Below are 62,830 nucleotides of genomic sequence, written 5' to 3' on the forward strand. Positions count from 1 at the left end.
TCCACATGTACAGGTATAAGGGTCGGGATTAAACCCACGACCTCCTGTATACCAGGCGATGTAGTTAACATCTCCCGTGGTGCCCTCAAGCGATGAGAAGGATGATGGGATGATGGTGATGACAATGATGTTGGGATGATGATGGATGAGTACGATGGTGATAGTAGAACAATGGTGGTAATGAGAACGATGATGACTATGGTGATGACGATCATGAAGACGACGTTGAATTTTGACATTATTAAAGTTGCCGGCATTAATGCGGCACAATGAGTGCGAGGCGTGTTACAGAGTCACACGGAGCCTGGCGTGATGACGCATCCCGTATTAATCTCGCCTAGTAGCCCATTTCTGCCTCGGCTGTGGACGGCTGGGATTAATCATTCCTCGGGATGAATTCTCACACAGACCGACAGAGCAGCGCCTGGGCACGCATCTATTAGTGCTGCTGCAATGTGAAGCCAGCAGTGGACACGCACTTCAATCATATTTAGGATCCCATGCGCACCGTTCTCGTCGATGGAAATGCTCAGACGGGTGGGATGTTTCATGAAGGTGTAGGAGCAGCGGACACTTTGAGACGCAGGTTAATGACGCGTATCCAAATTCAAAAAAGTGCCTCCAAATGTGGTTCACACCGCGGGTGCGTTAATGGGGAGTGGTAGCGCTGCACTGCGCGAGGAATCCGGCGACCCGGGTTCGATTCCCGCTCACGGCCAACACCATTGACGAATATCTGAACCGGTCCCGGACCTCTCCTAGGTCGACTCAGTCTCAAATGAGTACCTGGTGCGGTGTGTAAACATTTCCACTGCGGAGACAAAGGCGGTCGGGCGTGTTGCTGGTCACCCACCCCCCTCGTGTTGGTTAACAGCACTTGCCCCAACAGTATGTTACAGGCTATACGGGGGGAACTTTTGCCTTTGTTTTGTACTCACCGTAAAAATATGCGGCCGTCTGTTTAAAGGATCCGATGACGTTATTCGCAAGTGTAGGCCATCGTGTGCCGGTGTCATTGTCCAAAGTTGAGACGAGAAATGCTCAGTTGGAATAAGACACGGCAATCGTCGCCCGCTGCTACCACCCTAATTGATGTATGCTGTACGTATATTCAACTTCTTTCGCACCGTACGTAGCCAACCGTGCCACTCGCAGGCCGGTGCTGTCACCTTGTGCCGCGCGGTGCCCATAAAATGTTGGGGATGAGATGTGATGTAATAATATTAATAATGCAATTGATAACGCGCGTAACGGCCGCAACTCGGAGGCGCGGAGCCAAGCTCAGAGTCGCTCGAAAGCACGTGGTTGTAGAGGTGAGTTTTTAAGCCTCTCTTGAAGGAGGCGATTGAGGTGATGCTGCGAATGTGCAGAGGGATATCGTTCCAGACTGTTGGGGCTGCCACCGAGAAGCGGCGCATAGACACGATGACCATCCTGGATCTTGGCATCAAGAGGAGGTCGTGAGTTGCGCTGCGCAGGCATCTGCCGTGTGCTGAGCTGCAAGTTGTCAATAATGAAGAGAGGTACGGCGGGCAGGTTTGAGCTGGTGAGGCAGTAACACCAAATACATTCTCGTAGAGTCTGTTCACGTACAATGCGTGGTGTTTTCACAACGCGAATTGGAATGTTAGGCGATGAATGCATTGGGCAACACGGTTTGTGTCACTGCGGATGCGAATTGGATATAACGCGACTGAGTGAACGGAGCGACGTCGCGCGAGCCGTACGGCAGCCTCGGCGAAGCATCGTGACACAAGGGGGGGATGCTGCTGGATGCTTCTGGATGACACCCACGCGCCTCGGTCTTTGTTCGGCCAGCGTACGCCGATCGCGTGTGTATCGCGTATATTATATATCACGACGCGATTTTTCCACAATGCGGTGTTGTTCAGGAAGGCAACTACCGCGTTACAGGGGGACGGACTTGCGTTCATTCGTAACATTTCCTTCTATTTTAACCAGGCGAGAGCTCACTGAGATTGCAAGGTCTCTTTTTTAAAGCTCGCCTGGGATGACGCGGTGAAAATTACACATTCAGATGGCGAGGTCCAGTCCATACTAACAAAGGGAAATCACTATTTACCCTAACCCACAAAGCGATACTTAGTTTATTGATCCTGGAGGGCCGATGGGTTGATTTGACCCCTAACCTAACCGGACCTTCGTATCGTGACTCAAAGACAGTGATCACACGTGTGGCCTTAACAGACTGCCGGGGCAAGCGCTGACAGCGATCGCCTATGATCGGCACGGCACACGAGGGGGTGGGTGGTCAGCACCACACCCGATCGCCTTTGTCTCCCCGGTGGCGATGTTTACACACTGCAACAGGTAATCATTTGAGGTTGAGCCGACCTAGGGGATGCCCAGGAACTCTTCAGCTAATCGTCACCGGTGTTGGTAGCCGTGAGGAGGAATCGAATTTCTCAGGTCGCTGGGTTCGTAGCGCCGCGCGCTAACCACTACACGACCACTCGGGCACTGTGACATAACACACCACTTGGCCAGGAATAGACATTTTAAAGAATGCATCTACAATAATTTTCAGCGGGGGCGAAGAAGTACCGTATTTATATCTGCGTTGTCCGTTCAGACGAACAACCACGCGGTTCAATAGCGTTCGCTCTGTGCCGCATGCAAAAATCATCACATTTCCTCGATATAATGAATCGGTTTCACTTGACGCGGGGAAGCCCAAAAACAAATTAATGCGAATGATGTTTTGTGTCTCGCCGCGCGCATAAATCTATCGCAAGCAAGCTGTGCGAAGGGGAGATCGTGTTCTGCATGCCGCCGTAAAGCAATCGGCAGAGCTGTTGCAGTGGCAACGCACGTGGCAGCCCGTGACCCAACACTCCGGAGGCAGCGAGGGCTGATGGTGGATCACCGCCTCAAATGTTGTGACATTTGAGACGCCATTTCCTGATTCGAGTTGCCATACCTCCATACCCCGTGGCTTGGCAGGAGAATGCAGTACGGCAAAGTGCGGACAAATATTCTCTGTTTTGTAAGTATGGGGATCGAGTGTGGCTCCCTCGCACACGTGGATTTTTTCCGGGTTCTCCGGGTTCAAACAAGTAACATATAAGCGTAAACACAAACTTGCGTTTCGATTTAAAGCTTTCGTGACTGCAGGGATTCATATTCTTGGTTCTTTCGGTAAAGTCACGAAGAAGGGAAATAATAAAATAATAAAAATGAAACATAATAAAATGAAATCCTCACGACGTTTCAGCCACAACGCAAGCAGCCGTCCTCAGGTGAAGAAACAGAGCTGTCGGAAAGACAGCTGTCTTCATTTTATTATGTTTTATTTTTATTATTTTATCATTTCCCTTCTACGTGACTTTACCGAAAGAACCAAGAATACAAACTTGCGTCTTTGCTATAAACTTACGGTTATCCTGCATGTTCTTTCATTCTGTTGCGTTGGATTTTTCTTGTCAATTACAGATGTGATGCTCCGGCTTCAACTCCTGCATGTATACACATCTTAATATATAGAGGACCACAGATCTTGGGCAGTTGTTGGTCGTGCCGGCTCACAAGCCTGACTGCCGCCTTCCCGCTTCTTTGTGGCTACTCAGCGATTGTGATCGATGCAATTTCCATGAACGACACGATTGTATGAGACTAAAACATACCCACGTGTATATATATATTAGCTTCCAAGAGGGTGAGATTGTTGGGAATGTGGAGAGGGGGGAAAAAAACCCGAATCGCAATCCCATCGAGCTCACAGAAAAACACAAACTGATTTCCCAACAGACCTCCCCGTGATAACCGCAATTTCGAATTTGCGACGAGCGCTGTCAGGATGCCCGACCTTGCGGACGTCTTGAAAACGTTGCGATTCGATATTTCCTGGCGAAAAATAAAAGCGTGGAAAACATCGCGATTGCCTGGCTCACGAACGGCGTTTACACGGGGACTATGTCGCTTGCGAGGCGGATGCAGCACACTCGTCGCTCGCTACCGTGGCCACGGACATCACCGTCAATCCACTATTAGACGAAGGCCTCCACGAACTGCTGCTGCCTTCGCTCACCGTTTTGTTTTTGCAATGATGCCACAATCCTGCGATTGTTCCGTGGGGGTGGCGCACACGCCTGTAATCCGGCAGCGTGGAGGCGAGGGTTGGCGGATCTTTCCGTGGGCGTTGGGGTGTCGTGCCCTGGCTCGCCAGGAGAAGGCGGTACAGCAAATGTGGACTCCACCTGTTCCGTCTGTATGGGATAAAGCGTTGCGCCCTCGCACGCGTAGCGTTCCTCCGGGCGCTCGGGTTTCCTCTAATATATAAACATTCATTAATAGGCTGAAAACATCGTAATAAATAGGGGACAACGGAGCTTGGGAATTTTTTTGGCACCGGCTCATCGCCTGTCTGCCTTCCTACTTGACCGTGATTCCTCATGCCTCTGAGTCATGTGCTTTTCAAGAGTAGGTATGTACATATATGTTGAACTTCTTTCGCAACGTACGTAGCCAACCATGCTCGTCGGAGGTGCGCGGGTAGGACAACGAGCCAAACACAATAAGCACTTCTAAGGAATTGAGTTTTCCATCTAGATTTAAAAGTGCACATCTCCAGCGGCTTCCTAAGATCGGAAGGAAGAGCGTTCCAGACGGCCGTGGAAGGGCGCCGGAAAGCGCGTGGTGCGGCGACCCCTTTGGTTCGATGGACAGCCCAGCGTGAGCGAATACCGTGTAGCACGCTACGAGTTGAAATGCATTTTTTTTGTTAGCCGCCTCGCTCCTGCGCAAGAAAAAAACACAGCGCTCCATCTCTACGCCGGTCGTCTCCTTTTGCGTGTTCCCCCGCTGCCATTTCGGTCCCATCCATGAGCCACCATCCCTTCTCGTGACGAGTCAAGCTGATTTGCTTTTCTTAAGTCGACATGACGTCCACATTTGCATTTGTATCCCCTGATAGATCGGTACAGGTTCATTTAAGGTAAACAAATAAGTGTTAACCGGCTATAACGTTGATTTATACGTTTAATTTGCAAGAGTTGTATGGCCTCGCAAGCGTAATGTAGCCATTCAGAGATGCGCACGTGTCCGTAATTTATGAGTTATCGTTGAATATTCACCCCGCCCAGTCCACCGTCGTAAATTGCTGCGAGAATGAACGCAAACGCATCATCTGTTTCTGGGGGGGGGGTAATGGAAAGGTTCTTTTGTCTTCTCGCACATCTTCTTTGTGCAATAATTCATTCAGGCGTCCTTTCACAAGCAGCGCGACGCGTGTGGGTTTGTTTTCTGACTAGGACTCAGTTTATCCATTCGTTTAAAACAAAAATATACCCACCGTCCCATGTTGCTCGAAGGACGGAGCAGATGGCATGACAAATAAACAACCCGTTTTCGACAGTTGTCCATTTTGCTGGCGTCTCGTGTTTCCGTGGACTGGGGTTGTGTTAAGAAGGAGACATAGATCGAAAAATTAAAAATAAAGCGGAGAACATATTCACAGTTGGAAGACGTTGCTTACGACGTGATCATTAGAACAACACATTAATGATTACCGTTCAGGAAGTTATTGAAGAACCTAATAAGGAAGGGCGCAAAGTTTGGGCTCAAGATACATTTGAGCGGAACAAAAGTATTGGACAAAAAAGGTCAAACACATCAGGACATATTTAGAGTGCAATCGTTGTGGAGAGCATACATGACAAATAGATACGCAGCCGATGTCTCGTTAGAAAAAAATGTATCCCACTTATAAACAAAGTAATCAATCATTATAAAAGTTTGCGGCCTTTGGTATGTACACTGTCGGATGATGGTCTTCCCATGCCATACTTCACCATGCTGGTCAGCGTGTGTTGGTGAATGTGACAGTATGGAAGAGGGGTGCCCAGGATTGATTTAGATGTTAACTACCTCACCTGGTGTGCGGGAGGTCGTGGATTCGATCCCGACCCTGACGCCTGCTGTATATTTAGAGTGTGCGTGCTCTCCCCGTGGTCGCGTGGATTTTTCTCCGGGTCCTCTGGAATTTCCCTCCACATTTAGAAACACGCCTTGAGAGTATTTGGCTGCTTTACATTTCCACACGAAAAGCCGCTTCGTTGAGCAATCATCTGTGGCCAGGTCGCTTCTGATGAAGAGCTATATAGCTCAGTGAGCTTTACCTGGTAAAATAAAATAAAAATAGTTAATAGTTTTATCATGTATAGATGTCATCCGCCACTGATGTTAACTGCTGCTGGAAATCTAACCCAGATCACCGGATGTATGGTACAGTGTGCTAACCACTGCGCCACCATTCCCTGCCAGCAACAGATGTTTATAGTTTTTGTATTATTATTTTGTGACTTATTTTCCAACAAATGCATTCCGAATTACAGTGGATGGGGAGATATTTTTTTTTATTCACATTTGCCAGTTTTGGATTTGTGTTTCTGTCGTGAGGTTTAAATCTACGCGTTTAACTTGCTCCCTGCGGGGACTATCACTGTTATGGAGTTTCATGTCATCACTTGTAGGTGGAAAACCAGAACGGACACACGCACACTGTGTAAAATGAAACTGGCACGCGTGTGTATATTTGGTTGACGTTGCATTGGGTTTTTCATTTGGTGACGTGAAGGGTCTTGGTAGTTTGATAAATTAATATGATGGGGAACAATGAGAATAAAAAAAAACACGTTGGCCACTAACACTCTGGTATTCCAATAAAAATATGTAATAAGCGACGTTTCGGGCCATGGACCTTCTTCAGAGCAAATAGGAGAGGTTGAAAAGGTAGTAGACAATAACAGTTGGAGAGTGCACTTGACACCTAGGGGCCTATAATGATATATATTTTTTACGTTTTTCTGATGACCAGTGTTTTAATTGGCATATGAATAGTTACCGAACATTAGTTATCGAGCAACAGATACATCCTTCAATAACAATATTAATCAATAATCATAATCAGTCAATGATGAATAAATAAATGTGGAGATAAATGTGGGGGGGGGGGGGTGGGTAGGGGTAAGAGCCGAGGGCAAGAGGGGGGAGGGGCCAGGGACGGGGTGGGGGGTCAAACGAGAGCCCCCCACTTTGGGACAGCGCCTAGAATCGGATGGGGTGACTCTGGACAGGTTTGCGTTCGTCATATTATAATTTTTAGCTCCGAGTATCATAACATACACATTGCACGTGGACACGTGTGCTGATGCAATGCACTTATTTAGCCACGTCTTCCTTGAAAGAGACACTCACAGTCTCAACTGAGAGGCAAGGTCCATGTATTGTGCCGGAGGAATTCTTTCTGATAATTGTCTGTGATTGTAAACGCAGGGATATGCTGCTGCCCGTGGACTCGTCATCCAGTTTCGGCAGTTTCAACGCTGTGGGCGAGCTTCCTGTACGGCCAGGAGCTGAAACGGGGGGTCACGTGGGGTGGGGTCAAGTGCGGGCTGCTCTCACCATCTTCCAAGATGTCTAGGCAGCGTGGAAGAGCAAGCCAAATAGAAGCAATTGCAGGCCTTCGCCTTTATCTTTTGCGAACCTCAGTTTAACGCGTAGGCTTTCGTGACCAATATTACCAATAACGGAGCGTTTTTGTGTTAGATCGCGTAAATATTAATTTTCTTGGTTCTTTCGGTAAAGTCACGTAGAAGGGAAATAATAAAATAATACAATTAAACACAATAAAATACAATTCTCACGACGTTTCGGCCACAACGCAAGCAGACCTGTTCTCCACCTGAGGACGGCTGCTTGCGTTGTGGCCGAAACGTCGTGAGAATTATTTTATTATGTTTTATTTTTATAATTTTATTATTCCCCTTCTACGTGACTTTACCGAAAGAACCAAGAAGATGAATCCCTGCAGTCACGAAAGCTTTAAATCGAAAAATATTAATTTGTCGGTAAACCCGCCACCACACAAATCTGGCCGTCGCCTGATGATGCTGGTTGTAATTACTGGCGAATCGTCGAACTCGAATTGCAAATGTTGTGGGTTTACTCTCCAACACAGTCGGTGTGCTGTACTAGTAAGTAATCGGCGTGTTTTGTTCACGTGACAACCCTTAAATTTCGATTTAAAGCTTTCGTGACTGCAGGGATTCATATTCTTGGTTATTTCTGTAAAGTCACGTAGAAGGGAAATAATAAAATAATACAAATTTAACAATACAATTCTCACGACGTTTCGATTGCAACACAAGCAATCATCATCAGATGATGATCATATGATGATGATCATATGATGATTGCTTGGGTTGTAATCGAAACGTCGTGAGAATTGTTTCGTTTCATTTTTATTATTATATTATTTCCCTTCTCCGTGACTTTACAGAAATAACCAATAATGTGACAACCCTTATTAATTGGCTGTGTCGGGTGGTGGCGGGTTTAACGACACAACGCGATCTAACCCAAAAAACCTCTCTTGTGGATATTGTGATGGTCCTGAATGAGATTGACAGAGCTCACTGCCTATTGAAAACGCTTGCACCTAGCATCCTCTGGTGGCTTATCTGATAACTGCATTCAATTTATATCAATTTACTGCAGTGATTAAACTAAGCTACTTCCTCACTAAAAGTTATTTTCACAATTTCTCCAACTCAAACTTAACGTCTAAAACATAAATTATTTGCCATTTTAGAGTTATTTGCTCCTGTAAATAGCGCTAATATATGTTTCAAAAGCTGTATACAAATGTTCGACGGCTTCCCCGGCTCAAACCAGCATGGGGCGCTATCTGCCACCATCAACAGAGATATGCCATCCATAATACAGTTTTTTTTAATGTTAGATCACGTAATGTCGTGAAACCCGCCACCACCCGACACAGCTAAGGTGTAAGGGTTGTCACGTTAACAGAACGTGGCCAATTCGTCACTAGTACAGCACACCGGTGTGTTGGAGAGCAAAACCCACAACATTTACAATCTGAGCACGACGTTTCGCCAGTAATTACAACCAGCTTCATCAGGCGGAACAGCCAGATTAGTGGAGAAATCCTCCCCTTTCGTGCCTTAAATAGAGGCGTAGATGTATGCCCTTCTTGCACGAAGTGGGGGTAGGGAGGGGGGTTAATGAATGCCTAATAATGACTATGTGAATCCGATTGTCGTTTGGCTTATTTACATGCGACTCAACGTGCATTATGCATGCGCATTATGCAAGCACATCGTTCTTGTACCTCCTGTCGATTGCGTGCACAAAAAATAGCCGTAACCAACGGTAATCCCGATTGAAGTATGGTGACCTGCATAGGCAGGCATGCATTTAAACAATGTGTTATTTTTTTATTTAAAGCTTTTGTGACTGCAGGGATTTATTTTCACGTAGAAGGGAAACAATACAATTATTTGATTGTTTCCCTTCTACGTGACTTTACCGAAAGAACCAAGAAAAATGTATTATTTGATGAGTTACATATTTAGTAGCTTAGTATCTATATTAGCAGCTGAGTATCTATGTTAATAGCTGAGTTTCTATGCAGGTTGACGGCTCACGTAACAGCTTCGCCCTCGGCCAATGGGTTCCAAAGGCAGCCCTGAATGAAGTTCCACCGAACTCCTCCTCCTCCACCATCCGTCCTCCTTCCCTCCCTCCTTCATCCCTCCTGCCCCTCCCTCCTCCTCCTACCCCTCCCTCCTCCTCCATCCCTCCTGCCCCTCCCTCCTCCTCCATCCCTCCTGCCCCTCCCTCCTCCTCAATTCCTCCTGCCCCTCCCTCCTCCTGCCCCTCCCTGCTCCTCCATCCCTCCTGCCTCTCCCTCCTCCATCCCTCCTGCCCCTCCTCCTCCTCCATCACTCCTTCTGCCCCTCCCTCCCTCCTCCATCCCTCCTGCCCCTCCCTCCTCCTCAATCTCTCCTGCCCCTCCCTCCTCCTCAATCCCTCCTGCCCCTCCTCCTCCTCCATCCCTCCTTCTGCCCCTCCCTCCCTCCTCCATCCCTCCTGCCCCTGCCCCCGCCTCCTCCATCCCTCCTCCTCCCCTCCCCCGCCTCCTCCATCCCTCCTCCTCCCCTCCTCCATCCCTCCTCCTACCCCTCCCTCCTCCTCCCCTCCTCCTGCCCCTCCCTCCTCCCCCGCGCGGCTCTCGCCGCGAGGAACGCGGAAGGCGCGCGCCGCCGCTACTCCTCTGCTGGAGAGCGCTGCGCGTCCAACCCCCGCGGACTCCACTCTTGTGCGGGTTCGGTGGGTGTGCGCACACAGGTGTGGAGGCAGACTACACGTGGGATTCCGCCCCCCGCCGCCGCCGTCGCCGCCGCCGCACCCCTGACTCGCATCGTCACACAGCAGCTCCAAGTGGACTTGACGATTCGGAGCGCTCACCCCTTTGCTCGCGACAAGGTGACCCGTCATCCCGCCGAGCAGCAAGCAGCACCTGTGTGTCTGCCCTTGCGCCCCGTTACCTGTGCACAGGTGAGAGCTCCCTCACCTGGTTTGTTTGTGCCCGAGATGTGGGTGTGTGTGCCAGAGTGAGAGAGAGATGTGGGCTTGGTTGGCTGCAGCGATGTTTTGATGTTACCGTAGAGAAAAAGTCGTTTGTTTGGGGAACGGTTTATTAACCCGTGGTGACACATCCTCTGCTGCTCTTTGAATTAGATGTTTTGGTTGTTGTTACTTTCCCGAAGGTATAAATGGGATAGCAGTTGGTGCGCTTAGAGTGTTTGGCGCACGCCCCTTACGGGACCTTGACAAACCTGAGTTCAATATCCCAGCCAGGGTTCACATCAGTCCGAGGACCCCGTTGCCCAAGTCCTCACTTTCACCAAGTCACACTGACTCGTGGCGTGAAGAATCGTGGCAGTCGTAGATGTGTCCTACATACAACGCCGGCTAGAGCCCTTCATTCCGGCAGTGGTTTGACCAAGAGCTGAAACGAACCACAAGCCACTGTGAAATGTCGATCATGTTGCCAAGACTGCATTTATTCGGCATCCTAAAAGTTGCTGATCAGTTTGGCCGGGGGATACCGTTGCATAATTGACCACAAATTGGGTTGTTTACTTTGAAATGTGAATTGCAATAACCGGTTTTGATGTAACGCATGCATAATCTCGCCAAGCCATGCCGTGCAAGGAATTGCCACATCTATTCACCGAGAGGAGTTGCGAGGTGGCCAGAAGATGGCATCTCAACGGTTGATTCCTGAATCAATCTGTGCGGAGTTTTTAGTGTCATCCCACCCCCGCCCTCATTCACGTGGTGGGATGTTTCCCTGGCACGTCAGTCTACTCTCCTATAACGCGCGTTTTCACAACGCGAACTGGATATAACGCGATGATTGAATTGGGCAACACATTTTTGTTTGTTTCCATATATATAAAAAGCAAATTTGTGAATATGTGTGTATGTTCGAAATGTTTAGCGTACATTGGTTATTTCGGTTAAGTCACGTCTAAAGATAAAATAATAAATTAAATAATAGCATATTACGACGTTTCGATTGCAACACAAGCAATCATCAAGCAATCATCATCAGGCATAAAAGAAATAGCAACAAAAATCTAACTAGAAAACTATAGACAGACATACAAGCAGACAGTCCTTGTGATGTCTGTCTGCTTGTATGTCTGTCTATAGTTTTCCAGTTAGATTTTTGTTGCTATTTCTTTTATGCATGATGATGATTGCTTGTGTTGCAATCGAAACGTCGTAATATGCTATTATTTAATTTATTATTTTATCTTTAGACGTGACTTAACCGAAAGAACCAAAGAATAATTCCTGCAGTCACGAAAGCTCCAAAATTAAGAATGTTTAGCGTACTTCCCGACATGCAACAAACTGGATATTTGCCATGTGGGTACGTTCCAGACTGTACACCATGCAAAACTTATAAAAATACACTTTTTTGGGGGGGGGAGCTCAATAATGCATATATTTTTTGCACGGCAAGTGAGCTGTGACGTCAAATCTGTCACGTGACCCGCGCATGTGGAAGCGTAGCGCATTGTGGTGTAGTGATTAGCGCGCCGCGCTACGAGCCGGCGACCCGAGTTCGATTCCCGCTCACGGCCACCACCAGTAACGATTATTTCAACGGGTCCTGGTCGACTCAGCCTCAAACGAGTAACTGGTGTGTTGTGTGTGAACATCGCCACTGGGGAGACAAAGGCGGCCGGGCGTGGTGGATCCAAGTCCCGGGTAGTACAGCTAGTTATGTATTTAATGCGGATGGGATTTGGATATGCCGCGATCGAGGGAACGGAACTGCGGAGCCGTCGCGCCAGGCGGGATGCTGCTGGATTCTTCTCGAAGTTGCCAACGAGCCCCCCGCGGTCTTTGTTTTTAGCCTGCGTGCTGCTCATCTCGCGTGTTATCGCGGACTGCGCTTCACCCTGCATTGCACATTATTCACTCGAACGCGATTTTTCCACAACGCGCCGTTCTCCGCGAATGCAACTACCGCAGCCAGACACGCACGACACATTTGATTCGGCCGAAACGTTTAAATTCAGGGCCTTCCCGAAAAAAAGTCTTCGGATTCATCGAGACTTTCCTGGGTTAATAGCGAAGGTCATCGTCGATTGTGATACCGGGCAGAGCTCAAGCGTGAAGCATTGACCCAGGGATTAAAAGTAAACACAAGAGGATATATTTTTAGCCCTTTGGGTTTCCTCTTTGTGAGATCGCTATCAGCAAGCTTCTGTTAAAGACTCCGCTTAACGCACTGTGCACTGTATTTCTACGCGCAAAACATTGACACGCAACTTACTTTTTTTTCTGCTGCGAGACAGCACACCGGATTAACGCCAAATTGTGTGACCTAATGACCCCATCTGTGCACCCGAAGCTTATGCAAGGTTGAGCCGCCTGGTTATAAGCGCTCGGAATTGAAGTCCACTTTGGAATGCCAGGTTTTGTAAGCTTGGGCTGCAAGAGTGGAAAGTAGATTGCGGTATGGCAATGGATACTTGCATCTATCTGTGCGGCACTCTTGAGTATTAACCCTCGTATGATTGGGTACTCCGGCCCACCTCCACGACCTCACAGAGACCAATAGGCTCACACAAAGACCAATAAACTCACCCAAAGGCCCATAGACACAGAGAGTCACATAGACTCACACAGACTCGCTCACACAAACTCATACCCTCACATAGAGGCCCATAGATGTAAACAAAGACCAATAAACTCACCCAAAGGCCCATAGACTCACAGAGAGACTCCCAGCCTCACACAGGCCCACAGACTAACACAGAGACCTATATACTCACACAGACTCACACACTCATAGCCTGACATAGAGGCACACAGACTCACACAAAGGCCAACAAACTCACCCAAAGGCCCATAGACTCACACAGAGGCCCATAGCCTCACACAGAGGCCCACAGACTCACAGAGACCTATAGACTCACACAGACTCACTCACACAAACTCATAGCCTGACATAGAGGCCCATAGACTCACACAAAGGCCAACAAACTCACCCAAAGGCCCATAGCCTCACAAAGAGACCCATAGACTCACAGGGAGACACCCAGCCTCACACAGGCCCACAGATTAACACAGATACCTATATACTCACACAGACTCACTCACACAAACTCATAGCCTGACATAGAGGCACATAGACTCACACAAAGACCAACAAACTCACCCAAAGGCCCATAGCCTCACAAAGAGACCCATAGACTCACACATAGGCCCATCGGCCCAGAGTGGACACGAGTTGGCAAAGTGCTGAACTATTTGCTGCGGATGATTATTTTATATCAGATTTGTGAGGAAGGCAATTGCACCTGCCCTGTAATGCAGCCCACTGCTAGAGTGTGCAGTAGAAGCATTGTACTCAAGCCTTGGGGGTGGTATTTTCAAGCCAGACTTGGTACCGTCGTGTTGAATTTATGCCCAAAGTGTGACTGAAAATGACTCAACCACATGCCGTGTCACCCATTAACTTGCCCGCAGAGCTGATGAACGTAAGAAACACACATTGACAGTTTTACTATGCTTCCTCAGGAACCTTCTATGGCATGTAGTTCGTGAAAATAAACCTAATCTCACATTGTCAGGATTATACGATGCATTTTTTCTATTTTTTTTTTCTTCAGAGTTGGGTGGGTGCCTCCTTATATTCCAGTAGGTGCTTGTGTGAGACCAGATCTTGATCACTTTATTGACACCCGGGCACAATTATGGGTTTGAATCTTACTTTCTGCAGCCTCTTAAAATTCTGAGAATACGGTAATAATTTCGGCAGTTCGGAGAACCGTTTCTTGTGGAGTACGGTGGAGTGAATCATTGTTGCCCGTGCAGGTCACGTGGGACGGAAGAGACCATGAGTCCCAAACTTTTACCCAAACCATGAGCAGTACTCTTGCCTTGGTTTCACGGCAGCAGCTGAAGCGTCGCCCCCGTTCCTCTTCATGTATCAATTCAGCCATGTGGCGATTTTTTTCAGATATTTTCGCATTTATAAAACGCCACTAATTTTCACCCGCTCGTTTCGTATGCAAAAGCGATTTTTTTGAACGTGAACATATTTGTATTGTTTTTTTATGAAACAAACGTAACCTTTCAATTGGTACCGTCCATTCCAAGCACATTCGTTTCATGTGTAATAAAGAAGGGTGCGTAAATGTCACCTATTTGAAACAAATTTTAATCTCTTAAAAGACCACAGTGTTGGTGACGTTTCTTGTTGAGTTGTCTTGGTCAATTGTGCTTGTGCACCGCTGCCAATTCAGCCGCGTCGTCGATAAACCTTTTCTCGTGCCGTCCGTAGCGTCGCCTCCGTAAGCGTGGACTGGCCGAATCTTGTCCAGGGGAAAATTCGATTTCCGCGGCTAAATTGCAGATCGCGATCAATAAAATTGCAACGGTTTGTATCAACAGCGTGGGTGGAAATGTTCATACGGGAGAAAACCTCGCCCAAGTCGGCTCTGTCGGAATGGGTGTGCATCATGGTGATTTTATTCTTCACAATGTACTACGTATATACAGTACTGTATTCTTGGTTCTGTCGGTAAAGTCAAGTAGATAGAATTTTTTAAATAAAAAAATATAAATAAATTTAAAATAATAAAAGCAAAAAAAAATGTAAACATTTGAATAGTTAAATAAAAAAAATATTTAAAATAAAATAATAAAAGATATATATTCTTGGTTCTTTCGGTAAAGTAATGTAGAAGGGAAATAATAAAATAATATAAATATAAAACAGTTTATATTATATTATTAAACTGTTTTATATTAATATTATTTTATTATTTCCCTTCTACATGACTTTACCGAAAGAACTAAGAATATGAATCCCTGCGGTCACGAAAGCTTTAAATAAAAAAATAAAAGATATATTATTTTCAATTTATTTTTAATGTGTTTTTTTTCAATTTATTTTAAATTTTATTTCATTATTTGTATTTTCCATGTACGTGACTTTACCGAAAGAACCGAGAATACGAATTCCTGCAGTCACGAAAGTTTTAAGTCAAAATACAGTACCGTGTAACGATGTTAATAATTCACTGCCTTTCGTCCATCCATTGCTGCCATGAACAGCCACCATGTTAGCCGGTTCGCGGGCTCGCATCGGAGGCGGGTGACATTTGACCTGGCGCTGTGGCTCCTGGTCCCCACGCTCACTCACCAATCCACTCTGGCCAGCATTGGCGAAGTAGAACAGAGAGGAGAAGGCAAAACAAACACTCACACTCCACTGTACTTCGCTACGCTGGCCCAGAGTGGGTTGGCGAGTGTCGGGGCCAGGAACAACGCCAGTTCAGGTGTCACCCGGCCACCGACTGCGAGCCATGGACGGAAATTTATTGCCAGGTTCGTTGCGCAACGCGCAAACCATTGGTAGGCAGTACGCAAGCCATTGTTAGGCAGTACGCAAACCATTGTTAGGCAGTACGCAAGCCATTGTTAGGCAGTACGCAAACCATTGTTACGCAGTACGCAAGCCATTGTTAGGTAGTACGCAAACCATTGTTAGGCAGTACGCAACCCATTGTTATGGAGTACGCAAACCATTGTTACGGAGTACGCAAACCATTGTTAGGCAATACGCAAACCATTGTTAGGCAGTACGCAAACCATTGTTAGGCAGTACGCAAACCATTGTTAGGCAGTACGCAAGCCATTGTTAGGCAGTACGCAAACCATTGTTACGCAGTACGCAAGCCATTGTTAGGTAGTACGCAAACCATTGTTAGGCAGTACGCAACCCATTGTTATGGAGTACGCAAACCATTGTTACGGAGTACGCAAACCATTGTTAGGCAATACGCAAACCATTGTTAGGCAGTACGCAAACCATTGTTAGGCAGTACGCAAGCCATTGTTAGGCAGTACGCAAACCATTGTTAGGCAGTACGCAAACCATTGTTAGGCAGTACGCAAACCATTGTTAGGCAGTACGCAAACCATTGACCATTGTTATGCAGTACGCAAACCATTGTTACGCAGTACGCATGCTATCTATTTATCTCAAACTGCTGTGTAAAAAAAATGACAATTAATAATGCGCGATGCCTCTATGCATACTCTGCACAAATACAGAAACGCATTCAGCACATTTGTACATATTTTGACCAAAAAATACCAACTCACTATTTGCCGAGGCATCGATTGAATGAAAGTCAATTCGTTGCTACTAAGGACTGCGACTCGTCGTCGTTTTCGCCCGTGTCAGAAATTTCCAAACCTCCGCTACAGCGCGCGCCTGTACAGTTGACAAAACCGCTTTGCAGAAAGCCGCACCGCGCAGTTTCCTAGTTTTACCGCAAGCACAAAGTCGTCCAAGACAATAATAACACCACCACGAAAATTATTTTGCATTCATGCCTGCTCCCACCACCCCACCCCCCCGAACAGAGAGGACACACACTCGTGTCACCTAGTAACGCAATGGACGGGTTTGCCAGCGGTGAAGCGTTACAGCGGCTGTGTTGTGTTGTTTGTGCTCACGCAAGCGACGGCGTGTCAGCCAGACGAACCCTGGCATTTCTGCGCCATGGCATCGGGGCACTTGGCAGGCGTGGTCCGTTGGAAAAAATAAAAATCTCTAAAACTGGCAGTAAAATCCAGATATTTTATCTTGGCACAACGTTGTCTCTGCCTTCCCACATTTGTCACTCCAAGTGGAAGATCAAAGCACGTATTTTTTTGGACAAATTCCTGCGTGGCAGCATGGCCTGCTTGCAGTATATCTGTTCAGCAGCGCTGGTATAATACAAGCGGCTCTGGACCGGTTTTCTCTAAACTGTATATGGGAGCACGCCTCTAATCCGTGGTGATACGGGAGGACCGGTATCACGGATCCTGTTATCCGCGATTGTAAAAATTGTTATCCGTGATTGTAGACTGGAGCTGTGGTGCAGGGTGACAGGAGCTGTGGTGCAGGGTGACAGGGGCTGTGGTGCAGGGTGACAGGAGCTGTGGTGCAGGGTGACCAGGGGCTGTGGTGCAGGGTGACAGGAGCTGTGGTGCAGGGTGAAAGGGGCTGTAGTGCAGGGTGAAAGGGGCTGTAGTGCAGGGTGACAGGAGCTGTAGTGCAGGGTGACAGGAGCTGTGGTGCAGGGTGACAGGAGCTGTGGTGCAGGGTGACAGGGGCTGTGGTGCAGGGTGACAGGAGCTGTGGTGCAGGGGGACAGGAGCTGTAGTGCAGGGTGACAGGGGCTGTGGTGCAGGGTGACAGGAGCTGTAGTGCAGGGTGAAAGGGGCTGTAGTGCAGGGAGACAGGAGCTGTGGTGCAGGGTGACAGGGGCTGTGGTGCGGGGTGACAGGAGCTGTGGTGCAGGGGGACAAGAGCTGTGGTGCAGGGTGACAGGAGCTGTAGTGCAGGGTGACAGGGGCTGTGGTGCAGGGTGACAGGAGCTGTAGTGCAGGGTGACAGGGGCTGTGGTGCAGGGTGACAGGGGCTGTGGTGCAGGGTGACAGGAGCTGTAGTGCAGGGTGACAGGAGCTGTGGTGCAGGGGGACAGGAGCTGTGGTGCAGGGTGACAGGAGCTGTAGTGCAGGGTGACAGGGGCTGTGGTGCAGGGTGACAGGAGCTGTAGTGCAGGGTGACAGGAGCTGTGGTGCAGGGTGACAGGGGCTGTAGTGCAGGCTGACAGGAGCTGTAGTGAGGTTGGGACAGGAGCTGTAGTGCATTGGACGACCGAAGGTAAAGGTGTGGTGCCACAGGCAGCAGGTAACTTTGTAGCCAACCCTCCTGGCGATGGGAAGCCAGTGGAGGGAGTTGAGAGTAGCTGATGGAATCCAGCCAAAGATGACAGGCGCCTAGGACAGCATAGACGAGATGGGTTTTCAGCTGTTTAAACTAATGTTTCAAATTAACAGGCTGCTTATTGCAGAGATTCACAGTTCCTGCACAGCCGACACCCTGGTTAATGCTGTGGATCTATTAAGACTGGAATACTCTGCGTCTGCTTTCGAGTGATCTTTAGATATTTTCTCTGACGTTATTCAAAGATGAGTATGCCAACTGTCCCGGTGTCACAGTCCAACATATTTTATTGGTCGCACTTGTAAATTTAGCTTAAGCCACAAAGTAACGTCGCCCCCGATTGTGAAACTTTTGGAGGGTGTAAATCATGCGTGAAACGGAGCGCCTTGGTGACAGCGTTGCATGGGCAGCCACGTGTACCTTACGATGTTGTTGACGTGCCTCGAGAGGAAGGTTCTGTGGAGTCCTGAACACGTGGTGAAGCCAAGATCACGCCTCGTACCCCAGTGTCCAGCTGCTGCCCAATGTCTACGGTTCAACGTTTGTGCTCTTGGGGTCAGACGAGGTCTGAGATTGCATCTTCGTAACAAAACAAAACAGTTTAACACGTGAGGCTTTCGCGACCAATATCATCCATAATACAAGGTTTTTTGGGGGGTTAGATCGTGTAAATATATAAATGTGTCGTTAAACCCACCACCACCCGACACAGCCAACTTGTAAGGGTCATCACATAAACAGAACGTGCCATCTTCTTGGTTCTTTCGGTAAAGTCACGTAGAAGGGAAATAATAAAAGAATAAAAATAAAACATAATAAAATAATTCTCACGACGTTTCGGCCACAACGCAAGCAGCCGTCCTCAGGTGGAGAACAGGTCTGTCGAGAACGTGCCAGTTCGTCACTAGTACAGCAACACCGGTGTGTTGGAGAGCCAGGCCACAACAGTTACAATCTGAGTACGACGTTTCGCCAGTAATTACAACGAGCCTCATCACGTGGTGTGGGCCGCTGCGGCTGTTTCTGGCCGTTTAGTCGGGTTCGAACCGTGGCACGTCTTGACTCTGACCTAGAATGGCGGCCACGTGGCCGGTCGGTCACGCGTTTTGTTCCAGCTTGCTGCAGAGGTTTGTGGTTCGCATTCACCGCCCCCCCCCCCCCCTGGTTAACGCCACGGTCAAAATATTGCACACCGCCCGCTTCGCAAGCGGACGTTAAAGGTCACGTGGTGTCATTTTTTTTTTGTGCCAGCATCGTGGTCCAACGTTTCCCCGCGCCAATATACACCGTGGTACTGTCTCCCCATGTTATCTCGGTGTGGCTGTTGCCAATTTTGTTTTCATCATTATTTCTGCCTCTGTTATTAATTGTATTTATTCAGGCCTAGGATCGTGAGTGGCTAAATGGGTGACCCGAGTCGAATTCCACTGAGTCATTTGCCTTTGCAAACCTGCAAAAGGCGCAGCATAATGGTATTTGATAGCGTTCGTAGTTTCCAGAGATGGTAGAGATTCCCCTCCAGTGTTTGGTTGGCTAGCCTCCCCTACATTTCCTTAATTCTGTTCCCATAGACCTTTGCGGCGTTCGCAGATATTTTCCAAACGTTTGCAAACGGAGAGATACAGGTCATGAGTACGAATGGCGAAAGTGGCGACCGTGGCAGATCTGCTGACGGCATCATCGTGGTCAATGGCTTTTTGAGCCGCGGAAAGTGGTTGAAAAAGTCCGCAAAGGAGGATGCAAAGTCCGGATGCAGATAAATATGAGCGAAACGAGCCCAAGTTGGATTCCTGGCCACAGCTAACTAACATCCAGCGCTAAGGGATATTTGTGAGCTGGTCTTGTCCGTTACCACCCCCATCCACTCACACCACCACCTTCACCAACCGACCAACGTGGTGAAGTATGGTCAAACAAGCCTCGTTCCCCGCAGTGGATTGACAGAAGGGAGGAAAGTGTTCCGAGTAATTTTTACAAAAAATCGTAACTTCTACATTTGGTGTCGTGTAACTCATACCAACTGCCAAATGTTTCCATGGGTCAGAAAACCCACACTGAGGCCATTGACTGCATGTACAGTTGTTGACGTTGGCTCTCGGGAGCGAGGGATGGTTAATAAGTGCACCACGCAACGGCTGCGCGAGCGCTCATAAGGAAGCCGTTGACGATGTTGGTGTGATGCGTGGAACACGAACTCAGGTGACGCAGCGTGGCTCACGCGGTGACGTGCACGCCCACAGAGACCCCCCCCCCCCCCCACAGAGACCCCCCCCACAGAGACCCCCCCCCCCACAGAGACCCCCCCCCCCCACAGAGACCCCCCCCACAGAGACCCCCCCCCCCACAGAGACCCCCCCCACAGAGACCCCCCCCCACAGAGACCCCCCCCCCACAGAGACCCCCCCCCCACAGAGACCCCCCCCCCACAGAGACCCCCCCCACAGAGACCCCCCCCCCACAGAGACCCCCCCCCACAGAGACCCCCCCCACAGAGACCCCCCCCCACAGAGACCCCCCCCCACAGAGACCCCCCCCCACAGAGACCCCCCCCCACAGAGACCCCCCCCCCACAGAGACCCCCCCCCCACAGAGACCCCCCCCCCCACAGAGACCCCCCCCACAGAGACCCCCCCCCCCCCACAGAGACCCCCCCACAGAGATCCCCCCCCACAGACCTCCCCCCCACAGAGACCCCCCCCACAGAGACCCCCCCCCACAGAGACCCCCCCCCCCACAGAGACCCTCTCCCCCACAGAAACCCCCCCCCCCACAGAGACCCCCCCCCACAGAGACCCCCCCCCACAGAGACCCCCCCCCCCACACAGAGACCCCTCCCCCCCACAGAGACCCCCCCCACAGAGACCCCCCCCCCCCACAGAGACCCCCCCCCCCACAGAGACCCCCCCCCCCACAGAGACCCCCCCCACAGAGACCCCCCCCCACAGAGACCCCCCCCCCACAGAGACCCTCTCCCCCACAGAGACCCCTCCCCACAGAGACCCCCCCCCACAGAGACCCCCCCCCCACAGAGACCACCCCCCACAGAGACCCCCCCCCCACAGAGACCCCCCCCCACAGAGACCCCCCCCCCCCACAGAGACCCCCCCCACAGAGATCCCCCCCCACAGACCCCCCCCCCCCCACAGAGACCCCCCCCCACAGAGACCCCCCCCCCACAGAGACCCCCCCCCACAGAGACCCTCTCCCCCACAGAGACCCCCCCCCCCACAGAGACCCCCCCCCACAGAGACCCCCCCCCACAGAGACCCCCCCCACAGAGACCCCCCCCCCCCACACAGAGACCCCTCCCCCCCACAGAGACCACAGAGACCCCCCCCCCCACAGAGACCCCCCCCCACAGAGACCCCCCCCCACAGAGACTCCCCCCACAGAGACCCCCCCCCCACAGAGACCCCCCCACAGAGACCCTCCCCCCACAGAAACCCCCCCCCCACAGAGACCCCCCCCCACAGAGACCCTCTCCCCCACAGAGACCCCCCCCCCACATAGACCCCCCCCCAACAGAGACCCCCCCCCCCCACAGAGACCCCCCCCTACAGAGACCCCCCCTCCACAGAGACCCTCCCCCCACAGAGACCCCCCCCCACAGAGACCCCCCCCCCACAGAGACCCTCCCCCCACAGAGACCCCCCCCACAGAGACCCCCCCCCCACAGAGACCCTCTCCCCCACAGAGACCCCCCCCCCACAGAGACCCCCCCCCACAGAGACCCCCCCCCCACAGAGACCCCCCCCCACAGATACCCCCCCCCCCCACAGAGACCCTCCCCCCACAGAGACCCCCCCCCACAGAGACCCCCCCCCACAGAGACCCCCCCCCACAGAGACCCACTCCCCTACAGAGACCCCCCCCCCCACAGAGACCCCCCCCCACAGAGACCCCCCCCCCACAGAGACCCCCCCCCACAGAGACCCCCCCCACAGAGACCCCCCCCCACAGAGACCCCCCCCACAGAGACCCCCCCCCCCACAGAGACCCCTCCCCACAGAGACCCCCCCCCCCCCACAGAGACCCCCCCCCACAGAGATCCCCCCCCACAGACCCCCCCCACCCCCACAGAGACCCCCCCCCACAGAGACCCTCCCCCCCACAGAGACCCCCCCCACAGAGACCCCCCCCACAGAGACCCCCCCCCCACAGAGACCCCCCCCACAGAGACCCCCCCCCCCACAGAGACCCCCCCCCCCCCCACAGAGACCCCCCCCCACAGAGATCCCCCCCCACAGACCCCCCCCCCACCCCCACAGAGACCCCCCCCCACAGAGACCCTCCCCCCCACAGAGACCCCCCAACCACGCGCCGAACATCGGAGCTCCCCGGCCTCCTGTGTTCACGCCACGCGCTCCAAACTTGCGTCGCGTTCCCACCGGGCCACGCGTTTCTGTGCCGTGGTGTCTATCCGGGGGTTCTGTCCGGAGACGGCTTCCAAGGCAGAGTTCTCTCCGCCACGTCGCTTCTCTCCAACTCCCCGCACGCCCTGCCTCGTTGGATGTCGTCTCCAGCATCGTCCCCTCTTCTCCTTCCTCTCGGCCTTCTCTCACTACACGATCTTCCCTCCTTCACCTCATTGCCTCTCACTCCCACCACCTGCCCAACCAGCTCCTTCACCTCATTCCCTCTCACTCCCACCAACTGCCCAATCAGCTCCTTCACCTCATTCCCTCTCACTCCCACCACCTGTCCAATCACATCCTTCAGCTCCTTCACGCATGTGCATGGCTCCTGTACCGCATGCTCAAGTGCGATTTGTCTTCGGAAGTATTCTGTTCTCAGCACGGAAGCTGACTGGGCAGATCTTCCACCGCAGTTGTGTATTTGCAAATTGTCCCCCCACCCCCAACTTTGCTCTGGATTGTGTCTCAAGGTTTAGGTCGACCCTTTGACGAAGTTGGCCATGCACGTGTGTGTTGTCCGTGCGCGTGTGTTGTGTGTGCACGTGTGTGTGTTGTGTGTGCACGTGTGTGTGTTGTGTGTGCGCGTGTGTGTTGTGTGTGCACGTGTGTCATGGTGTGTGTTGTGTGTGCGCGTGTGTGTGCGCGTTGTGTGTGGCATGTGTGTGCATGTGTTGTGTGTGCACGTGTGTGTGTTGTGTGTGCGCGTGTGTGTGCGCGTTGTGTGTGGCGTGTGTGTTGTGCTTGCAGCGGTTAGCGCCCTGCGCTGCAAACCCGGCCGCCCAAGTTCGATTCCCGTGTGACGAATGTCTGAACCCGACCCTGTGCCTCCCCGAGGTCGACTCGATGAGTACGCGGCACGGTGCGAAAAGCATCAGCAATGGGCAAAGAAAGGTGGCCGGGCGCCGTGTTGCCCCCCCCCCCCCCTGCAGCCTCTGTAGTTGCTCACTCACAGCACTTGCCCTCCAACGGTTGGACCCTTTGTCTTTTGTGTGCGCGTGCCGCTAGGCCGGAGGCGTCGCGCCGCTTGCCCCCATGGCGGACGTCTTCCCCTGCGGTCTCCTGGAGGCCCTCGTGGTGGTGGGGGCCAGCGAGGACTCGCTCTCACAGTGCCTGCGTGCCCAGGTCAGTGAGTGCCTGCGTGCCCAGGTCAGTGCCCAGGTCAGTGCCCAGGTCAGTGCCTGCGTACCCAGGTCAGTGCCCAGGTCAGTGCCTGCGTGCCCAGGTCAGTGCCTGCGTGTCCAGGTGAGGGTCGGTCGTGGTTTGGGGGGGGGGGCTGGCTGGGCCGGTGTCAGCGAACGGGGGGGGGTTGTCATGTGATCGTGGCACTCTGCATCGAACGCCCCCCCCCCCCCCCGAGACTCCCTGATTCCTATGATGCCATCCCCACACACGTGTTCCTCGCCTCCCGATTAGAAGCGAGACCATACACACACTTACGTACATACACACACCTACGTACGTACACACGTACGTACATACACAACGCACCTACATACACACACATACGTACATGCACAGACACACGTACGTACATACACAACGCACCTACGTACACAACGCACTTACATACACACGTACGTACATACACAGGCATACCTACATACACACACATACATACACAACGCACCTACGTACACACACGAACCTACATACACACACATACATACACACACGTACGTACATACACACACACGTACATACACACGCGTGTACCATCACGACCTGTTGTGTGTGGGAGCCCCGACTGGACACTGACCTGCCCCCCTACTGGACACCTGTCAAAATAATCTTCATAGCTCATGGGATTTCTTCAGGATAAATGAAAGATTCTAATTCGAATTGGCTGTGTCGGGTGGTGGCGGGTTTAACGACATATATATACAGGGTTTTTTAGTTAGATCGCGTAAATATATAAACCCACCACCACCCGACACAGCCAATTAGTAAGCTTTGTCACGTAAACAGAACGTGCCTATTCGTTACGAGTATAGCAACAACGGTGTGTTGGAGAGCCAAGGAACAACATTTACAATCTGAGTACGACGTTTCGCCAGTAATTACAACCAGCTTCATCAGGCGGACAGACAGATTTGTGGAGAAGTCCACCTGTTTCGTTCCTTAGATAGAGGCGTAGGTGCGATACCAACACTTGTGCGTTCTTCTTGTGCCAAGTGGGGGCGGGGGTGGGTTAATGAATCAACGTACATTATGCATGCTCATTGTGCGAGCCCATTGACCTTGTACTTCGCACTCGGCTCTGAGATCTCACTCCGGCTTATTACAGCAGAACGCAGCTTCTCATCTGTAGCCCTGGTGGCCTGAAACAATCTCTGCCAACTGAAGTCCGTTCAGCCATGACAATCGATGGTATTATGACTGGACTAAAATAATTTCTTTCCTATTCTGTCTCGTTTTATTTAGCAGCATTTTCTCTGCGCCATCCACGCTTCCATCTCATCTTTTTGGTGAATACGGCCGCCTTACAAATCTTTGATTGATTGAAGAGCGGGCGGGGGGGGGGTCCTGCATTGGGATGTTTGACCAATGCCATGACTGTTTGTTTGGCTTTCGAGAGAGAGCCAGAGAGAGACCCCCCATTGTGTATGATTCTAGATTTACCTGCCCAGTCACATTCCTTGCGCTCTGTGAAAACCCAGAGGAAGCCCTCTTTACTCTGTTTAGGACCAGGTAGAGGGGGGGGGGATAAAAAGCCAGCTTCATTTATTTATTTATAACGACAACTAATTCAAGTGTTTTTTTTTTACCAGGTAAGGCCCACTGAGCTATATATATAGCTCTATTCTTTGGTTCTTTTCGGTTAAGTCACGTCTAAAAATAAAAGAATAAATTAAAATAAAATAACATATTACGACGTTTCGATTGCAACACAAGCAATCATCATCAGGCATAAAAGAAATAGCAACAAAAATCTAACTAGAAAAAAAAGAACCAAAGAATAATTCCTGCAGTCACGAAAGCTCCTAAATTAAGATTATATAGCTCTATTTTAGAAGTGACCTGGCTATCTTCTTGGTTCTTTCAGTAAAGTCACGTAGAAGGGAAGTAATACAATAATAAAAATAAACATAATAAAATAATTCTCACGACGTTTCGTTTTATTTTCATTACTTTATTACTTCCCTTCTACGTGACTTTACCGAAAGAACCAAGAAGACGAGTCCCTGCAGTCACGAAAGCTTTAAATTGACCTGGCTATCACAAATGAAAGCTCAGCGAAGTGGCTTATCATCTCGTGGACATTTATAGCAGCCAAAGAGTCTAAAACGCATGTTGATGCTAAATGTGGAGGGAACAGCCGGAGGACCCAGAGAACAATTCCACGCGACCACGGGGTGAACATTCAAATTCCAAATATACATGCATCACGTTCGCGATCATATCCACGACCTCCTGTGTACCGGACGAGGTAGTCAACATCTCGCCACCATGCCGAACTCAGTGGAAATATCCTCTTGCTTATAATGGGCAACACAGCAGTTTTATTTTTTGTGGGCCTGACTACTGATGAGGCTCTGATAACTCAAAACCAGTTCAGAGTTTGTACTTTATCAACAAAACATTGGGTCTGGAGTTTCAAACCAAAATATTTGTACTCGTACACAGATAGTTTATTTAAGTGTACATGACCAAGATAGGAACTCGTCAGTGGTCGGTTATTGTTGCGAACTTTAGCCGCTTGAATGCAGAATGCACAGCGGCGCCGGGGTCAGCCACACGTCCGTCATTGGTGCGCACCCGCGAGGAGTCGTCATCACGCTTGACGATGACCGTCCGCACCCCCCCCCGCCCCTCACAATCATCGATCGAGATCAAAAACGATGACTCCTCGACTATGAAAGGCACCACGGTGACGAGATGTTAACTACCTCGCCTGGTATACAGGAGGGCATGGGTTGGATCCCGACCATGACGTCCTGTTGTATATTTGGAGTTTGCATGTTGTCCCCGTGGTCGCGTGGATTTTGCTCCGGTTCCTCCGGTTTTTTCCCTCCGCATTTAGAAACAACATCACGCGTTTGGCGTATTTGGCTGCTGCTATAAATGCCCACGTGATAAGCCACTTCATTGAGCTTCATTTGTGGCCTGGTCGCTCCTGAAAAAAGAACTACGTAGCTCAGTGGGGCCTTACCTGGTAAAAAAAAAAATAGCTTTAAAAAAAAAAATTAGCTTTAAAAAAAAAAAATTTGCTTAAAAAAAAATATAGTTTAAAACTCTTCGCCTCTGAATGTTTTGCCCCGCGCGCGCTTGACTGACGCAGGCGGCGGCTGGCGGCAACTCGGCCCTGCGGCAGCACCCGGAGCCGGTCATCCTCAACATCCTCGCTCCGCCCTTCGTCGCCAAGGAGGCGGCGGCGCCCCGGCTGGCGACGGCGCCGCCCTTGCAGCGGAGCGCCGGCTTCACGAGGTGCGGCGTGCGTGCGTGCGTGCGCTCGCAAAACACGTCGCGCCGTGTTTTCGGCAAGATCCGACCGCGTCTGTCCGGTGCTCGCCGAGCTGCGTCGTGGCTTTGGGTTTTAGCCCAGCGAATGCGTCGTGAGGCCTGGCTCGTTGCACACAAAGTGCTTGCCGCAAATGAACCACGGTGCCTTGCTGATCTCATCGAGGAGCGTAAATCGTGACACGATCTCCGCTCATCCTCGCAGCGGCTTTTGGCTGGCCATCGGACAAAGACGGTCGCCGCACCGCGCGCTTTCCGGCGTGCTTCTGCGGCCGTCTGGAACGCTCTTCCTTCCGAAATTAGGAAGCCACTGGAGCTGTGCACTTTTAAATCTATGTTGAAAACTCATTTCTTTATAACGGCTTTTTATTTTTGGTTTGTTGTCCTTCTCCCGCACGTCCAATTAGCACGGTCGGCTACGTACTGTGTGAAAGAAGTTCAAAATATACACATTCATACAAACGCAAACGCAGGACTGATCTCCCACTGGTGCTAGCAACACAGATAATGGCACTCACGGCTGGCTCACGACTGGTACTAATATAACTGAAGACAAATATTGAATCTACCACTGGTTCTTCTAATAACTGATAGAATACAAAGATCCCACCAGATAGCTTTTTACAGACTGTTGGGGCAAGTGCTGTTAGCGAGCACCTATTAAGGTTGGCACGGCACAATGAGGGCATGGGTGGCCATCACATAGTCACTTTAAGATGTTTTCTTGTTCATGTTTTTGTTTTTTGTTTGTTTCGGTTGCACCCGATTCAAGAGCCGAATGGCTCACAGGGCTACACCAAATAAATGAAACTCAAAAACTGAAAGCACCACGCCAGGCCGCCTCTGCGTCGTCCCATTGCTGATGTTTACACACTGCACCAGGTACTCATTTAAGGCTGAGTAACCCTAGGGAAGGCCCAGGTCCGGTTCAGATAATCGTCAGTGACAGACGGACAGACAAAGCTAATGTATTAACAATTTAATTTACATCGATGGTAACAGTGCCCCATTGTGTGTCCATGTAACCGCGCAAATTATACGTTTGCAGATCGTTTCCAAAAACCTAACAACCGCGTGGCCAGTAAACCCTTCTGTCACGTGTTAAACAAAACAAGCTGCCCTGTACATTTCAGGTGTCAGCGTAAGTCTACCGATACACAATAAAAAAACAATTTGCTTGCCGGGGTTTTTTTCTTTTTAAACAAGCGACTCCTGGTCACTTTGAGCGTGCAATCAAACTTCTGATTGGCACCAGTTAGGAATGTGGCAGCTGTTTGTTGTCAAACGGGCAGCTCCCCGTGACCCTTGCACCCAGCGCTCCGCACTCACTCGCGAAAAGCCTCGGGGGGAAAAGCCGACGATTAGTAACAGCGGAGCGATCGCAATGGCACGCAACGGCAATGTGTGACTTTTATTTTTACACGAAAAGCCACGGTGTGTTTGTCAGGAGGTGTTTGAGTTTTTAATCGAAATTTGTTACACTGATGGTCCCGTTTAGCCAGGCACCTGGCTATTATGCATGGGCACAGCAGCAGCAGCAGTAGGAACAAAACAAAGACAAAAAACATCAACATAGCAGAGAATGAGTAAAGAGCCCTGAAGGAAGGAGGGTTGTGCCAAAATGGGTTTATATGCTAAAGATGTTCTCAGGCAATGCATGATGAGTGTTTACTACAAGGCCGTAGCCATGGCGTCAACATTGGGGGGGACCAAATGTTCCAGGGGGTCTGGGGGTCCCCCCCCCCCAGAATAAAAATCTAAATTTTAAAACTAATTTCCTGCCTAAAATATAAAAAAAATTCACTAACACACAGGATGGACTTTTTATTGATTTTATTACAATAATGTCTAATAGTGTATAGTATGAAATCGCTCTGCTTTTTCTTTTTTACCATTTCTTGTTTCATTGTTTGTAATGGCAGAGCTTAGGGATGAATATAGTACAAACTTAACCACAATCATATAAACAGAAATCTATTTCATAGCAAGATATTGCGGGGGACATTTTTAGCATATTTGAATATTGGGGGGGGGGGGGGATGTGTCCCCAATATATATTATAACTATGGCCTTGGCTTACTATACACGTGGGAGCAAACCGAAGGGCCCGGAGAAAAAACCCCACGCGAGCGAGGCGGAAGCAAAGCTCCATCCGTGGTAGCGAGATGTTAACTACCTCGCCTGGTGTACAGGAGGTCGTGGGTTCGCTCCCGACCCTGATGCCTGTTGTGTATTTGGAGTTTGCATGTTTCCATCTTTCATCATCATCATGGTAGGTAGGATATTTTAACTACCTCGCCTAGTGTACAGGAGGTCGTGGGTTCGCTCCCGACCCTGACTCCTTCTGTATATTTGGAGTTTGCCTGTGTGTCTCCCAGTGGTTGTGTGGATTTTTGTCTGTGCCCTCCGGTTTTTCCCTCCACATTTAGAATCAACGTGCATTTAGAGTATTGGGCTGCTATAAATTTCCACATGATAACCCACTTCATTGGGCCATCAATTGTCGCTTCTGAAAACGAGTTTCATAGCTCAGTGAGCCTTACCTGGTAAAATAAAATGTAGTTCTTTTTTCATTATCACAGTACAGATAGAAAGCATGTGGAGATTAATCCGCACTTGCTGTAGCTGTACCGCCCTCTCCTGGCGAGCCAGGGCACGTCACCCTCGACACTCGCATGAAGGGGGTATCCCAGCATTCTTGCTGTGATCCACAAACCCTCGCTGCCTCCACAGCGCTGGATCACAGGCAGACACGTGCACCGTAGCCACCACCGCCACGTGGCTAAGTTTGGACACGTGGCTAAGTTTGGACACGTGGTGTCGGGCAGGGGGGGGCAGCCCCGTAGCGTTGAGGCAAAGCCACACATTTCCCGGTGATGTTAAGTCGAGAAATAGCACCGTCCTCTGCGTCAGGACTTTGTCGCTGAAGTGGCGAGGCTAGCGGTCGAACGACACATTGATGAATTGATTAATATTGATCCTGAATGCCGGTATCAGAAGGAATGGGTTTTTAGGTTCTTGTTTGGTGTGTTTAAGGGGTTCCCGCGATCACTCCACCCGTTCACAATCACGTGTTGGTGTTGTTGTTAAACTTAACACGCAGGCTTTCAATAACCGATATTAGGATTCGTAATTAATCGTTGGGTGAGATCGCGTAATAATTAAAATGTGTGTCATGCACCCTCCTCCAGTTTAACACGAAGGCTTTCGCGACCAATATCATCCATAATAGAGGGTTTTTTTGGGGGGGGTTAGATCGCGTAAATATATATAAATGTGTCGTTAAAACCCGCCACCACCCTCCTCCAACCCGACACAGTCAGTGAATAAAGTCGTCACGTGAAGCAAACGTAGCCAATTGGGGTTCCCAGTTTTTTATTCCCAATAGTTTTTTTTTTGTATTACAACTCAACGCGAGACCCCGGTACAAAGCGCCGATCACAGAACGGAGGGGACGGGGGGGGAAACAACATTTTGGTGAACAACAGCAGCAGGCCGAGTTCGGCGCGGCGGAAATTAATGAAGTGGGGAGAATAGGGCTCACTGCCCCACCCAGTTGGGACACTCACGGGGGGACATGAAAGTTAATAAGAGGAAAGGGGAAAAGATAACTAACATAGCGGGGGGGGGCAAGGGTGGGTACCCGAGCTAATTAAATGCTGTGGATTGCTCCGCAACACTGCCGGCGATGCTGTCGGAGCAGCGATACGTCGGCACTTTTCTCCACGTGACAACTTCACGAGCCGGCTCCGTCGGGTGAAGGAGCGGGCACGACGCACGTCATCGTGCTCCTTACGCGATCTCACCCCAGAGTGGATGGTGAACCATGCCATTGTCATCGTTGATATCGTCTTTGTCGTCGTTGTTGTTGTTTGCCATGTTGGTCACCGCTTTGTGCGTGCGTCATTCTTCCTCGTCTCGTACCTCCTGCCCCCCCCCCCCCGCCGCGTGTCGCAGGTCCCAGAAGCGCCGCTCGTTCCGCAAGCCCAAGAGCAGCCGCCTGTCGATGTCGGGCGGAGGGCCCGAGGCGGGCGGGCTTGGGGGTGGCGGCGGCGCGAGCCACACACAGCCGGTCAGCGTGCCCCGCGAGCTCGACTTCAACGGACTCCCCTCGCTCTGCTTCCCAGGTCGGTCGCTCGCTCACTCGGTCACTCGCTCACTCGCTCACTCGGTCGCTCGCTCGCTTGCGGTGGTGTTGCTGGTGTGGCTGTACACAATTTCGGATTATTTTTCATGATCATCACCAACATCAATTTGTACTTGACTTAAAGCTTTCGTGACTGCAGGAATTCATATTTTTTTAGTCTTTCGGTAAAGTCCCCACCACCGTTGCGGTCGCTGCCCACCACTTACATTAATATTGGCTGCTGACGTTTGGGATACGCCCATTTCAAGCCTTTATAAACAATTTACCTTTAGAAGCTAACCCCCTCTTTCTGATGACGAACGCTTGTGTTGCGATCGAAACGTCGTAGTTTTTTGTTATTTTTTGTTATTTTCTTTGAATCCATCTACGTGACTTTACCGAAAGACCCAGATAATATGAATATGTGCGTCGTACCGTATTCTCCGCGTTATAAGATGCTCCCTAAAATGTGAAAACGAACCCCAAACTTGCAGAGGGCCTCCGCGTGCAGAGTGAGGAGGAGGAAGCCTCCTTCCACTACCTCGTCTTCACCGACATGAGCGGGAAGAGGACGCACGGCGTCGTACTCACGCACTCACGGCGCCTGCAGGTGCCTCCCCCTCCTCTCCCCCCTCTCTCCCCTCTCCCCCCTCTCCCTCCTCTCACTCCTCTCCCCCCTCTCCCCCCTCCCTCCCCTCTCCCTCCTCTCCCCCCTCTCCCCCCTCTCCCCCTCCCTCCCCTCTCCCCCCTCCCTCCCCTCTCCCCCCTCCCTCCCCTCCCTCTCCTCTCCCCCCTCTCCCTCCTCTCACTCCTCTCCCCCCTCCCTCCCCTCTCCCTCCTCTCCCCCCTCTCCCCCCTCTCCCCCCTCTCCACTCTCCCTCCACTCCCCCTCTCCCTACTCCCGCATTTCCCTCTCCTCCCTCTCCTCCCTCTCCCCCCTCTCACTCTCCCCCCTCTCCCCCCTCTCATTCTCCCCCCTCTCTCCCCTCTCCCCCCTCTCCCTCCTCTCCCCCTCTCACTCTCCCCCTCTCCCCCCTCTCCCTCCTCTCTCCCCTCTCACTCTCCCCCCTCTCCCCCCTCTCCCCCCTCTCCCCCCTCTCACTCTCCCCCCTCTCCCCCCTCTCACTCTCCCCCCTCTCCCCCCTCTCCCTCCTCTCTCCCCTCTCACTCTCCCCCCTCTCCCCCCTCTCCCCCCTCTCACTCTCCCCCCTCTCCCCCCTCTCATTCTCCCCCCTCTCTCCCCTCTCCCTCCTCTCCCTCCTCTCCCCCTCTCACTCTCCCCCTCTCCCCCCTCTCCCTCCTCTCTCCCCCTCTCCCCTCTCACTCTCCCCCCTCTCCCCCCTCTCCCTCCTCTCTCCCCTCTCACTCTCCCCCCTCTCCCCCCTCTCCCCCCTCTCCCCCCTCTCACTCTCCCCCCTCTCACTCTCCCCCCTCTCCCCCCTCTCCCTCCTCTCTCCCCTCTCACTCTCCCCCCTCTCCCCCCTCTCCCCCCTCTCCCCCCTCTCCCCCCTCTCACTCTCCCCCCTCTCCCCCCTCTCCCTCCTCTCTCACCCTCCCCTTGCTTTCCCTCCGCTCCCCCTCTCCCTACTCCCGCACGTCCCTCTCCCTCCTCTCCCCCCTCTCCCCCCTCTCCCCCCTCTCTCTCCTCTCCCCCCTCTCCCCCCTCTCCCCCCTCTCCCCCCTCTCCACTCTCCCTCCACTCCCCCTCTCCCTACTCCCGCATTTCCCTCTCCTCCCTCTCCTCCCTCTCCCCCCTCTCACTCTCCCCCCTCTCCCCCCTCTCATTCTCCCCCCTCTCTCCCCTCTCCCCCCTCTCCCTCCTCTCCCCCTCTCACTCTCCCCCTCTCCCCCCTCTCCCTCCTCTCTCCCCCTCTCCCCTCTCACTCTCCCCCCTCTCCCCCCTCTCCCTCCTCTCTCCCCTCTCACTCTCCCCCCTCTCCCCCCTCTCCCCCCTCTCCCCCCTCTCACTGTCCCCCCTCTCCCCCCTCTCACTCTCCCCCCTCTCCCCCCTCTCCCTCCTCTCTCCCCTCTCACTCTCCCCCCTCTCCCCCCTCTCCCCCCTCTCCCCCCTCTCACTCTCCCCCCTCTCCCCCCTCTCATTCTCCCCCCTCTCTCCCCTCTCCCCCCTCTCCCTCCTCTCCCCCTCTCACTCTCCCCCTCTCCCCCCTCTCCCTCCTCTCTCCCCCTCTCCCCTCTCACTCTCCCCCCTCTCCCCCCTCTCCCTCCTCTCTCCCCTCTCACTCTCCCCCCTCTCCCCCCTCTCCCCCCTCTCACTCTCCCCCCTCTCCCCCCTCTCCCTCCTCTCTCCCCTCTCACTCTCCCCCCTCTCCCCCCTCTCCCTCCTCTCTCACCCTCCCCTTGCTTTCCCTCCGCTCCCCCTCTCCCTACTCCCGCACGTCCCTCTCCCTCCTCTCCCCCCTCTCCCCCCTCTCCCCCCTCTCTCTCCTCTCCCCCCTCTCCCCCCTCTCCCCCCTCTCCCCCCTCTCTCTCCTCTCCCCCCTCTCCCCCCTCTTCCCCCTCTCTCTCCTCTCCCCCCTCTCCCCCCTCTCCCCCCTCTCTCTCCTCTCCCCCCTCTCCCCCCTCTCCCCCCTCTCTCTCCTCTCCCCCCTCTCCCCCCTCTCCCCCCTCTCCCCCCTCTCTCTCCTCTCCCCCCTCTCCCCCCTCTCCCCCCTCTCCACTCTCCCTCCACTCCCCCTCTCCCTACTCCCGCATCTCCCTCTCCTCCCTCTCCTCCCTCTCCACTCTCTGCTCCCTCTCACTTCCCTTTTTGCCCTCTCCCACCCCTCACCTCTCTCCCCACTCTGCCCCCTTCTCCTCCCTCTCGGCCTCCTCCCCCCCCCCCTCTTCACCCCCCCCCCCCCCCCGTTTGCACTTCCGCACCTCCCATTCTGCACGGTTGGCTACGTACGGTGAGAAAGAAGTTCAACACACGCACACTCCTCACCCGTGTCTACGATCTCATCACAATGCACATGTCTCTGCTGGGATCTCCGAAGCTAAGTAGGGTTGAACTTGGTTAGTAGTTGGATGGGCGGCTTTCTGCGAATATCAGGAGTTATAGGCTTGGGCCATGAAAGTGCAGCAGAACTTTGATTGCTGCTATTCCTTCATGTGCATGATTTTACTTGAATTCTGCAGTTTCCTCTCACAGGGATGTTTCTCTTTGAGCTGCACCGATCAACGTCACTCCGACTTCCCGGATTCTGTCCTGACGATGCGCGGCTCCGTTTCGCCCGTCGTGTCGAGTACATCTGATCGCTCGACTAGGTTGTGAGAATTGTTCTTGAACTCACCGGTCCGCTGAACCCGTAATCATTTGTGCGGTAAATGCTTGGCGACTGACCGTGTTTGGCTGCGCCGGGTGGTGGAAAGGCTATCACGACACAGCTCTAGCGAGATCATCACCACGTTGCCTCACCCGGACATCAACTGCGAATCGTAATCTCGGCTGCGCAAAAAAACCTATGCGCCGAGATTCTCATCATGGAACGTTCATCGGTGAGCGGAGGCATCGTCGCACATCGACCGCTGGCGATGCCCATCGTCCTGACCCTTGACCCCCTTTTTGGTGCCACCAGGACACGGGGCCGCTGCCCTGGGCGTCCAACGGCTCGCTCAGGCAACCGGGACAGAGACGGCTGGGCAGGCCCGGGAAAAGCCCCTACTTGCCGTACGCCATCTGTGTCATCTCCAAGTCGCCTTACTACACGGTTCTCCGGGACTGCCTTTCCTGGTGAGGCTCGCGGGGGAGACTCCGCTCGCTCGTAACATGCAGCATTCGCACACGGCGGGCACGATCACCCCTCCAGCGGGGACGATCACACCTCGCCCCACTCACTCGACCACCGACATACCCACTCACCCGCTCACCAACTCACTCAACCATCCACGTACCCACTCACCCACTGAATCACTCACTCACTCACCCACTCAACCACTCATTCACTTGCCCACTAACTCAGTCACTCACTCACCAACTCACGCACCCACTCAACCGCTTACCCACTCAACCACCCACACTTTACCCATTAACTAAATCATCTACTCACCCACTCACTCACCCACTGACTTACTCACCCACTCACTCACCCACTTATTCACTCACTCATTCACCGACTGACTCATCCACTTACTCATTCCAGTCGAGATGACAGCCACTCACCTGCCCACTTACTCACCCCCTCACACATTCAACAAGTCACGTATTCAGCCCTCTCACTCATTCACCCACACGCTCACTCACATTTTCACTCACCCATTCACTCACTCATTCACTCACCTATTCACTCAACCACTCACTCAGTTATTCACTCACCCATTCACTCACCCATTCACTCACCCATTCACTCACCCATTCACTCACCCATTCACTCACCCAATCACTCACCCATTCACTCACCCATTCACTCAACCACTCACTCAGTGGAGGGAGGAATCTGGAATATCTGAAGTAAACTCATTTGTTAAACCTAAACTTGGCGGTGCTGCGTCTTATAATCCGGTATGTGTGAGCGTGCGTGTGTGTGTGTGTGTGCGCGTGACCAGATTTGTATAACTTTATTGGCACCGGGCACAAGTTCAGTGCAGTGCGTCTTAGTTCTCCGGAGCGTCTCGGACTGTAACCAGGAGAATACGTAAACGCTCGGCGAGAATCTGCGCGCGCTTGCGGCCTCGTCCGTGACGTGGCGTGGGCGACCTGAGCGTGCGCGCGACCCCGCCTCTCTCCGCAGCCTGCTCATGGAGCTGCAGTCCACTAAGGACTCGCTGTTTGAGGACCGGATCGCTGACTTTGCAGCAACGCTGGCTCTGGTGCCCTGCCCGCCACCGGGAGTTCTTCACGTGGTAATGCCGCCCCCCCCACACCCCCCCCCAACCACGGTCCCCCCCTACCCCCCTCCACCCTGCCCCTCCCCCCACCGCTGCTGCCGTGTTTACGTGAAATTCCCTCTTCTCAGGGTGGCCGGGTGGCTCGGGTTCGTTGAGCGCTGAGCCCCGGCACCACTGAAATCCGGCCACCTACGACTGCACACAAAACCGCATTCTGCAATTAAACTCTAAAACCGTGTAAACTGTTCTTATTTCACCAGGCTAGACCCGCTGAGCCCTTTTTTGGAAGCGACCTGGCCACAAATGATGGCTCGACAAAGTGGCTTATCACGTGGACGAATGTAGCAGCCACATTACTCCAAGCGCATGTTGATGCTGAATGTAGAGGGGGGGAAACCGGAGGACCTGGAGAAGAATTTTAATGCAACCACGGGGGAGAACGCGCAAACTCCAATTGTACAGCAGGCGTCGGGGTCGGGATCAAACCCACGACCTCCCGCACGCCGTTGTCGCACGGAGAATAATTACCAATCCACGACCGGAGCGATCTGTTTTCCTCCCCCCGCACCGTGTCGGCCACGGGAGTTGTTTCGCCACGCTGGTCAGTGCGAGTTGGGAGAAGGGGTGGAGGGGAGGTTGGGAATAATCGCTCGTCACTGATGTCAGCCGTGGTCAGGTCAGCGAGTTCGGAACCACTGGCACTACTGCGTCACCCTTTTGCAATACATTTTGACTGCGTTGTGAAGCTCTGAGAATTGGACAAATAACGGTTTAAACACATTCCTGCGGAGGGAGCTGGTAGGAACGTTGGGTTGCTCGGTCAATGGCCAGGGTCAACGGCGGCGTGGTGTATTCCGCAAATATGGCCGACTGTGAGGGCGGGCACAAGCCGGCGTGAGTAGGTTAAACGTTGAGTTTTATAAGGGCACCACGGGGTGACCAGCCCCTCCCCACCCAGCCCCTCCCCACCCTCCCCTCCCCACCCAGCCCCTCCCCACTCAGACCCTCCCCACCCTCCCCTCTCCACCCAGCCCCACCCCTCCTATTTTTGGATGCACGACGGACGAACGGACACAATAATCCCCTGTGGGCTGGTGTAACCAGGAGGTTCCTACCAGTACTAATATTTTACCCCTGGCAAGGCATGCGGGAAGTGTGTGGCGTCTCCTTCTGGTTATGGGATTTTGAAAAACGTCACTCAAAGGGATCTCAAGAGTAGTCACGCAAAGTCTCTCTACGCTGGGCCTTCTCTGACGCAAGGTGGTATCAGAATCATAATTAGTAAACAGTTTGCCTTTAGAAGCGAACCCGCTTTTCCTGATGACGGCCGCTTGCGTTTCTATCGAAACGTCGTAGTTTTTTTCTTATTTTCTTTGAACCTATCTACGTGACTTTACCGAAAGACTCAAAGAATCAGAATTTGTATTTAGACTGGATGAATCCGATGAACTATGAAGCTCTTATTTTCACAGAAGCTAAGTAGTGCGATGTGTAATCATCAGCAGTGGGGAGACAAAGACGGCCGGGCATGGTGCTGCCCCCCACCCCCCACGTATTCTGTGCGAGCCTTTTATTCAGATATTTGGGATTTCTATCTCCATTGATTGAGTGGATGAGTGAATGTGTGAGTGGGTGAGTGTGTGTGTGAGTGTGTGTGTGAGTGGGTGGGTGGGTGAGTGGCTAAGTGGGTAAGTGAGTGAGTGAGTGTGTGAGTGTGTGAGTGTGTTAGTGAGTGAGTGTGTGAGTGAGTGAGTGTGAGTGGGTGAGTGGCTAAGTGGGTAAGTGAGTGAGTGAGTGTGTGAGTGTGTGAGTGTGTTAGTGAGTGAGTCTGTGAGTGAGTGAGTGTGAGTGGGTGAGTGGCTAAGTGGGTAAGTGAGTGAGTGAGTGTGTGAGTGTGAGAGTGTGTGAGTGAGTGGGTGGGTGGGTGAGTGGCGAAGTGGCTGGGTGAGTGGCTAAGTGGGTAAGTGAGTGAGTTGGTGTGTGAGTGTGTGAGTGAGTGCGTGTGTAGGTGGGTGAGTGGCGAAGTGGGTAAGTGGGTGGATGAGTGAGTGAGTGTGTGAGTGAGTGAGTGCATGAGTGGGTGGGTGAGTGGCGAAGTGGCTAAGTGGGTGGATGAGTGAGTGAGTGTGTGAGTGAATGTGTGAGTGGGTGAGTGGCGAAGTGGGCATTTGGGTGGATAAGTGAGTGGGTGAGCGGGTGAGTGAGGGGGTGGAGTAAGTGTGCAGGCGCGTGAGCGCGTGTTGTCGTGACCTGCAGTAGCGTGGTGGTTAAACGCCGTACAGATGAGATGACACTCAGCCTGTTTGGTGTTGCCGCCGCGTGCAGAGCCTGATGCTGCGGCCGCTGCAGATGATCCTCACTCCGCCCTCCGAGCCGGGGGAACCAGCGATCGACGTTGACCTCCGTCTTCCCTTCCTGTGTTTCAGTCCCAGCCAGGTGTTGCAGGTACCCGCCCGCCCGCCCGCGTAGCAGGGGCAACACAATGCCGGATTAACCTAGTGTGGGGCCTGTAGCACATGTTATAAAAGGGCCCTAAATTTTTTAAAAAGATGTAATACTTTACGTGTGTTAATATGTAACTTGCATAGTAGAGTAATTGTATTTTTCATTTGCTATACAGCCAGATAATACGACAAATCGCTCACCTTAAACACCCAGTCTTTCATAAAAGTTGAAAGCAGTATAGTACTATAGTAATAGGGCAAGTGTAGAATCACTGAACCGGAATTGATAGCTTGAAAGCATTTAGCACGGGGCCCTTGAAAGTGCGGGGCCCACAGCTACTACACATGTAGTAGCTAATACACGTGTAGTAGTAGTAGCTACTACACGTGTAGTAGGATAATCCGACACTGGGGCAACATCGGGATTCAGTTCGCTCTGTGGCAGCAGCGAAAACTCGTGGGCATGAAAGCTCCAACAACAACAACGACAACAACGACGATGACAGCAACAGTGACCATTCGCCACAAAGTGGCAGTGACGTCACCGCGACGGTTGTGCCAGGCTAGGTGCACACCGAGGCAAGAAAAGGCCCCCCCCCCCATGCCCCCCTCCCCCGCCCCACCCCCACCCAACAAATCAATGGGATGTATGCAGAGCAGAATTTTGGTACCACATAGAGTAGCAAAACTTGAATCGCAGAGAGTTGCTTACGTGGCCAATGCAAGTGAATTACAGGATTACCCCGCTCGTTATATAATTCGCTGTTAAGTGGCCACATAAGGAAATTGGAATTGGTAAAATTATGCATTGGGAAGATGCGGAAGATTTGTATTTGCAAGGCATAGGATCATGATATAGAGACTTGAATGTGGAAGCAACACAAGATGGAGATAGCTCGCCAAAGTTAAATAAGATAGAAGAAATATCAATAAGAAGTAGAAGTTTATTCGCGAGAGCTTTAAGACATCGATATGGGCGAGTGACATATATTCAGAAGACAGAGAAGAGACAGTTCAACACGTGGGCTTTCGCAACCGATATACAGTTTTTGGTTTAGAACCCAAAAACCCCCAAAAACCGCATTGTGGAGAGAAGACATAATTGATGGAAACAAAGAGTGACTCGAACTTGATATTCCGTGATTCGACGGGCCCCTTTTCCGCTCTGTCTGCCGGTCGCCAAACAATTCACGCGCGTTGTAACACTCCAACAACGCGAGCTGACGCGCGTGCGTGCGTGCGCGAATCGACGGACGCGTTCCGTACGTCGCGGGCGGGCGGGGGGGAGGGCCGGTTTCGAATCCGCGTAGAATCGGTGGGGGGGGGGGGGGTCACGTGCGCCCGCTCCCCCACGAACTGCCGCCCCGTTCGCGCGCCCAGATCCTGACGTGCCTCCTCACGGAGCGGCGGGTGGTGCTGCTGTCGCCGGAGCTGTCCCTGCTGACGCCGCTGGCGGAGAGCCTCCTGCACCTCCTGCGGCCGCTGTCCTGGCGGCACGCCTACGCGCCCGTGCTCTCGGCGGGCATGCTCGACTTCCTGGAGGCGCCTACCGTCTTCCTCATGGGCTGCCACTCCCGCCACCTCTCCACCGTCGACAGGGTCTGTGCCCGTCCACCACCACCCCCGCATGCCCGCAGCTCACGATTAGCACCGCGGTCGGCTACGTGCGGTGCGAAAGAAGTTCACTGTACACTGCGTACATTCGGACGAAGACAAAGACCCCCCCCCCCATTATAGCCTTAACAGGCTGTAGGGGCAAGTGCTGTTAGCGAGCAATTATGAAGGCCGGGAAGGCACACGAGGGTGTGTGTGTGGCCAGCACCACGCCCGGCCGCCTTTGTCTCCCCAGTGGCGATGTTTACACACCGCACCGGGTACTCATTTGAGGGGAGGCCCGGGACCAGTTCAGATAATCGTCGCTGATGTTGGCCTTGAGCGGGAATCGAACTCGGGTCGCCGGGTACGTAGCGCGGCATGCCAACCGCTACCACCACCGCTCCCCAACACGGACACGCGCTCACTCGCTCCCCCTCTCTCGCTCTCTCTCTCAGGTATTCGCCGTCTGTCGGATGATGGCGAATACCAAATGTGCTAAATTTATATGATTATTATTGTCATCATTAATGTCCTCCTTGCAGGTCAGGTGCTGGGTTACCTTGTAGCTGCACAGGGACAGCTACCACTGGGGGTGCCCTTTGCTTGAAGATTGTACACGACGAAGGGGCGGCTCTTTTGAACATGAACCATGATAATCTGCTGCGGTTTCAACGGGAGTGCGGGAGTGTAACGCGGTGATTATTTTTTTACGCGAGGCGATTGATGTTTGCAGTGTTGACGGCGGTGATGATGGCGTACTAAACGGTGGCGGTGTCATGGTGGCAAGTTGACGACCTGCTGCTGGTGAACTCGACGATGACGATGGCGGCGGCGTTCGCGACGGTGACGCCGACGATGGCCTCCGATTCGGCGCTGTGCGATGTTGACGTTGGCCGCGACCGTTCTGCCAGGTGGAGGACCTGGTGCTGGTGAACGTGAGCACCCGGCGGATCTTGGCCTCGCAGGCGGACGCCCTCATCGACGTGCCCAACGCTCCCGGTGCTGCCCAGCAGCATTTCCTGTGCAGGTGACGAGGGAGTGGTGGTCCCCTCCACAGCGGCGGTTCTCAACGCGTGGGTCGCACTTTGGGGGGGGGGGAGGGGGGGGACACAGGCTGCTGGCATGGCTACCATGCAGGAGAAACGCATAACATGTGCGAGGAAAATCCGCGTGGCATGAACAGCATGGACGAGATGAGTGGACGTTCCATCTTTCTTTGTCGTGGCCTTATCGCCTGGGAGGGAGGGGGGTGGGCATGGGGGCTGGGGGGGGGGAGGGGGCATGGGAACTAGTGGTCTTGATTTGGGGGTCACCGCGGGGTGACGTCATCACCCAGATGTGAGTGGCCACGACGCCGACCCGCAGTTGCCCGCTTGCCGGCCGGCCAGCCAGCCAGCCAGCCAGTCAGGCAGCAAAACTTTTTGCAACATTGAAGGAGAAAAGCCGAAATTTTTCCCGAAAATAATGGCCATGGTGAGATGGTGGGAGAGTTCTCGTGGTTGGGTGGTTGGTGTCGGTGGGAGGGCCGCGGTTAGTCTGTGGTGTTCACGGCGCGTCCCTGCGATGCCGCGTGCGTGTGGTGTCTCTTCTCTGCAGTGACGCGTCTGTGTGGTCTCGCGTCTGCACAGAACTGCGTCTGTGTGGTGACGCCGCGTCTGTCTGTGTGGTTACGCGTCTGTGTTGTTCCACGTCTGTCTGTGTTGTTACACGTCTGTCTGTGTGCTTCCTTGTCTGTCTGTGTGGTGACGCCGCGTCTGTCTGTGTGGTAACACCGCGTCTGTCTGTGTGGTTACGCGTCTGTGTTGTTCCACGTCTGTCTGTGTGCTTCCGCAGCGTGGAGGCGCTGAACCTGCACTACGACCTGGCGGGGCTGTCGCGCAGCGCCGGCGGCAGCCTGGCGGAGGCGCGCGAGCGGCGCCGCCTGTGGCAGCAGTCGCTGCACGCCGAGCTGCGACGCGCCGCCCTGCGCTACGTGGTCGACCTCTTCCGGTTCGCTCGCTTGCCACGGAGAGACGGACGTGGACACAGAGACGGACACTTAGACGGACACTGAGACAGAGATGGACAGAGAGACAGACGTGTACACGGAGGCAAAGACGGACACAGAGATGGACAGACAGACAGACAGACGTGGATAACGACGGGGGTCAAAATCAAATCGTCACCTTTCTCAGCGACGTCACAAACTGCGGTCGGCACCACCTCGCCACGGATTCTCACGGAGCCCCGTTCCTCCCCAGGGACGTCAATCAGCACCTGAGCTACGAGCACCGCGTCTTCAACAGCGACGAGTTCCTCAAGTCGCAGGAGCTGATGGACCTTCCCTTCTACACCAAGGTGCCGCGACGCGCGCTCACTACCGCCCAGACGCTTCGTTTCCATGACCCGCTCGAAAGCGATGGCGGCCCACGGATGAAACCGGGCTGGAACCATCGCGCGGACTTCCAGACATCGTCGTCGCAGTAGTCGGCGGCTTCTGGTTGGCCATCGAACAAAGACGGTCCCCGCAACGCACGCTTTTCAGATGCGCTTCTGCGGCCGTCTGGAACGCGCTCTGTTTCCGATATTAGGAAGCCACTGGAGCGATGCACTTTTAAGTCTTGATTGAAAACTCATTTCCTTAGAATTTCTTCTCGCGTTTGGTTTGCCGGCCTTCCCCCGACACCTCCGATCAGCACGGTTGGCTACGTTCAACATGCGTGCAAATCGAAGACATCCACGTCCCCACAGCAGTAGCCTCTCTCCTGGAGTTCGATGCGATTGCGTGGCCACTTGTTGCTTTATCCGCCCCCTCATTCAACCCGGTCTCCGTCCACCGCAAAGGCAAACAGCGAATTGGGAGTGTGAACGTGAGGCGGTGGCGAGTGTTGCCGGGGAGTAGGAGATGTGACGCTCGCACGATGCGACGCTGTACCAAACCGCTTGCTGCGGGACAGGCGGCATGCACAGCAGCAGCGACAACACTAAGTGGCAGTGACGGCTCCCCCCCCCCTCACCCTCTATCGTGGTCACTCACTCCACAGCCCTTGCGACAAGGAGTGGGCGCCAGTTTATGCCTTTAAAACAATTATGTTACGCGCCACGTTGAAAGGCACTCTATACATTTTAAAGAAGATGCAAGTTTTATTTTTTTGCCCACTCATTTACAACGGTCATGTGTTCACGCCGCGGAATTTCCAATCCAGTGACGCGGACCTCTTAACGGCACGGCGGTTCGTGGCGGAAGGCGGCAGCAACCCATGACTCTCGCTGCGACGTCGTGAATTGGAGTGCAGCTCAAATGGTGGCGTTGCCCCCCCCCACTTCCCCCACTTCCCCCGTGTGCTGATGACGACGCGGATGAAATGCCACAGGTGCTGGAGACGGACATGTTCAAGTGCTTCCTGAAGGATCGACTCAGCAGGAAGATGGACGCTTTCTCCAGGCTTGAGCAGATCACCCGCTCGCACGCGCACAGGTGTGGACGCTTGCACCATTTACTCATTTAAGGCTGAGTCGACCTAGGAAAGGCCCAATAATGATTCGAATAATCGTAACTGGTGGTGGTTGTAAGCGGCAATCGAACTCAGGTCACCAGGTTCATATCGGGCAATGCTACAGTGCCGCTCCATAATCGAGAAAGCACAAACACGAACACACCAGTGCCTGAGTGTTCTCCAGGGTGTGAATGCGTGATAACAAACAACATTTAGCCGTGAGTCATTACCCTCAATGACAGCGCTAACTTTTGTAATTTTACCGGGAAGAACCAGAGACCTATAGTATTGATGATGTATGACCTACGACCTTCACCTTAGCTACGTATAACCACGACTGACATTTTATCGCCGCGATAATCTTATGGGGTTCGTGAAACATGACAAACTTCGTTCTCATTCGTCATTTATTCATTTACAGTTCGGAAAATCATCTTTATTCTTTTAGCAACTGAATACATTTTTCCACGTGACGCGTGGAGGGGCAGAGCCTCTGGCAGAAAAGCGGTTACGACTTAAACCGTGACATTTTCACGGGAAACTTCGTGGTGAGCGTACGAGCTTGCGGGCGTGCTCGCCGGCACGCGATTGACACCGCCGTGCCCGTCGCGAGCCAGGCTGATGCACGAGATGGTGGACGCCCCGCGCAAGCTGACCGTGGGCGAAGTGGCAAGCAAGAGCCAGCAGCTGAATCGGCGCGTGGCGATCAGCATGCCCAATCTGCGGGAGCCGCACGCGCAGAACCAGTACTTCTGGCGGGATGGCTCCGTGCGCTCCGCCTCCGCCACCTGTGGTAGTCACGCGCGCACGCACGGGCCCACACGCACTCGCACGCACGAGCCCACACGCACTCGCACGCACTTGCACGCACTCGCACGGGCCCACACGCACTCGCACGCACGGGCCCACACGCACTTGCACGCACTCGCACGAGCCCACACGCACTGGCACGCACTCGCACGCACTCGCACGAGCCCACACGCACTCGCACGCACGGGCCCACACGCACTCGCACGCACGGGCCCACACGCACTTGCACGCACTTGCACGCACTCGCAAGAGCCCACACGCACTCGCACGCACGAGCCCACACGCACTCGCACGCACTCGCACGCACTCGCAAGAGCCCACACGCACTCGCACGCACGGGCCCACACGCACTCGCACGCACTCGCACGCACTCGCACGAGCCCACACGCACTCGCACGGGCCCACACGCACTCGCACGCACGGGCCCACACGCACTTGCACGCACTTGCACGCACTCGCAAGAGCCCACACGCACTCGCACGCACGAGCCCACACGCACTCGCACGCACTCGCACGCACTCGCAAGAGCCCACACGCACTCGCACGCACGGGCCCACACGCACTCGCACGCACTCGCACGCACTCGCACGAGCCCACACGCACTCGCACGAGCCCACACGCACTCGCACGCACGAGCCCACACGCACTCGCACGCACGAGCCCACACGCACTTGCACGCACTTGCACGCACTCGCACGGGCCCACACGCACTCGCACGCACGGGCCCACACGCACTCGCACGCACGCGCAAAGAACCCCCGTGTACATTTCGATTTAAAGCTTTTGTGACTTGCAGGGATTCATCTTCTTGGTTGTTTCGGTAAAGTCACGTAGAAGGGAAATAATAAAATAATAAAAATAAAACATAATAAAATACAATTCTCACGACGTTTTGGCCACAACGCAAGCAGCCGTCCTCAGGTGAAGAACAGGTCTGTCGGAAAGACAGAGTCATTATTTTATTATTTCCCTTCTACATACCGAAAGAACCAAGAAGATGAACCCCCATGTAGCCTACGAAGTTTGTTGGGGCAAGTGCTGTTAAATGAGCACCGGTGAAGGGCCTGCATGGCACACGAAGGGGTTGGCATTGGTCGAAGCCACACGCGGCCACCTTTGTCTCTCCATCCCCCTTGGCTCCGGAGCTAAGGAGTGCCACCTTAGCGAGATGTTAACTACCTCGCCTGGTATGCAGGAGGTCGTGGGTTCCATCCTGACCCCGATGCCTCTATATTTTCAGTTTGCGTCTCTCTCCCCACGGTCGCGTGGATTTTTCTCCGGGTTCTTCGGTTTTTCCCCTCCACATTTAGAATCGACGTTCGTTTTTGAGCATTTGGCGGCTGTACATTTCCACTGTCCACAGTGCCGTTGGGGGAAATAGGATGGCAGGTCCGCTCATCTTTCCATCTCGCGGCAAGGAAGCCTTTTACCAGTTGCACTTTGATGTGCCTTCCCATCCTCACAAGCTGGCCTTTGCCCACAGCATGCAGTCCTCAGCCCAACGAGTGCCAGAAGACACGCTTCTGCCCAAATCTTCGCCGCCCACGTCAGCCAACTATTTTCCGGGTTCCTGTTGGGCCTGCGCACCTCGCGTAACGCCCCAGGCGGTGCTTCAGCCGCGGTACCGTCGCCCCTGACGGCGTAGCCTCAACAGGCAATTTCCTGCTTTAGCCGTTCACCCCTTCGGCACGACGAGGTGCGGGTCGGACTTTGACGGAGACAGTGGCGAAGGATTGCCTCGTGCTGCGGCCAACCCTCGAGGATGGCCGAAGACGAGACAACGCATTGCCACGTGATGATAAGCCACTTGATTAATCAACGTTTTTGGGTTTAGATCGCGTTATTTATAAATGTGTCGTAACCCTCCACCACCCGACACGGCCAATCGGTAAAAAAGTGTCACGTTGACAAAAGACAAATAGTTCACTGCTTAAGCCCACCGTTGAAGCGTGAAACCACAACATTCACAACGCGATCTAAACCCAAAAACGTTGATTATGAATAATATTGGTCGCGAAAGCCTACGTGTTAAACTCACTTGATTAAGAGCGACATAGGTCAGTGGGCCTTCCCTGGTAAAATAAAAATTGCAGCAGCAGCAGCTGCTGGAGCGAGCGATACCATCCGGGTCTCCGGTCTCGTATGACGCCTCTGCCCGATCCCGACCGTCGCCGCCACCTCCCTCCCTTTCCGTCGCCCCTCCGCCCGCTAGAGACGGATGGCGCTCGGGGGGACATGAGGCGGTGCGAGCCGCCGCCGACGTTCTGCCTGCCGCCCTTCCCGAGCCGGCCGCAGCACGGCCCGGCCGTCGCCAGCTACTACGGCGAGTGCGCCGAGAAGCTCACCCTCGCCATCAACTTCACGCAGACCGGTGCGACGCTCAACGCCTTTAGGGCAGTGTTATCGTGTTGAGTGCAGTGTCATTGTCTTGAGGCCAGTGTTATCGTCTTTAGGCCATTATCATCTTTACGTCAGTATCATCATCTTTAGGCCAGTGTTATCTTTAGGGCAGTGTCGTCGTCTTTAGGCCACTCTCATCTTTAGGGCAGCGTTATAATCTTTATGCCAGTGCTACCTTTAGGCCAGTATCATCGTCTTTAGGCCAGTGTTATCTTTAGGGCAGTGTCGTCGTCTTTAGGCCACTCTCATCTTTAGGGCAGCGTTATAATCTTTATGCCAGTGTTATCTTTAGGCCAGTATCATTGTCTTTAGGCCAGTCCCATCTTTAGGCCAGTGTCACTGCCGAACGCGTCGGGGCCGTCGTTCTGTGCACGCCTCTCTCGCCACATGCCCACGCGTCCGCCCGTCCTTCCGTCCGTCCTCCCAGGCGCCCAGGTGTCCGGCATCTCGTCTGCTCCGGCCGCACCGCCGCCGCCGGCGCCCCCTGCTCCTCCTCCTCCGCCGGCACCCGGGCGGGAGTGGCGCGCCCGCGGCGACAGCTCGGCGCTGCTCGCCTCCTACCACTACCTGCGCGGCTGCGTGTACGCGGCCGCGGGGCGGCCCGTGGACGCGCTGGCCGAGTTCGCGTCGCTGGCGCGCTGCGACGTCGCCGTGCTGCCGCGCGCCGCCGCCGCCGAGCTGCTGGCGGCGCTGTCGGACGAGGAGAGGCGCCAGGCGGAGCGGCGGCCCGAGCTGCGCCGGCTGCTGCAGGAGCTGTCCGCCGTGGTGGCAGTGCGCAGCGTGGTGAGGGGCGTGCGGTGTGCATGGACGCGGTGCGGCGAGACGCGTGCGGTGTGCTCACGTGAGCGCGGTGCGGCGAGACGCGTGCGGTGTGCTCACGTGGACGCGGTGCGGCGAGACGCGTGCGGTGTGCTCACGTGAGCGCGGTGTGGCGAGACGCGTGCGGTGTGCTCACGTGAGCGCGGGTGCACATCTGCGTGGCGGAATGGATACCTACCTGGCGTTGTGAGCCAAGACGTTTCTATCCCCTCCCTTTGATGCTGCTAATCCTGCATAATGCACGGGCATAATATGACTTTGAAACCCCCCCGCCCACCTCCTACGCATTTCACAAGTAGTATAAATCACATACCTACATACCTGCATTTCCCATAAATATGATAAATTCCTCTTGATATGCAAATTATTTTGTCAAGGCGCCCTTCTCCCCCTTCCAACCCAGCTTAAATATACGCTCCAAGCGTGGTGGTGTTTCATTCAGACGCTGTCTCCCCGACAGACCTGGTCTTCACCTGAGGACGGCTGCTTGCGTTGTAGCCGAAACGTCGTGAGAATTATTTTATTATGTTTTATTTTTATTATTTTATTGCTTCCCTTCTACGTGACTTTACCGAAAGAACCAAGAAGAGCCAAGACGTTGTCGTAACCGCGGGGGGAACGACATCCCTGTCGCGCGACGCAGTCGGCCTGTAAGAAACTTGCTGACCGTATCCGTGGTTGGGGGGGGGGGGCCGTGGTGGCAGCAGGCCGCCGCGACGCTGTGGAGGCAAGAGAGCGAGGAGCGTGTCAAGAACTTTGCCCTGCCCAGCAAGCACCTGCAGGAGGAGGAGTTCGTTCGCTGCGTCCAGGAGTCGGGCATCGTGCGCGAGGAGGGAACCATACGCCGCCTCTTCCAAGCGCTCACGCTCAGTGAGACAACGTCGCACGCACGCACGTTCGGATCCGTGCTCTCAGTCACCGATTGGCTCTGGCCTGGCTCAGGCCTGGCTCACGCCTGGCTTTGGCGCATGCAAGCCGGCTCAAAGCCTCCAGGCTTAACCTCAGCCAGCTCTCGGCGTGGTTTCCCAGCCGTGCTCAGCTTGAGCCGAGGCATGGCTCAGCCCGCACGTTTACATTCCGTACATCGGAAGCAACAGAACGGCTCGGGCCTCAGCTCAACAGGAAATTTCACCCGTGAAAATGTCACCGTTTAGGTCGTAACCGCTTTTCTGCCAGAGGCTCTGCCCTCTATGCGTCACGTGATAAACTGAGCCAGAGTCGAGCCACTACCTATGAATACGACGGCTCTTACTGCCGCGTCTTTGTGGCTTTAGTTCCAGTGATGGCGGAGTGCGGTCGGAGGGGGGGTGGTGGTGATGGGTCGGGGGGGGGGTCACCGTGAAATTTAAAACTCCACCCCAGCCAGGTGTTACGGCTTCGTGTGACGAGTCCAGCGAAGTCCATGATCCACGAAATTAAGCAAAATTAATTGGTGATAACGAAAACAAAAAAACTCAGCGCAGTCATCAACGACAGTGGCTTCAAAAGGAAAAAAAATTAAATCGGTGATGTTTCAGGCAATGGCCCTTTCCCACAGCCCATAGATAGGCCAGAGAGGCAGAGTGGATAACAGGTGGAGACTGCGATTTATATACCATGGGGCATGATACAAAACAATGTTTCCTGACTAAGACGGACAAAATACCCCCGCTGTGGTTACTTTTCCATTGTTTTTTTGTGTGAAAAATCTGGCCAAAGTAAATCATGTTAAATCATCTCGGTGAGTTAACCCGTAACACGTGGGCTTGTCCCGTGATCTTCCAGCGAGCCTTTGGCACCGCAGTGCACCTAGCCTGGCGCAAGCGCTGTGGTGACTTCACCGCCACTGAGTGGCGAATGGCAGCTATTGTTGTCGTGCTTGTGTGTACACGTGTGCGTGCTTGGGGAGCGGTAGTGTAGCGGTTAGCGGGCTGCACTATGAACCCGGCGGCACGAATTCAAACGTCGCTGGCGGCCACCACCAATGACCATTATTGTAACCGGTCCTGGGCCTCTCCTAGGTCGGCTCAGCCTCAAATGGATACATGATGCAGTGCGTAAACATCACCATTAGAGAGACAAAGGCGGCCAGGCGTGGTGCCGGCCACCCACCCCCTCGTGTGCCGTGCCGGCCTTCATAGGTGCTCGCTAACAGCACTTGCCCCAACAGTCCATTAAATCTATATGGGGGATCTTTGTCATGAAATTAAATGGGCATTGTGTATGTACGAATGTTGAACTTCTTTTTCACCGTACGTAGCCAATCGTGCTAATCGTAGGTGGAGTGGAATGACAACACACGAAACACAAAAAGCAGTTCTAAAGGGAAAAAATTATGTCTTTCATCTTCTTGGTTCTTTCGGTAAAGTCACGTAGAAGGGAGATTATAAAATAATAAAAATAAAACATAATAAAATAATACAATTCTCATTATGTTTTATTTTTATTATTTTATTATCTCCCTTCTACGTGACTTTACCGAAAGAACCAAGAAGATGAATCCCTGCAGTCACGAAAGCTTTAAATCGACAAATTACGTCTTTGTACGTGTGTGTACGTGCGTGTGCGCGCGTGTGTGTACGTGCGCCCATGCCCGTGCAGGTCAGCAGAAGCAGGTGGACCCCGACACGTTCGCCGCGTTCTACCAGGCGTGGAAGGAGACCGAGCAGGAGACCCTGGATCTGGACCTGCCCTCGGGCGTGGTGGAGCGCCTGGAGCGCAGCGAGTGCGTCTACAAGGTGAACGGACGTCCGTCGCTCGCACGTCCGGGTCCGCGTGAGTCCGTCGCGGCGACAATAATCTCAGTGGCGCTGCTCCCCCAGTGAGCGTTGCCCCTCAGCGTCCATCCCGTGGGTGCCGCCCGCTATAAGCGTAACCACCATGACTGCCACCCGGCCCACGATGACTTCCACTGAACACGATCGCCACCGCCTTCTGAGTGGCCCCCACCCACCATTGATACTGCCCCACCCTCTCCTTGTCCAGCCCCCATGAGTGCCACCCCAGTATGGTGCCGCCCTCCCGTGCATACCATCCTCCCTTTGTACCTCCCTCCACGAATGCCACCCTCCCCGAGTACTACCCACGTGGTTGCCACCCCACCCTAGTACCACCCACGTGGTTGCCTCCCTCCCCTAGTACCAGCCACGTGGTGTGCCGCCCCCTCTCTGCGCGTGCCCAGGTGTCGGCGTCGGTGAAGACGAGCATGGGCCAGGGCCGCCTCGCGATGACGCAGCGGCGACTCTTCCTCCTCGCCGAGGGCAAGAACACCTACCTGGAGGTCGGCGTCTTCCGGGACATCCAGGTGACACGACCGCCACAGCGCCGGAGCCGCACGTTCATGGCGCGCGTCCGTTCACACCGTCACTCGAACTCCGATCGTCCTCAGAGTGGCAGCGGCGGCTTTTGGCTGGCCGTCTGAGTGCCCCCGACCACCATTGATACTGCCCCCCCCATGAGCACCACCCTCTACTTGTATAGTCTCCAAGAGTGCCGGCTTTTGGCTGGCTGTCTAACAAAGACGGTGGTCACCGCGGCCGTCTGGAACGCTCTTCCTTGAGATATTAGGAAGCTACTGGAGCTATGCATTTAAAAAAATCTCAATTGCAAACCAATTTCTTTGATACGGCGTTTTGTGTTCAGTTACAAAGCTGTGGACTGGCTCCACAATGTGAGTCCCATGAAGATGCAGCCAGTGAAGGGGGGTTTGGGTAGTGCAGGACTTGGTACCGATATCGCCGATGCTGTTTGCCGTGGTCGGGAACGGAACTCGGGTCGTCGCGTTCACTGCGCCACCGAGGGTAACCATCTTCCCCCCGCGGTGTCCACCCCCCCCCCCGCGGCCCAGGAGGTGGACTCTGTGGCCGTGACGTCGATCTTCCCTCCCAAGATCGCGGCGCTGCGCATCAGGACGACGTCGCGGCGGGACGAGCCCTTCGTGGCGAACCTCAAGGCGGAGCGCGACCTGTGGCAGCTCATCGTGCAGGAGATGTGGCTCGGCAAGCGCATGGCCGACCACCACAAGGCGAGCGGCGCAGTCATCGGCGTGGATCGCCGTCGCGATCTCGCGTGGCGACCGATGAAAAGCCGCCCTCCCCTCGAGTCACAGAGCGCTTTACTGTCGCTTGTGGCCTGCTCGCCGCTTCTGAAAAAGAGCTATGTAGCCCAGCGAGCCTTAACTGGTAAAATAAAAAATAAAAATTTGCGTACGGTTTTTAGCTTAGTTTTGCATCTCAGCACACTTGAAAGGGCACCCGCAGCGGCAGCCGTACCTGTGCGGCGCAAAGTGAAGTCGGAATCGGAATCTTTCAGAATCTTTACTCGTCCTGGAGACAATCCCATTAGCTGTGAAGCCCTTTTTCACAGATGTCCAGTCGACTCAGCACCTGGTCTGCGGTCAGGCTTTAGTCTGCCAGTGGGGGGAGGGAGGGGGGAGATGATTTCCCTATAATCTCGATTGAAAACGAATCTCTGCCTTGTGTAACCTCACAGCAGTGCGTCGCACCTGTCTCTAGCACTCATTCAAAATGCTCGCCGCCAATTTCAACAACAACAACAACGAGTTTCGATTTAAAGCTTTCGTGACTGCAGGGATTCATCTTCTTGGTTCTTTCGGTAAAGTCACGTGACTTTACCGAAAGAACCAAGAAGATGATTACCGAAAGAACCAAGAAGATGAATCCCTGCAGTCACGAAAGCTTTAAATCGAAATTTAACCGCCACTACGGGGTGGGATTCCACAAAACTTTCTCCAAGGGTGGTGGTGTTTCATTCAGACGCTGTCTCACCGACAGACCTGGTCTTCACCTGAGGACGGCTGCTTGCGTTGTGGCCGGAACGTTGTGAGAATTATTTTATTATGTTTTATTTTTATTATGTTATTACTTCCCTTCTACGTGACTTTACCGAAAGAACCAACAACAACGAGGTTAACGCCGCGAGTGCGCTGCTCAAGACCCGCTGACCCCTGACCCTTGCTCGCCGACCTTCGCCCCCCTCAGGACCCCCAGTACTTGCAGCAGGCGGCGACCAACGTGCTGCTCATGGACGCCGTTGTGCAGTGCCTGCACTCGCCCAAAGCCATCTTCGCTGCCTCCCGCCTCGCCTACTTCACCTTCGAATACAAGAACGGTGAGGCGGTGACCCTCCGCCGCCCAGCCCCGTAGCGGCACCTCGTCTGGACGCGGGGGGAAGCAAACTGGAGCCTCGAGGGGAAGCGGCGGGGGGGGGGGGGATGCGGCATATGACACGACGGCGGTCAACGTCGGACGAAAGTTAAACCGGCGGTTCTCAACCCGTGCGTCGCGACGCCTGCCTGCCCGCCACCCCACACTCCCCCCACCGTTTTCACAGGGGGGCACAAAAGCGGTTGGGGGGGGGGGGGGCAGATGCACGCTGCAGCATGGATACCGTGCAGGAGAAAATGTCCAGTGTGCGCGGCGAGCGTCGGCGCCGCATTGCAGCGACAAAAGCCACCGGCTCGAGGCGTGGACATGTGGTCTCTTTGTCTAGTGGCCTTCGTAACCTGGGGGTGGGGGGGGGGGGGCATGTGGACATGGAGGTAGGTGGGGAATGGGGGGCACAGGGACCAGCGGGGGGGGGGGGGGGGGGGGCGTCGTACCAACAAGGTTGAGAACCAGCACTGTGAACGGCCGTTAAACGCCGGACAGGGCGATCGTGCGGTCTGCTCTCGCGCCCGATGTACGACGACGACGACCTCAGGCGCTCACCGGACTTCGGTCCGTGGAGGCTGATCGACTCGGATGAGAATAAAAGCAGCTGCGATGCCTCGACGAAGGTGATCTTCGAAGGGGCGGCTGCTTCAGCGGCCGAGGGGGCTAAGCCCCCTTCAAACATGCCCCCCGCAACGCTACGCAGCTCATAATGGTCTCCACCTTGGGATCCTATCCAGCGGTCGATTGACGTGTTTGTCCGAGCACCTTTGTATTGCGTCGATGCAGTGACGTCACCGCTACATCGCTCGCTTTCAGATGTGCTTCTGCAGCCGTTTGGAACGCATTTCCTTCTGATACGAGGGAGCCACCGGAGCTATGCAAAACTAATTTCTTTAGAACTGCTTCTTGTGTTTGGTTTGTTGTCCTTCCCCCGTACCTCCGATTAGCACGGTTGGTTACGTACGATGCGAAAGAAGTTCAACATACGCTCATAAACATTCACGAAATTACTGCCATCCCACTGTCATATTCATGGCCAAGATCTTTCATTTGGCGTTAGAGATGACAAGCTCCCTCTTCCAGTTGATTGGGCAGAAGAGCATCCTATTTAGGAAGTCACGAGTTTTAGTTCGTAGCCATCTTCATTGCCATCATCATCATCTCTCTGGGGTGGCTAAAGCGGGTACCACTTTGTGGAGGCCCGTGGTTGATCCGCACTCTGACCGTGTCCCCAGTGTCGCAGACGATCCCCATCATGACGTCAGAGACGCTGAGACACAAGATCAACCCTTCGGCCGGACTCCCAGCGCCAGAGGCTGTGGATGCACTGCTCTACACGCCCGGTATCCATTCATTCGCTCACTCACTCACTCATTCTCCCATTCATTCATTCAATCACACACCAATTCGCTCACTCACGCACTCATGCACCCTTTGTTTAATTCGCCCATTCATTCACTCACTCATTCGTGCGGTCACTGATTCACTGCCTCGTTCAATCACTCATTAATTATCTTATTCATTCACCAATTCGTTCAGTCATTCACTCATTCATTCATTCACTCCTTCATCTCTCCCCAACATCGCTCACTCTCATCTCTCCCCACCGAGCCACCCCCGCGACTCTCATTTCTCCCTCCTCCTCCCTCCCTCTCCTCCGTCTCCTCCCGCCCGCCCCGGCCCCCTCTGCTGCCCCCCCACTCCCCCCCCCTCCCCCCTCCCCCCTCCCCTCTCCCCCCTCCTCCCCCCTCCCCCCTCCCCCCTCCTCCCGTAGGGGTTCAGTTCCCGGGGGACGACCGGGATGAACAGGCTCACGGGACGCTGTGGTGCGCCGTCGGCTCCGGCCGCATCACCGCCTTCAACGCCACCTCCTGGGTCATCGAGCAGCACTGCATCCAGGCCGGGCGCGCGCGTGTGGTGAGACGGACGCACACAAAAAAAAACAAAGACAAAGATCCCCTGTATAGCCTGTAACAGACTGTAGGGGCAAGTGCTGTTAGCGAGCACCTATGAAGGCCGGAACGGCACACGAGGGGGTGGGTGTCCAAAACCACGCTCGGCCGCCTTTGTCTCCCCGTTGGCGATGTTTACACACCACACCAGGTACTCATTTGAGGCTGAGTCGACCTAGAGGAGGCCCATGACCGGTTCAGATAATCGTCACTGGTGTTGGGCGTTAGCGGCAATGGAACCCGGGTCTCCGGGTTCGTAGGTTCGTAATGCAGCTCCCGACGCACAAGCACACAAACACATGCACGCACTCGTGCACATACGCGCGCTGACGCACGCACATCGCGCGCGCACACAGCATCTGCGAGGTGCAATTTGCACTGCCGACGCTACGCAAGCTAACCATTCCATTGCACACTGCGTTGCGCATCAAGTTCGGCGTGCGTGCGGAGGGGGCTCGTGACGGCCCGAAGCCGCTGAGCAGTGCGAGGCGGCGTGTGTGCGTCGACTGCGCGGGGAGAGGGGGGTGGGTGGGTGGGTGGGTGATCTCCGTCTGTGTGCTGCGTGTAGAGCTGCATGCTGGACGTGGAGCGCAAGCAGGTGTGGGTGGGCTCGGTGGACAGCACCATCTACATCCTGGACATGCAGAGCCTCTCCTGCAACAAGCAGCTGAGCGAGCACCGCGACCAGATCACTGACATGGCCCTGTCGCGGCCCGACCGCCGGCTCTCGTACGAACTCTCCCACTCGCCCCCCCCCCCCCCTGCCCTTTCCCCTGCCCGCCTGCCTGCCTGCCCACACGCTCCATCACTCACACGTTTCCCCAGCCGCTCGGTCGCCTGTTCAATGCGTGTGTCTTCCTGCTTGCCCAATTGATAACCGGCCCACTCCCTCGTCCCCAAACCCACGCTAAATTCACTCACCTACTCACTCATCCATTTGTGCGCTCAGCCGATCGCTTGATCCCACTTGCTCACCCACGCACTTACCGGCCTGCTCATCATCGCACCAAACCACCCACTCGCCCATTAAAACTACCCGCTCGCTGTCCCACGCACCCACCCACCCGTTCACTCACACACCCACCCGTTCACTCACACACCCACCCGTTCACTCACACACCCACCCGTTCACTCACACACCCACCCGTTCACTCACACACCCACCCGTTCACTCACACACCCACCCGTTCACTCACACACCCACCCGTTCACTCACACACCCACCCGTTCACTCACACACCCACCCGTTCACTCACACACCCACCCGTTCACTCACACACCCACCCGTTCACTCACACACCCACCCGTTCACTCACACACCCACCCGTTCACTTACCCACCCACCCGTTCACTTACCCATCGACCTGCTCACTATCCCACTCGCTCACCAACCTGCCCGATCACCTGCTCAATAACTCTGCCCGCTCACTATCCCACTCACTCACCCACCAACCCATTCACTCACCCACCAACCCACTCACTCGCAAACCAGCTCGCTATCCCACTCACTCGTCCGTTCGTCGGCACGTCCACCCATGTGCTCGCCCGCTCGCTCGCTCTCGTCTCGCTGCCATCCGTGTCCACCCCTCCAGACAGGTGATCTCGAGCAGCCTCAACGGCCAGGTGGTGGTGTGGGACGTGGCGACGCTGCAGGTTCACAGCCAGTTCAAGATCCCCGACTGCAAGAGTCTGCTGTCCATCCAGCTCATCGAAGGATCCCTCTGGTGCTGTGAGTGCCTCCTCCTGCCCTCCGCCCCCCCCCCCATCAGCACAGTCATCCCCCATGACGCCCCTTTCCCCCCACAATTCAGCGTGGTTTGTAGCGGATGTGCGTACGCACCTGGGGAACGGTAGTGCAGCGGCGAGCGCGCTGAGCTGCGAACCCGGCGACCCGGGTTCGATTCCCGCTCACGGCCAACGTCGGTGACGATTTTCTGAACCGGTCCTGGGCCTCCACTAGGTCGACTCAGCCTCAAATGAGCACCTGGTGTGCGGTGTGTAAACATCGCCACGAAGGGAGACAAACGCAGTCAGGCGTGCTCGCAAGCTACACGTGCCAGTATTCGTAGGGGGGGTCTTTGTCTTTGTGTTCGGGGTTGCAGGCCTGGGTCACAGTGTGCTTCAGACGAGGCTGGACGGGCATCGTCTGTTCAGCGTCACCGCCGAGGGACCATTGCAGTCGTTCAGCTGCTTCACAGTCTTCCCAGAGGTACAGCAAAACCACGGCGGGGGGCAGAGATGTTGGTGGTGGTGGTGGTGGTGGAGGGGAGTGTGTGCTGTGGTGATTGGTGACGAGATGGTGCTGGTGATGACGATGATGATGATGATCGTGGCGATTACGATTGTGCATGCGACGATGTCCGCGATGGGGATGATGATACTGATGGAAAGGTTCATGGCGTTCGCGATGGTGTTAGCGATGGTGGTAGCGATGGTGGTAGCGATGGTGTTAGTGATGGTGAAGGCGATGGCATTGGCGATGGTGGTGGCGTCCGTGATGGTGTTAGCAATGGTAATAGCGATGGCATTGGCGATGGTGGTAGCGTCCGTGATGGTGTTAGCGATGGTGTTAGCGATGGTGTTCGCGATGGTGTTAGTGATGGCATTGGCGATGGCATTGGCGTCAGTGATGGTGTTAGCGATGGTGTTGGCGATGGTGAAGGCGTCCGTGATGGTGTTGGCGATGGTGTTAGTGATGGCATTGGCGATGGCATTGGCGTCAGTGATGGTGTTAGCGATGGTGTTGGCGATGGTGTTAGCGATGGTGAAGGCGTCCGTGATGGTGTTGGCGATGGTGTTGGCAATGGCGGTGGCGTCAGTGATGGTGTTAGCGACGGTGTCGGTGGTAGCGACAGTGTTGGTGGTAGTCGATGGTGACGGCAGCAGCGATGGCGATAGCCGTGGCGTTGGCGACGATGAAGGTGCCGGGGATGGCGCTAGCGGTGGCGTCACTGTCGACGGTGCCGGTGTGGACGCAGCGGCAGCAGCTGTGGACGGCGTCGAGCCGCCGCGGGGAGCTGCTCGTGTGGAGCACGGCGGGCGGCGCCGGGGAGAGCGCCGGGGAGAGCGACACGCTGCCGCTCGCCGGGTGCACGGCCGTCTCCTGCATGCTGCGCATCAAGGAGCAGGTGCGCGCGCGTGTGTGCGTGTGTTTAAGTCAAGCCTTAAATGAGTACCTGGTTGCGGTGTGTAAACATCGCCACTGGGGAGACAAAGGCGGTCGGGCGTGGTGCTGGCCACCCACCCCCTCGTGTACCGTTCCGGCCTTCATAGGTGCTTGCTAACAACAAATGCCCCTACAGTCTGTTAAGGCTATACGGGGGGTCTTTGTCTTTGTGTCATGCCCTCCCTTCTCTATGCTTGCGAAACGTGGACCCCCCCCCCGTAATGGAACATCTTCGCCGGTTAGAAAACATTTAGGCTGGCCTGCCTACGATCCGTCCTGGGTTTAACCAGGCTGGATTGAGTGAGGAGCTCACAAATCCTCGAAAGATCTGGACAAAGTCCCGTCGGTGAGCTCCTCCGGCAGGCAAGAATGCATTGGCTGGGTCACGTGGCCGGCAAGCCCAGCCACTGCATGCCTAAACAGCTTTTGTTCGGCCAGAGAGAGGGGGCTAAATGTGCGTGGCCCAGGCTAGAAAAGAGATGGAGTGATGTGATACAAGATAACGTGGAGCTGAGTGGACTTGCCGATGACTGGTACCAGCGGTGTCAAGATCGGCCTCTGTGGAGGAGGCTCGTGAAGGACGCCGCTGGCCAGTTGGAGGCAGTCGCCCTCCAGTGACAACGGAGGATAGAGGAGCGGCGCTCACAACAATGAGCAGATTGTCGGGTGGCTAAAGCGCAGCAAGTTGGCACAGTAGGCTGCACGGGTGGTGCATCAGCCAGTCATCTCAGTCAGTCAACCCATGGCACCTGGGTCTGCCCCGTGACCTCCTGCCAGCGGGCGTTCGACACTTCACGTGGCCTCAAAGTGCATATGGCCTGGCCCAGGCGCCGTGGTGACGTCACCGCCATCTAGTGGCGAATGGCGTTTGTTGTTGTTGTGTGTGCACGTGTACACATGCACGTCCCATGTCTTAAACGACTACTGGAGCAAGTGCTGTTAGCGAGCACCTGTGAAGGCTTGCACGAGGGAGTGGGTGGTCGGCACCACACCCAGCCACCTTTGTTCACACACACACCCACCCACCCACACACCCACACACCCAAACCCGCACACGCACGCGTGCACCCACCCCCTCCGCCTGGCCAGGTGTGGGTGGGCGGCGTTGGCGAGGCGCACGGACGGAGCAGCGTGGGCAAGCTGTACGTGGTGGACACGCGGCGGACCAGCGTGGAGCGCGAGCTGCTGGCGCACTCGCTGGCGCCCGTGCGCTGCCTCTGCTCCGTGGAAGACCGCTACGTGCTCAGCGGCTCGGGCAAGGAGGACGGGAAGGTGGCCATCTGGCAGGTCATCTGACGGGGCCCCGCTGCCAAGCCCGGCTTGCTGGCAGACTGCGGCTGGAGACGGGACGGGAGACGGGAGGGGGGAGGGCCTGGAATGGAGGTTACACGGAACGAGGATTCATTAAACGACGCATTTCTGGATTTTTCATCCTCGCAGCCAGAGGCTTTTGGCTCGCCATCGAACAAAGACGGTCACTTGCATCGCACGCTTTCAGATGGTTGTCCACGGCCGTCTGGAACACTCATCCCTCCGATATTAAGAAGCCACTGGAGCTATGCACTTTTAAATCATCCAGATTGAAAACTCATTTCTTTAGAACTGCCTGTTGTGTTTAGTTTGTTGTCCTTACCCCCGCACCTCTGATGAGTATGGTTGGCTATGTACGGTGTGAAAGAAGTTTAACATGCACACATAATGGTTTAACACGTAGGCCGGAGGGAGCGGTGGCCAAGTGGTTAGCGCACTGCGCTCCAAACCCAACCACGGTGGAAAAACCAGTCCCGGGCCGACCCTATCTCGCGACTCGGCAGAGAGACAAAAGTGGCAGGAAATGGTGCTGTCCACCCCACCCCCTCGTGTGCCGTGCCAGCCTTCATAGGTGCTCGCTAACATCAATTTTACCACAAAAGCATGTAATAGGCTACAGGGCGAACTTTATATATATATATGTGTGTGTGTATGCCTTTGAACACTGAAGGAAATTAAAGGGAAAGAAAACAAAACTATTCTTAAAATGTTAATAATTTATGCACTGGCCTCAGTCGAGGCCACAAAATGGAACGAAGCCTATTTATTTTTCTGCGGTGTTGAGTCAAAAAATAATAATTTGTACATGCCCATGGTGTTGTTGTGTGAAAACAAGAAGGTTAATGAAGCCGGTGTGTTGCAAGTTCATGGAGTGCTCTTAATAAAGCGATGAAATGTGAAATACACCCAACTGCCGCGTCTAATTTCATGCCATCACATTGCGTAGCCTTCAGCCATACTCCGTTTTATGAACAACGATGATGAGGACGATAATATTTTAGATTATTAAAGTACCTCTCTACAAGGTAATCGAGGCTAGAGGCATTAAACGCGTGTTTGGTTGGAGTTCAAACCGCATCGCAGCTGTCTCCGAACCACGACCAACACTGGGTCAGGAGCTCGGTCTACAGCCAGTGGGAGCAGCACAACACCGGGAGGGAGCTCACTCAGCAGCCAGTGGGAGCAGCACAACACCGGGTAGGGAGCTCACTCAACAGACAGTGGGAGCAGCACAACACCGGGTAGGTAGCTCACTCTACAGACAGTGGGAGCAGCACAACACCGGGAGGGAGCTCACCCCACAGACAGTGGGAGCAGCACAACACCAGGAGGGAGCTCGGTCAGCAGACAGTGGGAGCAGCACAACACCGGGTAGGGAGTTCACTCTACAGCCAGTGGGAGCAGCACAACACCGGGAGGGAGCTCGGTCAGCAGACAGTGGGAGCAGCACAACACCGGGTAGGGAGCTCACCCCACAGACAGTGGGAGCAGCACAACACCGGGAGGGAGCTCGGTCAGCAGACAGTGGGAGCAGCACAACACCGGGTAGGGAGCTCACTCTACAGACAGTGGGAGCAGCACAACACCGGGTAGGGAGCTCACTCAACAGATAGTGGGAGCAGCACAACACCGGGTAGGGAGCTCACTCAACAGACAGTGGGAGCAGCACAACACCGGGAGGGAGCTCACTCAGCAGACAGTGGGAGCAGCACACCACCGGGTAGGGAGCTCACTCAGCAGACAGTGGGAGCAGCACAACACCGGGTAGGGAGCTCACTCAGCAGACAGTGGGAGCAGCACAACACCGGGTAGGGAGCTCACTCAGCAGACAGTGGGAGCAGCACAACACCGGGTAGGGAGCTCACTCAACAGGCAGTGGGAGCAGCACAACACCGGGTAGGGAGCTCACACCGCAGACAGTGGGAGCAGCACAACACCGGGTAGGGAGCTCACTCAACAGACAGTGGGAGCAGCACAACACCGGGTAGGGAGCTCACTCAGCAGACAGTGGGAGCAGCACAACACCGGGTAGGGAGCTTGGTCCACAGCCAGTGGGAGCAGCACAACAGAAGGCGCTGTCTCCCGTTGTGCGGAGGAGCCGCGTCCAGGGAACGCAACAGAGGAGGGCACCGCCGGCCATCGAAGAAGGACGCCGCCTTGGGGATGTGGTCACAATACGGTGTCGGCAAATCTGCCCGCTCACTTTGGTTGTCCACTTTCGAAAGCCTTCTATGCCAGAAGGAGAGTGCTAAACTCCACCGTGAACTTCACTTGCTCACGACCACCCAGTGTACACATTGAACAATGGTGGCCAGCATTGTTCGAACGGTTCCAAGAACAATGATTGGCACGCGTACTGGGCAGGGTCAGTTTGAGTCGAATCTGTCAAGGGGCTGGCTGAGCTCCGGAAAATATTCCCCCATGGCCCCCCCCACCCTCTACATTCCAACAGCAGGTAAGGTGGCAAGGGCTTGTGATGCCCCATAAAACATCACATGAGAACACTGAGACCTCCTTTACCAGTGGCAAAATATAGTGATAGGTTTTTACCCTTTCAACTGGTACAAAAAACTGACACCTTTATACAAGGCATCATTATTTGGTTCTTTCGGTTAAGTCACGTCTAAAGATAAAATAATAAATTAAATTAAATAATAGAATACGACGTTTCGATTGCAACACAAGCAATCATCATCAGGTATAATGAAATAGCGACATAAAATCTAACCAGAAAACTATAGACAGACATATTAGCAGACAGATATCACCAAGATACATAGAGAGAGCAACACAGGTAACAGAGAGAGGTGATCGTCTCTGTGGGGTGGCCTTAAATAGACAGAGGAGGGCGGACGCAGAGAGAGAGAGGGGGGTTAGAGAAAAAATTAGCATATCAATGAGTGGACAACAAAACGTGGTGCTGCAAGTGCGATGACACGGCAAGCAAGCCTGAAAATCAGGAGAAGGACACACTAAAATTAAATAAACTAGTAAAATATAGAAATGTAATGTAATACAACACAGAGGGTCGGTCAACACACAATTAACGCATAGCCTGGTTGATTACGTATTTCAAAGATTGCTAAGTTAGAATTTAAGTGTGAACATTCCAAAGAGAGGACACAGGCAGAGAGAACAAGTAGTCAGAGAGAGAGAAAAAAGAAGATAAGTTTAAAACTTTTCAGGCTTCCTAGTGTCGTAGGGAAGAGCGTTCCAGACGGCCGCAGAAGCGCATCTGAAGCGGTTGGCTGCGTCAGAGACAGTTAAGCTGCCCCACTCCATGACCTGTCTTTCTGGAATAAAATAAAGACTCATTGCTCGGGTCAATAAAATAATCAGATTGTGTCATATATCTGTTCCAAAATCATGTGTATATGTCTAATTAAATAAATGTTACAGCGTCCTTGTATTGCGTGTGACTTTATTTAACTTGCACCAACGATATACAAATAATGCTTGGTGGGTTTGGACCTGTGACCTCGTCACTCATAGAGCCATGCACACTCTCCACTTGGCGACAGGACGTTCTCGGGTTGAGTCTAAATCTCTTGATTCTAAATCTCTAGATTCTGAATCTCTAGATTCTAAATCTCTAGATTCTAAATCTCTTGATTCTAAATCTCTAGATTCTAAATCTCTAGATTCTAAATCTCGTGATTCTAAATCTCTATTCTAAATCTCTTGATTCTAAATCTCTTGATTCTAAATATCTATTCTAAATCTCTTGATTCTAAA

At 53.8% G+C, this 62,830-nt stretch overlaps 1 protein-coding gene across 2 annotated transcripts; it reads left to right on the top strand.

Annotated features, from left to right (window-relative positions):
- The first annotated feature begins 10,115 nt into the window (after window positions 1–10,115).
- On the top strand, window positions 10,116–60,063 carry DENND3 (DENN domain containing 3). 2 transcript variants are annotated; one of them, XM_078866366.1, is made up of 28 exons: window positions 10,116–10,380; window positions 23,563–23,679; window positions 26,837–26,982; window positions 30,973–31,142; window positions 31,636–31,751; window positions 34,720–34,874; window positions 35,872–35,983; window positions 38,294–38,413; window positions 39,793–40,011; window positions 40,920–41,035; window positions 41,842–41,997; window positions 42,249–42,345; window positions 43,362–43,465; window positions 44,102–44,277; window positions 46,507–46,665; window positions 47,122–47,477; window positions 48,218–48,383; window positions 50,094–50,230; window positions 50,674–50,796; window positions 51,340–51,516; window positions 52,493–52,622; window positions 53,902–54,009; window positions 54,441–54,583; window positions 55,187–55,347; window positions 56,211–56,347; window positions 56,721–56,827; window positions 57,597–57,746; window positions 58,874–60,063. In XM_078866366.1, the coding sequence occupies exons 2-28, from the start codon at window positions 23,590–23,592 to the stop codon at window positions 59,078–59,080; spliced, it is 4,038 nt and encodes a 1,345-aa protein (XP_078722492.1). In that variant the 5' UTR covers window positions 10,116–10,380; window positions 23,563–23,589; the 3' UTR covers window positions 59,081–60,063. The 2 variants fall into 2 exon arrangements, with proteins under 2 accessions (XP_078722492.1, XP_078722493.1); XM_078866367.1 differs by having other exon boundaries at window positions 48,221–48,383.
- Window positions 60,064–62,830: the final 2,767 nt, after the last annotated feature.

The sequence above is a fragment of the Lampetra fluviatilis genome, chromosome 22 (assembly GCF_964198595.1).
Source record: "Lampetra fluviatilis chromosome 22, kcLamFluv1.1, whole genome shotgun sequence".
In the NCBI taxonomy this organism is placed as follows: Eukaryota; Metazoa; Chordata; class Hyperoartia; order Petromyzontiformes; family Petromyzontidae; genus Lampetra; species Lampetra fluviatilis.

Excerpts from the sequence above, each read along its gene's own strand:
- DENND3 (XM_078866366.1), top strand. The coding sequence starts at position 23,590 with ATGGCGGACGTCTTCCCCTGCGGTCTCCTGGAGGCCCTCGTGGTGGTG. Across the intron at positions 41,998-42,248 it reads TACGTGGTCGACCTCTTCCG|GGACGTCAATCAGCACCTGA; the intron begins GTTCGCTCGCTT and ends GTTCCTCCCCAG. Across the intron at positions 56,348-56,720 it reads CGAAGGATCCCTCTGGTGCT|GCCTGGGTCACAGTGTGCTT; the intron begins GTGAGTGCCTCC and ends TCGGGGTTGCAG.